The following is a 72,089-nucleotide window of genomic DNA, read 5'->3' as shown; positions in this document are numbered from 1 at the left end:
GAGCATTAACCATTGCCTATCACAACCAATCAGCAGTTAGCTAAAGTTGTTACTTTTAGAAAAGCAAAAGTCCCATTTTATCTGCTTTTGGTAATTCAAAATCAACTGTTAAGAACACATGAGTAAGTACAGTTATTTTCCATTTCTACAAGCAATGGTTTGCCAATTGGTATAAATGGCACAGGTTTTTTAAATGTCCTAACTTTTCAGCATACCAGAGTAGATTTGCAGAAAGCAAAAGGGTCAGCTAGAACGCTTACACTTATAAAGATACTTGCTTTACTTTGTATTGAAAGGTTTTGTGGAGTCCTCTTCAATATGATAAAGCTTGAAAAATGAAAGCCAACTCATGTCATGAGACTTTATGTTGAAAGGTATGGTCAGGAACATGTCTACTGTTTTGAGGCTAGAGTCAATAGCACCAAAAGCATAACAGTAAACCACTAGAAAAATGGTTGCATAAATATATAGATATATTATTTATATTCAAAGCATATGTAATGCAGAATTAAAAATTGCCTATGATTCATTTTTTTCTATATGAATCATGAAATGTAATTTATGAAAGTGTCAACAGTTGCACGTACATATTCTTTATCTCCAGATACAACTTGTTAGCTCTGAGGAATAATCAGATTTCCCCCCCCCCTCCCCTTCATTTGGCTAAAGTAAAGTCACTATTTGAGCAGGTGGCAAATAAAGAGAATAGATTCCAGGCGTACACCGTCATCTGATAATAAAACTAATAACCCTGCTGAAATACTTAAGTTCCAAAGGGAATCCATACACAAATAAACCCTATCTCATGAGTAAGTCAAGAGAAAGTCAGATAACAGAAGCTATGGTTTTTAAGCAGAATCAGCTGATTATTGTTACATAGAGAACACGGCAATACTTAAATGAAAATATAAGACTGAAGCAGATGTTACTGTGCACCAATTTGGAGCTTTTTAAGTGCAACATTTTTCCAGATTTAGAAGTAGAATGTGTCACTCAAAAATAATGTCTTTCTTGTAAACTTCTGTTGTACAATTATACCATTCTGATTCGATTAGTTGTTAAAATTAGTTATTATAATCTGCATTATAATGGTATAGTATTAATAGGGATTAATACTATACCATTATAATGCAGATTATAACTATCCTAGGCTAGTGAATGTGCAAATATATTATATATATATATATATATATATATATATATATATATATATATATATATATAAATATATCACAATTTAATGCTTTCTGTCGTAAGATAACATGCAGCCAAGAAGAGCATTTATTAACATTCATTTATATAGCGCCAGTATATTTCGCAGCGCTGATGAGAAACCATCATGTGAAATACTTAACCACAATGGCACAGAGAAAGTTTGAACTCTGGGCTTGGTCACCATTGTTTCTCACACAGCTAGCACTAAGGGATTAAATCCCTTTTGATTGAACACCATGTCTGGAAAAGATCAACCCCTGGCAATTGAAACATTCCTATTCACTTACTAAACTATAAGAAAAATACATAAATATATCTTGAACAATCTAAATCAAATCCAGAAACGAGTGTCCTCTATAACTTACACTTTTAGCGACATTTTTTTAAAAACCATAAAGATGGTTTTTTTGCTGCACAATTTGATCTTAAGCTGGTGCTGTTATCATTTTGGAAACCCTGCGATCTCTCTAACAGATAAGTCAAAAGTCATTACTCTCACCCCAGCAGAAATGCAGTTGCCAAATTATCCACGAGAGATCTAAAAATAAGATATTTTAAGTAGGAAGGAGTCAATTCGGTAATGGTAAATAACGTTCTTTTTCTAGAGATAAATTAATCAGGAAGCTGGGCCATCCAAAATCCCTCTACTGAGTCTTTGCCAGAATGACAAATTACATTTGAAAATAGGAAATTAGGTGCAAACTATATGAGCTCCTTTTGCCACCATGTGCTTATCAAATCTAAATTAAATATTTTAAAAAAGTAACTGGAATACAAATAGTGACAAGCAACTCGACACTTGGGGGAAGATGTATCAAGAGTCGAATTTCGAAGTCATGGGAGTTTTTTTAACTCCAATAACTTCGATATTCGAATGATCACATCAAATGGAAATTTATCAAAAAATCAAAGTGTTTTTTTTTTTTTTGGCTGAATAAGTCAATTTTGATTGAATAGGTCTTCCATCTAATTAGAATCATATGAATTGAAGTACATTCGATCTAATTCGATTATTCGATACCACTAATTGACTCCAAATAGGTTCTAGGAGGTCCCCCATAGGCTAAAACAGCAATTTGCAGGTTTTAGTTGGTGAATAGCCGAAGTTGAATTTTTAAAGAGACATGATAAACTTTAATATCAAATTCGAATTGAATTTGGACTACTCCCTAGTCGAAGTACACAAAAATTAGCTCATAATTCGAATTTCCACTTCAACCTTTGATAAATCTGCCCCTTGACTGGCTGATGACCTCTTATAAATTTAAGGAGTTAATTGGTGAATTTTCACTCCTAATCACTATAGCACTGGACATGCCCCTACCGACAATGCAATTGATTCAGTCACATATTGACTGTACAAAGCAATAGAATGAAGGTTCTATGGCAGGAATTTTGGTTAACTGGAGAAACATTTGTTGACAGGTCTAAAGGTTCCAATAAGAAGACAAAACATCTGCTTGTTAGATATATTTAAAAGAAAAAGAGGTATATAAGAAAACCCAGTGCATTTATTTGAAATAAAACAGGCCAACTCCAAAACTAGGTATGGTTATCCCATAATGATAAAGGAAAAGCTTGTTTACATAGGTAGCACTAGACACATACATCACTCATGACAAATAGAAACAAGCACTCAATATGAAATTCTCAATCACTGCCAATCATGCACAGAGGGATCTACATGAACCAAACTAAGGAGTGTGAAGTGTGCAGCCTTAAGCTAAACAATAAATTACCAGGAAAATAAATATCTAAACAAGCAATCATATGCGACTATCAGATCCATATTTCAAGTCTGAGAAGGCAGCACCCAGCAATGGGCAGAGAAGGAAGCTGAGTACTGCTGGTGAATAATTCAGTGTATTTTACAAGGGAAATAGGACTTTAAAACAATCAGTGTCTTGCTATGCTGGTTTAAGGTAAATTATCAAAGGGAACTACAAGGCCTCCATATAATAGCAGTATACTACATTTACTTTGTAATTTAGTTAAGATTAAATAAAAAAAACCCTCTTGGGGATTTCCTATATTTGGGTTATTTCGGCTGAGCCGTTTTTGGCTCATATTATACTTACTGGAAAGAAAAGTATCACAATTCCTTGCTTTACTAATATAAGGTGTCCCTACTGGTCAATATATTTCTTAAAAAATATATTTTTTTAATGTACTGTGGCAGAAAAAAAATAGTCTATATAGTAATAGTCTATTTGTTAGTTAAGTGCACACATTTCTGTGTAGATCAGATCATCAGAGGGTGGTTGGTCTGGTCTATTAAAAAAGGGTCTCTCTCATATGAAGCCAATGAGGTGTCCATTTGTTCACGAATCCAACATTTTAGATGTTTCCATCAAAAAAAGATTTGAATATATTTGAATAATAGCAGAGGATAACAATGAGTTTCTTAGGATTGCAATATATGACAATAAAACCATAGATATATTTTTATTACTTTACGTCTGAGATTTGGGGTCCTATAAAGCAGCACCTCTTTTTTCACCACCCTTTTTTTATAACACAAAAATTAACAAGAGAATTGTGTGGCATACAAAATAACCAAATTGACAGGTTGCAAGGTGCTAGAGAAATAGAATTCTGGGACACGATCGGGAATCCCTGAAAGTCAAATAAATAATTTCTTCCACTAAATGGGCCCTCAATATCTGTGGAAAACTGACCAAGACTGGCTGGGTCCCCCACCCACCCTTGGAACCAGAGAAGGAAGTTGCACCTCCTTTTCGAACATGACTGGTTGGCAATGACCCCCCCCCCCTAATTTCTTCTTGTTGGTGTGCCTAAAAAATATCTTTTGTAAACACTTAAAATGGTAAGCAAATCATTTCTTCTTTGCTGAGAGGTGGAGTCCTAACTTATGTGTTTTCAATCAAAATACTTTGTGCATGTCCTGCACTGCCCTCAAAATGTGTGTGTTGCATGTATATGTGCAGTGGCATAACTAGATATTACTGGGCCCACAGCAAATTATTTTTCAGACCCCAAAATTGTCTAGAGGTTGACCTGTTTTAACAATTACTATTGAAATTGTATATGAATAGGGCCTCATGGGGCCCATATACCTACTTGGGGCCCATATACCTACTTGGCCCCCCTGCTGCCACAGGGTCTGCTTCCTCTGTAATTAGGTCCCTGTATATGTGCACAGTGTAGAGGGGTTATTGGATTAGAAAAGTCATAGATAAGTTACTTGATATTGGGATGTTTTTAAGACCTGGTCCATAAATAGCAAGACTCTCCATATTTTAAATGTCTACCACTCAATACATTGATTCTCTTGGTCATGATGAGGAACAAACAATCTGGTTCCCCCAAAAATGTGCTGTCTGAGATTCGGAACACAAGAAAAGTAGCCTTGTGATATTTGGCATAGGATCCCAGGGCCAGAACTAGGGGTAGGCAGAAGTGGCACTTGCCTAGGGTGCAATGCTTGGGGGCACCAGGCAGGTACCTCACAAGCAGCCTACACCTAGTCCTCCCCTGAAAAACGAGATGCACGCGCATTCTCCTTTGTGCATGGATGCGCCCGCGCAAGGGGGGAGCAGGACGTGACTGGCTGGGTTGCCTGGGGCGCCCAGCTGGCATTGCCCGGTACTGTAGGATCCTATTTTCATTAAAGTAAAACTGTACTCCCCAAACAATGAAGGTCTCTATTAAAAACATATTGCATAAAACAGCTCATGCATAAAACCCTGTTTCATGTAAATAAACCATTTTCATAATAATATAATTTTTTTAGTAGTATGTGCCATTGGTTATCCTATATAGAAAATTGCCATTTTAAATAAAAATTGCTGCCCCCTGCGATCATAGGATTCATGTTGCACACAAACCAAACAAACCATACACGTTAGGTCACATGAGCCAATTAACAGACAGAATTATGTCTTTTGCTTCCACACTTCTTCCTGTTACAGTTGCAGTATTTCTGGTCAGGTGATCTCTGAGGCAGCACACAGACCATCATGAATTGTTGGTTCAAGGCAAGAGATATAAAAGGGCAACATCTACTTAAATATATAACAGTTTGGTAAGATTTTGTAATATGCCACTTAATTAGATAAAACAACTCTGTTGCTTATGTGTTCATTTGGGGGTATTGTTTTCCTTTAACTGTTGTGTACAAATTACAACTGTTAGGGGGTAATTTATCAGGTTCAATTTAGAATTTTTGTCACAATTCAAATTTTTATTTTCACAAAAACTCTCAAATTCGAATTACATTTGAAAAAAAACTCAAAAATCTGGTATTTATTAAGCGAAAAAAATTGATTGGAAAAAAATCAGCATCTAAAAGCTGTCAAGTTCATGTAGTTCAACATTCAAAGTCCTAGGCAAAATTCAAGCCATTTTTTTAATTTGAGTTTTAATTTGCATTTTCCAAGTTGTAAACTCACAAATTAAAGTTTTTTAAGCCTATAAACATGAAAAATTAGAGGTATTCAAGTTTTTTTTCACAATTGTATTCAATTGAGTTTTTTACATTCGGATATTTCCATAAATAAGCCAACATTCAAGTTTTTTTTTTAAATTGTGCATTTATTCGAAGTAGAAAAAAAAACTCTAAACCTCACAAATTCGAATTTTGATAAATAGACCCCTTAACACATTAAAATACATAACATGCATTTAAACCAATATTCTATTATTTATCAGGAGAATAAAACTAAAGTATTACATATAAAATGTATTTCTTTTAACTTTTAAAAATTGCCTGGGACGAAACGCCAATTATTACATTGCACATTTACAGGGAAGGCACAGGCAAGAACGAATAATAGAACAAATTCAAGAGGTGTATATTTATTTTCTTAAAGCTGGAATTAAGAATCACTGTAACTCCTTATTAACTTGTAAGCAGTAAATTACTTTGGGAAAAAAAAAACTTATGCTTAATAAACAGGAGGTTGAAAATTCTTATTCCATGTCATTGCCTTGCTGTTCATTAGTGTCTGTTTCACAAACACTATGCTCAAATTTATAATTCTTACTACTTGACAATTACATTAGCATAGACTAATAAATTATCCTATGATTAACGCTGATGTCCTCTACTTTACCTTATAATCTGAAAGAGTAAAACACAGCTTTGTAGTTCACTGATTCCTCTGCTTACAATACAACAAACTGTGTGTTTCATTATGTAAATTAGCAATGAATTTGACATGATTAAAATGGGTCAAAAGTACTTTCCTATTAATCATTTTCAAAGCATAAGCAGGGGAAAAAACAAAACAGACAAAAAACTAAACAAATAAAGGAGTGAGGAATTTTTAAACAACTATTTTAAAGAAAGAAATCTAATTTACTTTTTATAGGAATTTACAAAAAATTTAATATTTTGTAAAATTATATATATATATATACAGTTATATGAAAAAGTTTGAGAACCCCTCTCAGCCTGCATAATAATTTACTCCACTTTCAACAAAAAGATAACAGTGGTATGTCTTTCATTTCCCAGGAAGCACTGGGGTGTTTTCTGAACAAAGATTTTTAGTGAAGCAGTATTCAGTTGTATGAAATTAAATCAAATGTGAAAAACTGGCTGTTCAAAAATGTTGGTACCCTTGTAATTTTGCTAATTTGAATGCATATAACTGCTCAATACTGATTACTGGCAACACCATCAAATTTAATTGAACTGGAGAGATTTTGTATGGAAGAATGGTCAAAAATACCGCCATCCAGAATCCAGTCAAAGGCTATAGGAGGCGTCTAGAGCAAAAGGAGGCTCAACTAAGTGTAATATCTTGGTTGGGGTGCACCTGCCTAATTAAGTTATGATGCATATTGCATATTGGTTAATCCAATAAACTTCATGTCACTGCTGAAATAATACTGTTTCCATAAAGCATGTTATATATTAAAAGGAAGTTGCTATGTTGAAAGCTCAGCCAGTGATAAACAAAACTAACTCCAAAGAATTAAAAGAGGTTCCTACACTTTTTCATATAACTGTGTATATATATATATATATATATATATATATATATATATATATATATATATATATATATATATATATATATATATATATATATATATATATATATATATATATATATATATATATATATAACAAACAAGGGAAAGTTGTGCTCACCACTATTTTTTAAAAAAAAAAAATTTGTGGTCACACCCTCATTGCACCCTCGCCGAATGGTTTTAAAAATAGTGGTGAGCACAACTTTCCCTTATTTGTTATAGTTATACAGGAGCAGTGACCAGCTCCATGTTGTAGCTCCCACCCTTCCCAGCTATAGTCAGGTGATCCCACTGGTGTCTAATAAAAGGGCAACCAAGTTTGGGAGTTTTACTTTGAAAGCAGCAAGTAAGTTGCAGGTAAAACTTTGTCCCTTTGTAAAATGTATAATTAAGCAATTGAATTCTTAATGAATCAGATGAAAATTAAGCGTAGGACTGACCAGATATGGGATGACTTTGACGTAGTTGGCCAGCTTAAATATATTGCAATATATGGACAAACAATCCCTGTTTTGTTTAAAGCGTAAGGCATTTTTTTTTTTTTAGTAGCAGTATGCACAAAATGTCTCTGTCTTAAATATATTGATAATGGGTTGAGTGCAGAGGACCTCTTGTAGTTGACTATATATATATATATATATATATATATATATATATATATATATATATATATATATATATATATATATATGTGTGTATATATATATATATATATATATATATATATATATATATATATATGTGTATATATATATATATATATATAGAAAGACCAGCAACACCAGGGTTTTGCAAACAGTTGAAAAAAGAGAAAGGTTCCAATAGGGATCAAAACGTCACGCCGGATTGAATTGACTGACGTTGGAAATAAACTATAAATATATACAGAGGTGCACACATGCAATCCTGCAGGTCTAGCAACACATTTTTCTTTAAACACCACACCTAGGTGTAACTTCATAAAAAGGATGTTGCCTTTCATTATTGCATACACACTAGTATACTGTACATTAAGAAACCAAAATGAAGTGGAGAGATTAGTGATTCAGAAGACTTAACAATTAACTTGCAATATCTTTGAACAATCTTGTAGTGTACCCACTAGACAGACTAGATAAGGCACTTGGGTCTGTCACAGGGAGCAATAGGGACAATAGATGTTAAATGGCCATAGATGACTGATTCCTTTTCACCTGCCTCCTGCAACATTACAGCCCTGGGCTAATCACTAGGTCTGCTTCTGCACACAAGCAATTTTTGAGTCAGGATAACAGAATCCCTTTAATTGAATACATTCCTTTTAAAAAAAAACAGCTTGTTGGCAAATCATGTGGATCAAATCTAGGCACAGGTTAAATGTGGGACTACAGCCCATACTCTATTTACAGTTTTGGATCACAATCCCTTGGGAGTATTTTTGTTTCTTTTCAAGATATTTGCTGATATTTCAATGCAATTTTCAACAAAATTCAGGTTAATACAAACCTCAGAGTTTAAAACAAAAAAAATGTTAAAAATAAAACTCCAATTCTGTTCTCTTTTCTCTAATAGGAAGCATCTTGTTCTTAAAATCTATGGTAAATTAAACTAGCCTAAACTAGGTAAATGTCATGATCGGCTCCCTAAATCCAGAACAGGTGCTAAGCTCCCTGGTCACGGCTCTGCTTCCGCCTGTAGCAGCTGCCTTTGGCCTCGGGAGGAGCTCTCAGCTTCTCAGATGCCGAAAGGTCTTAACAAGAGAGGAGCTAAGCAAGAGTTCTGGACAGGCAAAGGGGCACAATCATTACTAGGGTTGCCACCTTTTCTCGAAAAAAATACAGGCCTTCCTATATATTTATCTTTTTTTCCTATCAATAACATTGGGACTGACAATCTTTTTTACCAGTCAGGTCACTAAAATACCAGCCAGGTGGCAACCCTAGTCGTTACCAAGGTTTTGGACGGAAGGCAACAGTTCAGGGAGTAGACGAATAGTGTTGTCAGGCAGGCCGGGGTCGGTTCAGGCGGAGTTCAAGCAAGGTCAATCAGGCCGGGGTCGGTACAAGCAGCGTTCAAGAATAGTCAGGCAGGCAAGGGTCAATACCTGTAGAATCAGAATAGTCAGGCAGGCAAGGGTCAGAATTTGCAGAGTTCAGAATAGTAAGGCAGGCAAGAGTCAAAACAGGAATCGAACCGGACAAGAATCACACCCAGGATACTAAAAATATAGACCTAACAACGGGCAATGAGTTTGGCCCCAAAGCCCCTTTAAATAGTCAAATTTCACGCCAAAATAGCGTGATGACATCATGCTCACGGTGCGTAAAACCCGGATGTGTGCACTGCGTGTCTTAGAAACTGCCAGTTACAGCACAGAGGAACAACGCAGCAGCCGGAGGCGCAGAGGGTGTACCCGCCGACCCACTAGACCACCAGGGTGAGTTGTTACAGTAAACTAGGCAAGACTTCACAAACTATTTAGCCTGCCAAACTCTATTCGTGATTGATTAAACCCTCCATCCTCAGTCAGAAGTTTCCATCTTGTGACCTAAGCATACATCTAAATGCATGGTTATCTACTACTATCTAATTCCTAAAATCCACATAATCTCAAAGCATCTAATCCAGTTAAACCTTACAATTATGAGCCTAGAAGTATAATCTGACACTTTGGTACTCACATAATACTGATGGTTAAAATACCTCATCCAAATATCCCTCTGTTACTAGACAGACAACTAGATAACATCCAGTGATCGGAAGCAATTTAGTTCTAGCAATTTCCAAAATTGGTAACACAAGGAAGCACAAAGCAATTAAAAAATGCTATCACATCTCCAAATAAAAAAATTGTAAGAAAATATGAGATACTACGGTACTGGCACACAACCAAAGGGCAAGACTGTGCCCATTTTGTTAAACAATGCATAAGAGCTCACAGATCTGATTATTTTCTGTAAGACAGTACAAGACGATGGCACCAGTACCTTCTCTTCAGAACAGTATGGGGCTCTGTGATATTCAAGTATGTTCTTTCTCCTGCAAATTGAGACTGGAATATACACTGCATGAGGCACCTTGGCTTCACACAACATAATTCTAATAGTCTGTTATTGATGGTTATCTTTCTGTGGCTCAGCACAGCACATTCATTGTAAAGCAAAATGGCATTTACTTCCTAAACACACAACAAAAATATATAAGCAAATGCTCCTTTCCAGGACAGCAATGAACATAAATGTTACCTCTGGCATCTACCGATATCTCAGAAGTAATCAGTTTCCAACTGGCACTGTTATGAAAATAATGCTCATCTACCAATAAATTTATTTTTATGTTACAAAGTAGAAACACTCCGACAGGATATCTGGAAATGAAAACACATTCGCAATATGAGATCATGAATATAACTAAATTACAAAATCATCTTCTAACACTTATTAACCACTATGTGATAGCCCTATATCGCCCACATATATTGCTTAAAAAAGGCAAAATTGAATAAAATAGTACCTTTAAGAAAAATCAGCTATATTTTACTGCCCTCAAGGGTTTAAATGCCAGGGAATTTCCTAAAACTTCAGTTGAACTAAAAAAGCAGTCAGATGAGTGGTGAAAAGTTTTCAAGAAAAACTCGGGTAACTGTCCAGTTGCTAATGAATTAATTATACTAGATAAAAATAATCAAATTTGATCATGTATTTATTGAAAAATAATCCAATAACATGTGCATGGCAAAAGTAAGTGAATCTCTAAGATTGTCATATAATTTGAAGGTAAAATCTTCTTCATGTGCTTTTAGGACTTGTTTGAAAAGCAGATGATGCTTTAGCTCACATTCATATAAACATATAGAAAATGTTAAAGGGTTCACACTTTCAAGCAGCACTGTATATATTTTCCTACACTGTTCATCCAGAAGCTCTAATCCTTGTTTCTTGGTAACATGTCCTATTTTATATGATAGGTTTCCACTGTTTGGTTTGGTAGAATGATCAGTTGATCAATTTTCTTGGCATTGTATTCTACCAAGCTTATCTGTTGTCATTTATGCAAATGTGTGCCTTACCAGCCAATTCAGTTTGGATAGATGCCTCCATGACTACACAGCAGCTCATTTAGGATAGGGCCAGACATGGCTGAAATCAGTCGCAAGCAGATTTCAGCCCCCGAATCCCAGCCGAATCCTCTTCAAATCCTTCTCTGTTCTTGTTTCGGCTCCAGGGCAAACACACTCAGTGGATTGCATCAAGTGCAACCCATCATGGATTTTGTTAGGAGTGTCTGCGACATACACATGTTCAGTGTGCTTTGAGCAGGATGGCCATTTTTTAAGCAAAAAATGAGGTTTGCCTGTGAGATAAGCTGATTCTACAGGACTGATTATTACATTCTGATGCTAAGGGGCAGATTTACTAAGGGTCGAATATCGAGGGTTAATTAACCCCCGATATTCGACCAGGAACTAAAATCGTTCGACTTCGAATATCGAAGTCAAACGATTTAGCGCAAATTCTGCGATCGAACGATCGAAGGATTATTCGTTCGATCGAACGATTAAATCCTTCGAATCGAACGATTCGAAGGATTTTAATCCAACGATCGAAGGAATATCCTTCGATCAAAAAACCGCAGGCAAGCCTATGGGGACCTTCCCCATAGGCTAACATTGAGTTCGGTAGCTTTTAGCTGCCGAACTAGGGGGTCGAAGTTTTTCTTAAAGAGACAGTACTTCGATTATCGAATGGTCGAATAGTCGAACGATTTTTAGTTTGAATCGTTCGATTCGAAGTCGAAGTAGTAGTCGAAGGTCGAAGTAGCCCATTGGATGGTCGAAGTAGCCAAAAAAACACTTTGAAATTCGAAGTTTTTTTAATTCGAATCCTTCACTCGAGCTTTGTAAATGTGCCCCTTAGTGTGCTGGTTTCTGAGCTACCAATTATACAGGTATGGGATCTGTTATCCAGAAATCAATCATCCAGAAAGCTCTGAATTACAGGAAGGCAATCTACCATAGACTCCATTTTAATCAAATGTTTAAAATTGATCGCGTGTGTGTGTGTGTGTGTAAACAACATATTCTTCCAGCTATGTTCGAAGTAACATTTCAAAAACAGTTCAACTGCTTCTTTTTCTTGGTTACTGTATAAAAAGTTAAATTCTCATAATACTCTTCATGAAGATTTGCTTAAAAGTAGATATATTTAGTAGCATAAATATCCACAGTTTTTACAAATGCCTAAACAAATGAATATTTCACGAGAGTTATGAACCAAAGCTAAATTAAACTGCGTATAGGTCTCTTTAGTTCTTTAAAACTCGATTCAAGATTTAGTAAATGTAAAAATCATCAATATAGGAGCAGTCAAGGTCCTATAGAAGTCAATGGGAACCGCGCTGGTCCTATTGGACTTTTTAGCCATTAGGACTTTTTTTTTCCCGCAAGTAATTGTCTCAAAAACGTTTTATATACTTTTTATATTCAGACCTTTTAATAAAATACTAAGCATTCATGATTTTATAGGAATTGAGTTTAAAAAAACTCTGCTAAAATTCAAATGTTGATAAATGGGACTCTCTGGCTGAAAATGATAAATAATGTCCATTAGGTATGTATTTTTCAAATACAAAAATCCTTAAAATCACTGTTAAAAATCTGACTATTATTTTGAAAACAATTTCCTCGCTTTTTACTATGAGCTACAGTTGAGTTTTAGTAGTAATTAGGTATTTAGAGAAGCTGCTTTTACATTATATTTCTCTTTAAATTTCACTAGAAATGCATGGAATATATGGTAGAGAATGGGTTAATGCTTATCCTGTGGACAAGTGAACAGCTCTAAGGCTAAAATTCCATTGGTGCAACTAGTAAAGTCATAATGGCACTGGTAGCAACAGTTTCTTTGTGCTTCACTGAGCAGTTGCAGTTAGTCTTTTGTCATCTGCAACAATCAAAACCTGACAACGCAAGTCTTTGACGGCATTCCCCGTTACCTATTCTTTTGGTGATGCTATCTTAAAAAGAATATTTGACCTTAATTACCAATAAAGCAAAGAGGTCTAGGTAGTGTTTTAACCCATGGGGTATAAGGTGATACTTTACAACAGCAGCAAGACTGTCAAGAAGCAACATTCTGTACCTGAACACAGCTTTCTTTGAAATGCCTTGGGAATTCTGCTACCAAAGGTCTAAAATTCCTTAACAGGGGAGATCATGTTTATCAGCTTCAACAGTTCAGCTGGGCCACGATCCAGGTAGTCTGCTTGTCTAAGCTTGATGAAACCTAGGCGCCATCGAGTAACAGTAGTGGCCCGAGAGGCTGCCAGTAAGGTGTAATTCAAAACGAAAAAAAAAATGAAATTAAAACACTACAATAGCCAGGCAGTTTCTTTCTGCAGATTGTAATAACTGTAAAATAGATGATGTCTATGTAAAGCTCGCTTCGTGTATACTTATAATATCTTCTCACACATATCATTTCAGACATTGAAAAGCTTATAATATAGACCAAAGGTTTATATGGTCTTCCCATCATCGTCGTACAGTATATGGTTCCTGTGTTGCACTCTGATGGCTGATTAATATTTTTGGACAGAGGTGAATGTTTGCCCCCCCCCTCCCCATGGGTATCGATTCAATACAGTGACTGCTGTCTACTAATTTAATTTAGTTGAGTAACAAATGCATTGACAGATTATTTGCAGTACAGGATCTATTATCTTGAATCACAGTCTAGGGAAAGCTCCAAAATCTAGTACGACTATTCCATAAAGGGACCTTTTTAAATTTAAAAAAAAAATGCATTTATCCATTTTAATGGCAAAACTATCCAACTTGTGTTTTAAAATGTTTTAGTGGCCTTTACTAGTAAGCAGAATAGTAAGCAAAGTATAGTATCCTGAGCATTTGGGATTACAGATAGTGTTCAACTAGCATGATTTATTCCTTGCTGGGTTAGGGTTTCTTTCTCAACAGTGAGCAGCAAAGAGTGTAACTGCCTGTGAATACATAAAAATAGTCTTAAAGGTCAATTTCTGTTTTCCATTCCAGATATAAAATATAAACAAAAGATGGGTGTGTCTATGTTAACATTTTGACATTAGAATTTTAATCTTCCACAATAAAGTAAATGATACGAGTAGAGAAACCGGTGGCTCACCTAATTCTAGAAAACCAAGGTTAATTATATACAAACTACAGCTAACAGGACCCTCGTGTCTCATAGCTCAAGCCATGACCTAGGACGTGGGAACTTGAAACCAATGCACAACATAAAGGCCCACAGATTTATTGCAGTGCAGTTCTAACAACATGAGAATAGGCATGTAACAAGGATTGGGCCGCTGATTGAAATGCAATAATCAGTCTCCTTAGGAAGTATATCAATAGCAAGACTAGACTCGTGCTGACAGATAAATGTTCTATTGAAACCAATCCAGTGTGAGAGGAATCAAATGCAAAATATGGATCATACTGTTGACATATAGAACAATTTTATGGTTTTCTTTCATTTGTCATGCGGGTTTTGTGCTGCTGTCGAAATGTGAGTGATTTATTTCAGATGAAAGCAAAAGAATAAAAATAACAAAAACATACGCTAATCTAATTGTTTTCCAGTCAATTATTACCAGTATAAAATTAAAAAATTTACCTTAATTAAAAAAAATATATATTTACTGACCTTTGTTTTCTGCAAGGCAATACAAAAACATTGCAGTGTACAGTTGTCAGTTAACCATGTTAGATGTACGGCTGTGTACAGAATAATAGCAGTTTTAAAAAGTGAATAAAGTTCAAAATCCTTATTATAGCTTTTGTTTCCCTACATGCAAATACATTGGGAACACTGCACATTCTATTCTAATTCAAAACATGAAGAAAAATGTATGAAGTTTGTGTTATTTGCAGAAAGTGAAGCTAGGTAATATTAGGCTGTTCTAAAATATAGTAGTGTCTGAATTCTTCTTTACAAACAGATTCATTGTATAAACTGAAAAATGTTTCAAGATTTTGCTTTCCTTTGAATCACTGAACTAATATTTAGTTGTATAAGCAGTGTTTCTGAGAACTGCTGCACATCTTTGTTGCATGGAGTCGACCAACTTCTCGCACCTGTTACATTCCACAATTCTTCTGCATTTCTTGGTTTTGCCCCAGAAACAGCATTTTTGATGTCACCCCACAAGTTCTCTATTGGATCAAAGGAGAACTAAACCGTCCCAATTATAAAATTCCCTTACCTACTACCCTAGGAAGTCCCTCCCCTCTGCCACCCCCACATTGTTATTTACTGCTGAAATTGCCACTAAGAGTTTGCTCACATATCTATGCAGAGTAAGCACAGCTGAGCTCATGGGCGACATCTTCCTGGATCTCTGGTCTTCTACTGTAAGTGAGCTCCGTATTGGCACGTGCACAGTTGGAGCAGACTTCTGGCTTGTAGCAACTGCGCATGCGCCAAAAGTGCCAGAAATTGCCAAAAGGAATATAGAGGACCTTCTTGACTATTCTTGTATCAATTCAAATGGAAGTTTTCTGTTTTCTTCCACATCTTTCAAGTTTTGGTTGCCATTTTAAAGCATTGGAGATCATTTTAGCTGAGCAGCTTACCATTTTCGTTATTTTTTCCCCTCTCCAATCAACCTTTTAATCAGTAAAAGTACGAGGTTCTTCTGAACAATGTCTGGAAGGACCCATTTTACCCCTACTTAGTATAGTTTATCACATTCAAAGAATGTTCTGTGTATAGTTGTATAAATGCTTATGAATGGGTGTAAACACATTGTTTGCCTTGACTTAAAGGCGAAGGAAAGGTTAAAACTAAGTAAGCCTTATCAGAGAGGTCCATCTAAATATACCAGTAAACCCCCAAAGTAATGTTGCTCTGAGTTCCCTGTCAAAAGAAATACTGCATTTCTTTCCTTCTATTGTGTACACATGGGCTTCTGTATCAGACTTCCTGCCTTCAGCTTAAACCTCATTGCCCTGGGCAAGAGCATGCTCAGTTTGCTCCTCTCCCCCCACCCTTCTCAACTGTAATCTGAGCCCAGAGCAGGGAGAGACTCAGGCAGGAAGTGATGTCACACCATGTTAATACTGCAGCTCCTATTCTAAACAAACAGAGAGTTTCTAGAGCTTTTTACTCAGGTATGGTAAAACATTCTACAGAATAAATATAGCATTCTCGGTTGCACTATTGCAGCTAATCTATTGGCAATAAAATGCCTCCGTAGCTTTCCTTCTCCTTTAAGGATTTTCCACAGTTATCCCATTAAAAGGGTCTTTCATATTCAAGCAAATTAAAGGGGACCTGTCACTCTAAGATAGCATTCCTAAATCTTTTCTATAATGTTAGTTAAGCAAAATGAACTTTTCTTACACTATATTTGTTATTTAAAATTTGTTTCCTTCAGTCTTGGAATTACAAAGTCACAGCAAGCAGGCAGGGGCCATTTTGTGCCATGACATGTACACAAATGTCATGGCAAATAAACAATAAAGCTATGCAGATATACAGGAAAAGTTATGTGCAGTCAACAAGCAGTGCATAATATATTGCAGTGGTTTCCACACTGTGGGGCTGGTTGAAGCAGTAGGCGAGGACCAATGCTGAAGGCTAGTCAGTGTGAGATTTGGGAATAATGCCAATTTGCACACCTAGAGAGTGCACTCCCAGCGTGAACAGATTTGGGGTTTACACTCATGTATTATAGTATTTATTCTTGAAACAAAAGGCTGCATGGTTGATACAACAATACTTGTATTTCTACTACGGATGCACTGAATCCACTATTTTGGATTTGGCCGAACCCCCGAATCCTTTGCAAAAGATTCAGCCGAATACCGAACCGAATCCTAATAAGCATATGCAAGTTAGGAGTGGGAAGGGGAAAACATTTTCTAAGTCCTTGCTTTGTGGCAAAAAGTCACTCAATTTCCCTCCCTGCCACTAATTTGCATATGAATCCACTTGAAAAAGGCCAAATGCTTGGCGAATCCCGAACCGAATCCTGGATTCGGCGCATCCCTAATTTCTACACAAATATCTGTAAACTTGTAATGAGAGTGAAGATTAAAGGAATTGTTCAGTGTAAAAATAAAAACTGGGTAAATAGATAGGCTGTGCAAAATAAAAAATGTTTCTAATATAGTTAGTTAGCCAAAAATGTAATGTATAAAGGCTGGAGTGATTTGATATATAACAAGTCAGTCAGAACCAACTTCCTGTTTTTCAGCTCTCTTTGTTTACACTGACTGGTTACCCTGGCTACCAGGCAGTAACCAATCAGAGACTTGAAGGGGGGCCACATGGGTCATATCTGTTGCTTTTGAATCTGAGCTGAATGCTGAGGATCAATTGCAAACTCACTGAACAGAAATGTACCATGTGGCCCCCCTTCAAGTCGCTGACTAAAGGTGGCCATACATGGATAGATCCGCTCGTTTGGCGATGTCGCCAAACGAGCGGATCTCCCTCCGATATGCCCACCTTGAGGTAGGCAATATCGGGCAGATCCGATCGTGGGCCCTAGGGCCCAACGATCGGATCCTAGCATTCGGTAAACGGGCGGTCGGATCGCGGGACCGCATCAACGAACAGATGCGGCCGCGATCCGACGGGATTTTCTGTCCCATCCGATCGAGATCTGGCCGACTTTCGGCCAGATCTCGATCGGGGAAGCCCGTCGGGGGCCACCATATACGGGCCAATAAGCTGCCGACACAGTCTGTCGGCAGCTTTTATCGGCCCGTGTATGGCCACCTTAACTCAGAGTTATAGAGCTGAAAAGCAGGAAGTTGGATTCTGGCTGTTTTATTAGACATCTGTTCACTCCAGCCTTTATACATTACATTTCTGGCTAACTAACTATATTAGAAACATTTTTTATTTTGCACAGCCTATCTATTTACCCAGTTTTTATTTTCACACTGAACTATTCCTTTAAACAAGGGATGCACTGAAAACAACTGCATCCTAAATTATGGAGATCCAAATTATGGAAAGACCCATTATCTAAGCACTGCGTATCTTGACAGCGCTATATAAATAAATGATGATGATTATCACACAAGTTTAAAGCACTGAAAAAACGAATCAAATTTGGTTCAAGAAAATACTTGGCTCTCAGATTCGGGAAAATCCAAATCCTGCAAAAAGTCCCGGGATTAGACTTAAACACAGATCAGACATTTGATTCAGGGGCGTAACTATAGAGGAAGCAGACCCTGCGTCCGCAGGGGGGCCCAGGAGTTATAGGGGCCCCATGAGACCAAATTCATATACAATTTCAATACATATTGGCATAACAAGTCAACTTCTAGACATTTTGGGGGCCCAGTAACATCTAGTTACGCCACTGATTTGATTTGTAGCAACCCGAGTTTATATCTTTGAAGCTGTAACATAAAATGCTGCCCCAACTATTTGTGTGTTCATATCACTAATTGTATGTGTGTTCAGAACTATGAGGAAGCTGTTTAATGCCTCTCGCACCACACAAATTAAAAAAGGTAGCTAATTAAACAGAGCTGGCTTCATTCTCATGGGAATGGCACCAGTAAGCAGATCACTGACTACAAATCAACAACAGCAAAGACACTAAAAATCAACAAATAAATTGCAAGGTTTTCAAACAAGAGCACTTAATAAAATACAAGATATCAGCATTTTAGTAAGGTAGCACCTATTAGCACAAAAGCAGCAATATTGTACTTTATTCTATATTCTAACAGGGGATCTTCTGGGTCTAAGGCCCCTCTGCCTTTCCCTAAGACAATAATATAACAAAAAGACCTGAGATTTTTTTTTATTAACTACACATGATTCCTAGATACAGTACACTATCCATTGAGAAACCCCCACACAATGGACAATGCAGTCTGCTGAGGCTGCAACATGAAGACAAATAAATATTTCTCAGACTTCCCCAGCTATTTATATAAAGTTGGTTCCATAATAAAAAAGAATTGTACATGCAGATAGTTCAAATGGTTTTATTTTATGTCCTCTGCCAGCAATTTAGTCTTTCATGAGACACTGCTAATTGCTATGGAAAAAGTGGGTTGGACTAAAGAGAATAATGGAGCTTTTGTATGTTTTGCAAGGGCAGCCAATGGTGCAAAAAAGCAGATCACTTTTATGTGAGACTACAATGAACTGTGATTGGCTATTAGCATAGTAGAATATATAGTAGCAACTCTAGCAACATCTGAACAATTTCATGATGGGGCTGCTGGATATTGTAAATCAGCTACAGACTCCAGCTTCTGATAAGAACAATGACAAGAAAGCTGAAAGTCCAATAAAAACCCCATGTGGTAGCCTAGCAAAAGCAAAATGTCACCCACTCTGGACCCTAGTACCAATGCTGCAGGAAAGCACAGTCTAGAACACGTCTGACTTTAACTGGGTCAGCCAAAGCTTTACATTTCTGATCCATAAAAGCAGAACTGAATGATGGACAGGACAATTGTTACTACACGCATAGGATCCCTTATCTGGAAAACCTTTACCCAGAAAGCTTAGAATTAAGGGGAGGCCTTAATTCAGGGGAGGTAATAACAAAACAGTACCTTGCACTTCATGTAAACTAGGCTGCATGAACACATATTCGTGGAAAAACAATTCTGTTGGGTTTATTTAATGGTTAAAGGCTTTTTACTAGACTTGAGGTATGGAGATTAAGCCCCGTAATTAAAGGTATGAACTAGAAGATGAATAGAAAAAGACTGACTAGCAAGCTAAGTAATAAAAAGTAACAATAACAATACAATTGTAGACTCGCTGAGCAATAATGTTTTAGCTGGTGGGGTCAGTGACCCCCATTTGAAAGCTGAAAAAATATAGAAGATAATTAATTAATAAAAAAAATGAAGACTAATGGAAAAGGTACTAAGAATTGGCCATGTATTAATATTGAAGTAAAAGTGAACAACCCCTTTAAGACACATTGACCAGGCAAGACCAAAGCTATCATTTTCCTGGTGCACAGTGCCATTTCAGTTACCAGGACATTTAAAAGATTCATGTACATCTATGATCTTATGCTATTCACCCTCAGCCCCCTTTAGATAATTATTTACCTGTGCCAAGCATGATTTATCTGGATAGGTATTTACAAGTATCCCAACCAGACCTTAATTATGCAGTATAAACATACCTTGCGCACACATTACAACCAATGTTCTAGACATGAGTCATAAAGCTTTTTTTCCCCAGTAAACTCTTTCCACTTAACAAGGTGCTCACTTTATCACAATCACAGGGATGGCATTTTTAGTGAAGGCAACTTTCTAGGTTACAAATGAAACATCTCGGGGTATTTAGGAAATAGTAAATAAAACAACAATATAAAAAATGGGTGAGCTAAAATGTGATGCAGCTGTTCTAAAAAATAATCCCCAGTGAAGTCAATAACATGGATCTTTGTAACTGAAGTGGGGAGATACAGTTGTGTTCAGAATAATAGCAGACCAACATCACTAACCTGATCAATCTGTTTTTGGTAGAAATTCTATTTCTACATGGCAAATAATTTACAAGTAGGTGCAGTAGAGAAATAGAAAAGCAACAGACTCAACAGTCATGACATGCATGCTGCTGATTCTGTGTAATTAATCATTATATGAGGCCTGCTTAAAATAATAATAGCTTGTTCCAAATAATAGCAGTGTGGAGTTCAATTAGTGAGGTCATTCATTCTGTGAAAAAACAGGTGTCAATTACGGCCCTTGTTAAATGAAGGAAGGCAGCAAATGTTGTGCAAGCTGGTTATAGTGCATTTCTCTCTGAAGATCTGAGTAAAAAGGGTTGTTCCAGACATTGTTCAGAAGAACATAGTACTTTGATTAATAGGTTTATTGGTGAGGGGAAAACATATAAAGAAGTGCAGAAAATGATAGGCTGCTCAGCCCCTGCATATCCCATTGTTGAAAAAAAGACTTGCTGAAGAGCTTACCATTTGCCAAAGAACACACTGACTGACCTTAAGCTGGCCATTGACGCAAAGATCCGATCGTACAAATCATCGTACGACTGGACTTCCCCATCTCCCGACCTGCCACCAACCATTCCGATCAAATAAAGTACAAAAGAACAGATCAGCCGGTGGTCTGCCCGACAGCAATCATACGAAAGGTATGTCCGACAAAAGCTAGGGACAGTCTCCCTCTGAAAATCGTACGATCGGCAATACATGCAGAGATATTACCCGCAGCCGACAGAAATCTTTTAACCTGTCCGATCAACCAAACAACCGATCTCCGACAGACGAAAAATGTCGGGACTCTCCACACACGGCCTCGATTTGTACGATCAGATCTTTGCGAGAAATGGCGCAACATTTTGTGGACAAGCAAGATTGTTCTAGTCTAGGGGCCAAGTTTGTCAGATGACTCCCAAACACTAAATTAAAGCCACAGTACAATGTGAAGACAGTGAAGCATGGTGGCACAAGCATCATGATATGGGGATGTTTCTCATACTATGGTGTTAGGCCTATTTATCACACACCAGGGATCATAGATCAGTTTCACTACATCAAAATACTTGGAGTCAAAAAAGGAAATGCCCTTGAAATGGGTGATTCAATAAGACAACGACCCCAAACACACCAGTAAACGTGCAACATTTTGGTTCCAGACCAACAAGATTGATGTTATGGAGTGGCCAGCCCAATCCCCAGACCTAAATCCAATAGAAAGCTTGTTGTGACATCAAAAATGCTGTTTCTGAGGCAAAACCAAGAAATGCAGAATAATTGTGGAATGTAACAGGTGCCAGAAGTTGGTGGACTCCATGCAACAAAGATGTGCAGCAGTTCTCAGAAACACTGATTATACAACTAAATATTACTTCAGTGATCCATAGGAAAGAGCAATCTTGAAATATTTTTCAGTTTATACAGTGAATGTTTGAGTTTGTAAAGAAGAATGCAGACACTGCTATATTTTGGAACAACCTAATATTCCATTTTCTTCACTTTCTGTAAAGGAATAACACAAATAAGATACATTTTTCTACAGGTTTTGATTTGGAATAGAATGTGCAGTGTTCCCAATGCAATCGCATGTATGGAAATAAACACTATTAAGAATTATAAGACTGAAAAATTAAGAAGAAGGAAAAGAACTCTTGAATCCCAACAAAAAACAAGATCTTAACAGTTACACTCGAGGGCTGACAACCGTCAGAAGGTCAGTGCTCAAAATTTATAAGAAAATATAGAAAAGTACCTCGACTGTAACGTCTTAATTAATATCCAGCGATTAATCGAATCCCTAAATTAAATAATAAAATTGAATAAAGTGCAAAGTGTGCCTGATCAATTAATTAATCAATCAACAAAGTAATTTCTACCCAATTCATACATATAAATATGAAGTGCCAATTAGTGCATCGTGTACCATCGGTGTTCAACCAATTATAGCTAATCAATTCATTAATGATTCATGATTAGGCCCAAAAAAAAAAAAAAAGGTAAAAAGTTTTTTTTTTTATATAAAAGGACCAAAATTCATCTAAAAAGTGCAATTGATTAGTAAGGTGCTCAAAGTTGATTAAATAAAGAATTTATAGCAGGACCATAAATTAAATTACAAAAGTGTTATGATTTCAAAAATTGCCAGATATTTAAATTAATTAAAAAGATCCGGATAGATTAAAAAAATGACCAAAATTGAATGAGGGCTAAACAAATGCTACAGTCTTGCAGAATAGAGAGAGTATATAAGGAAACAAAAGAAGGTGGAGCTGTCCCAAGGCTAGCTGCCTATTTGTTTCTAAGACTGGGACACCACAAAGGAGGAGGCAGGACAGGGTAACCTAGACTATGGCCTTGGTATATTAACTTGCCCTGATCTTGGAGAGACTCAGCTAACCCTAATAAGCCACAAATCACCGTCCCCTTGGAATTGAAAGAAGATTGTTGGAGATTGAAAGAGACTGTAGCGATATTGAATAGATCCAAATCAATTAAAAAATAACCAAAGAGAAGTGTTAAAAGAACCAAAATAATCAGCGACTCGCCAACACGCGTTTCGCTTAATAGCTTTCTCAAGGCGCCTTGAGAAAGCTATTAAGCGAAACGCGCGTTGGCGAGTAGGCGCCTTGAGAAAGCTATTATGTGAAACGCGCGTTGGCGAGTCGCTGAATATTTTGGTTCTTTTAACACTTCTCTTTGGTTATTTTTTAATTGATTTGGATCTATTCAATATCGCTACAGTCTATTAATTAAGACGTTACAGTCGAGGTACTTTTCTATATTTTCTTATAAATTATAAGACTTTATTCACTTTTTTTAAACACACTGCTATTATTCTGAACACAACTGTAGTTGGTTATTTAAAAGTATTGCGCCGTTTAAATCGTTTTTACATCTTGGCAAGTGCATGAAGCTCATTTTAAGCCACATGTTAACCTGTGTTAGATATTGATGCATCTTTATTTAGAGTCTGATCCAGGAATCTTGATTTATTCTGCATTACGTTTATCACATTTCTGCTGGTGGCTGTGTACTAAAAACATTGCAATGCCTCTCCTCTCTGATCTCCTCTGATCCATTTATATGGGCCAATGACTTCAATCAAACATCTTCATCTGCCAGTCTCCCATGCTGGTGCCAAGAAGAGGGCATCAAATGATGAAATGTTCAGTTATGGACCAATATGACTGCTAAATTGCCAGATTAAATATGGCCATTTATGTTTAACTGAACAATACAGCAATAAGCCTTTCTTATTAAAAAAAAAAGGAAAAGACTATAGCTTGCAATGGAAAAGGTAACGGTTCCAAACAGCATCAAATAGCCTAATTCTTTCAAGATTAAGGAACTCATATAAATATACACTTTGGTTCTAATATGCATTCATGTATTTTACATTTTGAGGCCGTCTAAAAACGCATCCCTATGTATGTAATATAATCCTTTTGGCTACAGCTCCATAAAGCTCCACACATTTAGTCTTCTGATGCATTCCCAACAGCTGAATCTACAGTTTTCATAAAAAGACAGATAATTATCACACTGAAACTGGTACAGCCAACAATTCTGAGCAGGCTATTGTTAAAACAGACTGGAAAATATGCTTTTTTTTAGGCAGAATTGAGAAAAAACTTTGAATTCTCATGATAGCAGTTATTGACTTCCCTGGCATGCAAACACGTTCATGTTTTTTGTGTTTTATATCATATGCTTGTAACACACATCAGCTGTTATAAAGGATCTAAACCCAAAAAAGGAAATGATGTAAACTTGCTTGCTCTGAGCACTGTTGCAACTGCCATTCATTTTCTATTTTTTAGAGGTTTCCGAGATGTTTTATACTACATGGCAAGCTTCTTAACATATTTTTAAAGGCACAGAGTGTCAGCAACCCTGGCTGTGCCCTTCCTGCATTCATGAGACTACAACTCCCAACCAACCCATAATTCTGTGAAATCTTTGGGCTCAATGGTTGTGAGGTACCTTTAATGCTAGGTATAGTTTCATACCTGTAATTTCAATGTTTCTCATATATTTGTATGCATGGGGTAGACATTAACTGGTTATGGGACCCCTGCTATAGTTATATATAATCTTGGAGCACAATGGCTAGTGGTCAGGCTTAAAGCGAACCGGTCACCTATACATAAAAAAACTGTACAACATGGAACACAAATTCTTCTTTTCGTTACAACATACAAACCTGTTAAAAAGGTGTTTAAATATCTGAGCTGTCAATAAAATATTTGCCCGCCTCTATGCCTGAGGCATTACTTTCCATTTAGCAAATCCTACATGTTACTGCCCTCCTCACATTCCCCCTTCCCTCCTCAGGCTCTATGATTGTGTAGGGCACAGCACATGGGCACTTTACACTGGCTATATATATATATATATATATATATATATATAGATAGATATAGATATTTCTTTTCTTTTTTTTTTACTGTTGTGCCTTGTTTATGATTATTCTGCTCCCTAAACAGACTAACCATCAGCAAGGTTGGATTATTACAATGGGGTGTCTATAGAAATAATGGCACTAAATATTATTTAAAACACTGGCACTGGCCTACCATACCTACAGTATATGTACAACTGATGTGACAGTCCATGTAAAGTGTTGTAGAATATATCAGCACCCTATAAATAAAGGATAACAACAGCTGGGGTGTGGATAATTGCCTTTCTCTGTTGTCATCCTTTGCACACAAAGATCTTCCTTTAGATATTTTAATGCTCTACCAGTAGAGACTACAATGTATTCACAATGGTTTAAGACCTCCTGGTGGGAAAACTGGTTCATATTCCATTTCTGGTTAATGAACCAGAATGATTTTTTACATTAACCATTTATACATCAATACAAGGGAATAAAAACAAATACCCACAACAACCATTCCATTTTGCTGTATTTTTATTTCAAACTGTAAGGGGCAGATTCACTAAGGGTCGAATTTCGAAGTAAAAAATACTTCGAAATTCGACCCTCGAATTGAAATCCTTCGACTTCGAATATCGAAGTCGAAGGATTTAGTGCTAATCCTTCGATCGATCGAAGGATTTTTGTTCGATCGAACGATTAAATCCTTCGGATCGAACGATTCGAACGATTTTAATCCAACGATCGAAGGAAAATCCTTCGATCAAAAAAAGGTTAGCAAGCCTATGGGGACCTTCCCCATAGGCTAACATTGACTTCGGTAGGTTTTACCTGCCGAAGTAGGGGGTCGAAGTTTTTTTTAAAGGGCAAGTACTTCGACTATCGAATGGTCGAATAGTCGAACGATTTTTCGTTCGATTCGTTCGATTTCGTTCGAATTCGAACGAATTTAACCAATTCGATGGTCGAAGTACCAAAAAAATACTTCGAAATTCGAAGTATTTTTCATTCGAATCCTTCACTCGAGCTTAGTGAATCTGCCCCCAAGTGTCACTATGAAAACCCCACAGTTTTAAACCAGTATGATCACAAAAACCCCAGAAAAATAATGAAACCTACTCAACACAATAAACCGTCAAAGGAGGAAATATATATGCATTAAGAATCAGGGCCATTTCAAGGGCAGTAAATGACTTTAATACTCTACAGCCATGATGAAACCAAAGAAAATTGCCAGGGTAATTATCACTGAGTGTGCAAATCCCTTTCCTTCTAGAAACATACAATGAACAGTGTCTAAATGAGGCAACCTCTGATTCATCCTAGAAATTATGTTCAACAATAAGAAAAGCTTTTTCCCTCCCGATGAACAAAGAATTCTCTAAGATTATCTACTGAAATAATGTTATCTTCCTTTGAAACAAGCAGTAACATTTCAGTTATTGCATATAAACATATTAAAGGACCAGTAACACAAATTTTTTTAAGTTAAAAATCCACTCTACCGTTTTCCACCTGCAGATCCATCTCTCAGAAATGGTACTATGATTAATGCTTAATAAAAAAAATACCATTATAAAACACGGTTTCCGGATGTACTCTGTCTTTCCCAAAAGGTGACTGCAAGATTCGATGTGCGTTTCTCAACATCTCCTCTTTGCCAGCCTTCTAAACCTGAGGCGGTGGGCAGTGTAACTTTTTTGCCATAATTTATTTCTGTAAAAAAAATAAATGTGTTGCTGGTCCTTTAAGGTATCCATAACTGGTACTGACATTTAGACATATGCTGGCTTGGTGGCCTGTTAATATGGGGCTGTTCTTGGTTCTCAGTACAGGGAGGGGGGGGGGGTGTGTAAGTCTAAATGAAAGACTAAGTACCAACCCATGTATTTAAGCAGGGACAGAGAGGTATCTTTCCTTTGCAGCTTTGTCTTAAAGGGGTATAAGCTTCAGCATACTGAAATAAGAGGTTTTCTAAATATAATCAATTACGGTAAACATTCTGTACCGTTTCTGAAATAATCAAGTTTACCTTCACTATTCCTCTCAGCATCGGATTCTCTCCATGCTGTCTTCATGCAGGAGTTGGGTGTCAGATATTCATTGACAGTTAGATCCAATATATCTTATAAGGGGGCTCCTTTTGCCTAGAATTAGAGCTCACTATTAAAAGCATCAGACATTGTGTCTCTCTACGTTCAGGATTTGTGCAAAGGGCAGTTATTTTGTTAGATTTTGTTTGAACTGGGATCAGTTATTTGAGTGAGCTCTAATACATCTGCTAGGAAAGGAAGCCCCTACAAGATATATTGGATCTGTCAATGAATATCTGACACCCAACTGTTGCAAGAAGACATAAAAAGAGAAATAGATGCTGAAAGAGGAATAGTGAAGATAAACTTGATTATATCCGAAATGATGTAGAAAATGAATTGATTGTATTTAGAAAGTTTCTTATTTCAGTATGATGAAGCTTGTATTACATTTTAATTTTTGCAAGAATTCCCCTTTAAGCACAGGTAAAAGCAATTCCAAGACAAGACAAGATATGATAAATTGCTTAGTAAGGTTGATTAAGGTTCATGCCACTGCTTAATTTAATGGAAAGATCAGAATATTGTAAAAAAGCAGATGCCCAAAAGCTTTAACACATGGTATAGGATATATAATATGTAGAGTCTACATAGACAGATACCAGAAGTAGTGATCTATCCAGGCTCTCCGGGTGTATATATGAAAAATATTACATTTCCAATTCACAGTATTTCTAAATGCCTGATAGCGACAACAGAAAATGAGGGAATATGAAACATTCAACCTGTAAATTTTACAGGTATTCTAATCTGTACCATAACCCCACAGTGCTTTAGTTCTTAGTAAGTCACTTGCATGTGGTATCTTCTTATTAATGACTTGCCAATGGATAAATTAGTGATTGTCTCCTATATCCTGACCCCTTCCCCCCAAAATCAATCCCAAAGAATCCCCTATGTTTTGCAAAGATGGAGTATGCCACTGAAGTCACATGACATTGGGCAGGTATTTGGCTCAGGAAAATGCCAATAAAGCCAGCCTATTAGTTACATGACAACTGGAAAGGAATTGGTATAAGAGTGACTTTGTGGCCAGGCGGCTGTAATTAAGTGAAAAGTAGGATTAAGCAGCACTGGTAAATGAAGATCTGTGCCAAAAAATTAAGACAATTCTTAAACCTAAACAGATAAAAACCTACAGCATAGCTCTGTAAAAGAATAAAGGCTGCAGAACGCCAAATGGTATTTGCATTGAAAACATTATTTAATGTGATGTAATATTTTGGTATTGTGAATATTTGCACATATTATGTCAAATACAACCTACGTGGATTTTAGCAACTGATTTCCCTGCAAAACATAATATTTTCATCTTATGCTGTAAATGACAAATTCTTAACCAGTGCTAGAAATTCTGGGAGCTTAAGTTTAAATATGACGATTGACCTTAATGATTCATATCCCTGATTCCCAAGCACTGGATATTTAAATGTTTTGCCCATAATAACTTTGCATGGAACGTTAACTAAGTGCTGAGAAAGACGGGCTATTACAATATTTACTGTCTGTCAGCTCTGAATGCAAACAGATCTAACATTAACAAAAAGCAGCTGAAGATTCCAGCCCAGTGGTAGTCCAAAAAGTCCAAGAGAACATTAACTGTAACAGTACATTAAGAACTGTACTAAGATCACAGTCTGTTGGCAATATCAGAGAAAAAGCTGAAGGCTATACTGTGAAAGATCTGTGACCATGCTTGAGAGCTCTAGGCCTGAGCCAGTCGTTCAACTATCCGCCTGTATTCCTCGACAAGCTGCTGATAGCTCTCCTCTAACTGCTCGTGCTGTGTGTTTAAATCGATTTGGTTCATCTGGTTGGTCAACTCTTCTGGCCGAAGGCACTGCTGCATCTTAGTCATCTCTCTCTGATTTTTCTGTGTAAACAAAGTTAAAAAGTACAAATAATTAACTCCAAAACCAATAGTTAAAAAATTGTAGGCCAATAAAGGACCAGATCAAGTGGGCATGCAAAAAAAGTCCCTTTGCCAATAATAACATGCACCAACCTGATTATTAGCCTACAGAGAAGCTTGAATCTTGGCCCTGACCTATTCCAACACAGCCCTGCTCCTTACTGTGCTCGCATTTCTGCTGCTTCAGATGGATATCCGAGGAGGGAAGGTTAGGTTTTGAGGGCAAATTACTGACAGTGGGCATTGGACCTACTACTCTACAGGTAATCAGATGAAGGGGACTTAAATTAGGGTGACTCCAAAAAATACACTGAGTTTAGATGTCTGAGCCAAACTGGCTTACTCATACCTCCAAAAGAAATCTACTGGAGACTGGGAGAATCAGCTTGGAAAGTAGTTGCTTAACCATGGTCAGACATTTGCCAATTGTCCTTGTGATTAACAAGCTTAAATCTACCCCGGCAGAATTGGGTTTTCTAAGAATGAATTGCTATATTTCCCTTTAATTGCTACACACTTATTATGCTTAATACTGTATGTTTAATATTATACATTTCTGTTCTACTCTGACCATTTCCTAAAGGTGGATTATATCAGCAAAAAAATGGCCCATTATTCCCCCAGATACTCTGCTAATATTCATTAGTAGGTAGACACAGGCTTATGCTGAGTGAAATATAAGCATGCCAAGAACACATTCCCTAAATACATATACTCAATACAGATGTGACAGGAAATGGGACTGTTTCCTTTAAAAATTGCATCACTTAATCACTTGTCCAACTGCACTATGGCAGAATAGGACTGTTTTTGTGTTCCTGGTTGTGCAGGCAGGCGAAATGTCTCTGGAAACGATTTATTTGTGGGACTGATAAAACAATAGTTTTCTTAATAGTTTTGCATAGAAGTAAAAGAAAAAAAAATAATGTTAACAATTTTGATCTGTACAAGGCAACTTTGCCAAAACAAGCAAATGATCTGCCGTTTTTCAGCTAGGTATAGGAAGGTGCTTACGAGGATTAATTATATCTTAGTTTGGATCAAGTACAAGGTACTGTATTATTTCAGAGAAAGAGGAAATGATTTTTAAAAATTTGGATTATTTGGATAAAATGGGAGTCTAAGGGAGATGGCCTTTTTTGTAATTTGGAGCTTTCTGGATAACGTGTTTCCAGGCCATACCTGTACCACCATGTATGTAGAATATGATTTACATAGCACTACTTTTATTGTCTGTATGATGTTCTTACTATAAGTCTGCACCTGCTTTATGCCAGACATAATGGGATATGCCCAAAGAATGCCACTTTTGACTTGTGTGTCCACAGGCAATCCAGTGTCTTTCATATTAGGGAGGCATGACCAACTGTACAAAAAGCAAATCTAGCAACATATGACAAACATTCTCCCAAATTACAGCAAGCCAAGCGGAATATATGCCTTATCAGGCTTGAGAAAGGGCAAGACCAGGCCTGAAACGTTGCCTGTTGGTTACTGACCAATAAACACAAACTTTCACATTTTGCAACTAAGAGGTGCTTGAAGCACACACAACTGTATACTTATATGCCTTAGCAAGACTGCATAATCTGAACAGTACCAAATGCAGTTAAACTACCCATAAAGTATTTGCAATTCATGTAAAAGAATGACAAGAGAAACTGAGGGCTACTTGCACCTGGGCACACTTCAGTGGTACAGCACATTGTTTTCAATACAAATCAGGTGAAATCAAATTGAGTTTACACTGAATTACTCTATTAAAGTCTATAACAAATTATGTTCAGTTGTCTGTTATGATCAGCAACGGAACTATCACTGCTGGGGTCCAAGTGCTGGCAGAGCATTTGTGTGATCGTCCAGAGTGCCCCAAGTAAACTCAGTAGTAACCCTTGGTTATGATGTAGGTCACCTTTACAAGTTGATTTTAATCTAGTGATGCACCGAATCCAGGATTCGATCTTTTTCAGCAGGATTCGGCCGAAGCGAATCCGAATTTGCATGTGCAAATTAGGGACGGGGAGGGAAATCACATGACTTTTTGTCACAAAACAAGGAAGTAAAAAATGTTTTCCCCTTCCCACCCCTAATTTGCATATGCTAATTAGGATTTGGATCGGCATTTGGCCGAATCTGTTGCAAAGGATTCAGGATTCCAATCCAAGACAGTGGATTCGGTGTAGGGATGCACCAAATCCACTATTTTGGATTCGGCCGAACCCCCGAATCCTTAAAAAAGATTCGGCCGAATACCGAACCAAATTGATTTCCTTGTTTTGAGACAAAAAGTCCCGCGATTTCCCAACCCTTAATTTGCATATGCAAATGAGGACTTGGTTCGGCCGGACAGAAGGATTCGGCCGAACCCGAATCCTGCTTAAAAAGGACGAATCCTGGATTCGGTGCATCCCTATTTTAATCACATGTACCTATTGTGCTATAAAAGAAAATGTACTATGTATGATCTTACCTCTACCTTATACTGTAAAAGAACTACTTTTTATACTGTACCAAAAAATCCCCTTATCCAATTACAACATATCAGCATTATTATCAACTGGCAACAGAACTATTTGTTTGATGGTAAGACAAATCAAGCTTGCAATGCAGGGCTCACAAAGAAGTCACTACACCAATCAAAAAGAACAAAATAGTCCAGGCATAAAAGATCTTTCTTTTTTCAGAAAATGAATGTTAGGCACTAGGCATTGCCTTTAGGGCTTTGTTCGCAAGATCGTTGGCCCTTAACAAACACTGATGCTTTTATTTGGTTTTGTACTATGATCTCGGGAGTGAACTTTGAAGCTAAGAAAGATGTTTACTCAACAGTCTATTCTAATAAAAGTGATCACTCTGCTTTGTATAACGTACAAAGCTTCTTCCTGCATACAAGAAATGCAGCACTGCAGTTATCCAAGAACATGGATAACTGCAACGCTAAAATAATAAACAGATTTAAGGGATCTCACACAATTCTCACAGGATTCAATGCTTGTTCCTAAAATGAAAAGCTTCTAAATAATTTGCTTAAAGGATTATCTTACATATAGCATTTTAATATTTTAAATAATTTATGTCCATTTTTAAATAGATGTATGAGTAACCCTACTTGTTTGGTTGATTAATGAGCTTTTTCAACATCTGTACTGCATAGTCTTAGTAAGCAAATTAATCACACGCACAAGTAAGGAAAAAGCACATTCATCTGCTAGACACATAAGGTTGACAATTTTATCCTCAAGTGCTCATACAGATGTGTATGGCAGACCTACATGGGACTGTACAAGAGAGGTCACGTTCACACTCAGGCCCTTCAGTACTGTTTCCGCTTGGTGGTAAAAGGCCTTAGGGAGACGGCACCCCCAAAATATCGAGTAATCAAAGTAAAACAGGCTAGCACACACAGCGTGTTAAACCGGGGTCATACCCCTGGTGCGTTTATAGCGTCACAACGTTTCGGGGGCGTTCCCTGACGAAGGGGGAACGCCCCCGAAAAGTTGTGATGCTATAAACGCACCAGGGGTATGACCCCGGTTTAACTCGCTGTGTGTGCTAGCCTGTTTTACTTTGAGAACTACATGGGATCCATTGCAGTCCACTGTTTATACTGTGCATAAAAAACAGGCATGGGGGCCAATTGCGGCCCGTTTTCAAATTTACACCGGCCCTCTGTCATGAAATTAATAATAATGAGCCCCCCCCCCCCCAGCAGAGTGTGATCAGGAATCGCGTATCCGTAGTAGTGATATTAGTGAAATGATCTGCCACTTGGTCTATACTGCTGCCTTTGTGCTGAAGGTGTTAGCAATAGACACGTACTGGCACATACTGCTGTTTTTGCATATTTCTTTAGGGCTAAAGGTGTCAATAGATGTACTAACGTGCCAGTACTGTAAACTAAAGAAGTATGGTGTCACTACGTTAAAGTACGTGTCTATTGCGAACACCTTCAGCACACAGGCAGCAGTATAGACCAAGTGGCAGATCATTTCACTAATGTGCCCAAATATTACTGCTACGGTTACTCGATTCCTGTAATTTAATGTTAATGGTTCAAAGAATGTCGGGCTGAATGGTCGGCCCCCACACATTTTCACCTCACCTCGTTGCAAAAGGTTTGGGCACCCCTGATATAAACTTCTATAAGCTTATAACAGTTTGTGATGTTATTTTATAAATGTATGTTGCAGATATGTTGCACTGATGACTAAAATAAATCTAGGAAGCTCCCTTTTATAGTCATATTGGGTGATACTTGGGATGTTGCTTACATGTATTGGTGCAGCTTTTATTTTTTCCTTTATTGGTTCACCAGAGTATCCCAGTCAATGGGCTATGTATTTAGTGGACAATCTAATGTACCCAGTCTGTGGAGCTAAATTAGGGGATCTCCTCCCTTATCCAAGAATGATTTGACCTTGATATGAGCACCTAAAAAGCCTTGCTCCTGTGCAAGCTGTGTTGTCATAGGATGCAAAATAAACAGTAATCATGCAAACAGAGAACCAATAAATAATTATAATACCTTGTATGGTCCCACAAGTCTTTTTTTTACATCGAGTCTGTATGCTTTGGATTTTTCCAGATCACTCATGTCTGTTGCTCGTAACCGAAGAATTTCATAAACTCGCCTTGCATGTTTCTGAAAATAAAGCAGAATTATCTTTGTATCTAATTTTTTAAGGTATCCATTAGACTCCTTTGGAACAATACATTACATGTTTCCAAGCGGTCACTGCTTGTAAGGGTTGGGACCATCAAATAGAGGGGTTGTGGGAGCACTCCAAGGGGTATATTTATCAAAGAGTGAAGTCTGAGATTGCCATAGTCCACTGACATAAAATGTTGCCACTCTTCATTATTTCTATGGGATTTTTAAGAGTATTTATCAATGGGTGCAAGTTCACCCTTTGATAAATATGCTTTTAAAAATGCCACAGAAATGAATGGAGAGAGGGGGAATTTCACTCTAGCGGACTGTGGTGATCTTGACCAATATACTCTCAAGGCTAAAATATATATATATGAGTAGCATGGAAGTGCAACTGATCATACCTTGTTAATTTTAAGTTTTTCTTGAGCCTCTGTCACCATCTCTTGGCTGAATCCACACACCAGTTTTTCAGGAGAAAAACATGCAAGGTTTTGACAAAGCTTCACAAGGACAAAGTCTCTGAGACGTACAAAGTTTTCTGATGGATCTTCAGCTGATGAAAGGAAAGAGTGGGTTTACAATTTTTTCCATGAAGGACCCAGATCAACAAAGAAACAGATGCCGTGGCCAACCAGTTGTTCAAATGATAACGACATGTATATAGAAGTGCCAGGGGTGCTTGAGCTGATAATGATTTGCAGAAAAATTAATAACATTATTTTACCAAGCTAAAATTGTGTGTATGTGAATACAGTGTAATTCATAACCCAAATATTACAAAAAAGAAAAGAATGGGAAATAGTTCTTCAGCTGCGCTGATCTGTGAAAGGTTCCATAACCTCTGAAGTTCAGTGTTATTCTTCTATAATGAAAGTACTTTGAATGAATTACATTGCAGACTTTATTCAATTTTACAAAGTTGTTTTAAAATAGGTAAATATGGGTTTTAGGATTATATCTGTCACCCCTGTAACACAGTGGAAAATCAAATAATAGCCTGTCCATATAGGCATTAAACACCATCAGGCACTGTAAGGTATGGCCTATTTTCTGCTAAACATGTTTGGATTAGCATTTCACATAGGAAGATTGTACTGGCAGAATCAAGCAGTTAACATTTTACCATTTTTGAAAAACAGCATTAGGCCAGGACCCACTTACACTTCCAGCTCATTTAAGGAGTCATTTATACCTGATTGAAACTACTGATATTAGTGAACTAGCTATCATTTAAAGGAACAGTAACACCAAAAAATGAAAGTGTCCTAAAGTAAAGGAAATATAATGTAATGCTGAGCTGCACTGGTAAAACTGGTGTGTTTGCTCCAGAAAAACAACTATAGTTAATATAAACAAGCTGCTGTGTAGCCATGGGGGCAGCCATTTAGAGCTGAAAAAAGGAGAAAAGGTACAGGTTACACAGTAGATAACAGATGAACTCTGTAGTATTCAATGGGATCCTTCAGAACTTGTCTGTTATCTACTGTGTGTCATGTGCTTAACTGGCTGCCCCCATTGCTACATAGCAGCTTGCTTATATAAACTATAGTTTTTTTCTGAAGTAAACATACCAGTTTAGCCAGTGCAGAGCACTAGTACATTATATCGTCTTTCCTTTACAACACTTTAATTTTTTGGTGTTACCGCCCCTTTAAGAACTATTTCACATATGTAAATACAACCAGCATTAGAAGCAAATATTCTGTGCCCAGACTCCAAAATAAATAAGTTAGGAACAGGTTCTGTTTGTTAAAACAAAACTATTTCTATTTTGCAACCTAGGCAAATAACTTCAGAAGTATTAATAAATATACTGAAAATTGTGCTACTAGAAGAGGACTTGTATACACAGGGCTGCCACCAGATATCCACTTATTCAGCTGGGGTCCTGAATAATTCTAACATCTGGAAGCCTCCACAATAGGGACAACAAGTTTTTGCATAGCCTTTATAAAGACACTATACTACCTTTATTCCCCTTGCATTAATCAGAATCACTTATATAGCAGGCCAATAACATCAGAAGCAAGAAATGTAAATATAAAAGCTGTTCCTTTGGTGGATGTTTACTGGGTCTGTCTACAAGACAGTAGTAGCGATGCCAGGAAAAACCTCAACCGACACTCAACCCAGACCTGTAAAATAACGCCATTGTAGGACCTGCACCCAACCCATACCTGCGTCTTCCCTCTATGTATGCTGCTTCTCCGTGTAACCCTTGGTTACAAAAATCTTTGGGAGCAGTGGAGGAATGTATTTCACCAGTCTGACCTACACCCAACTGAAACCCATCATGGTCTCCCAAATTTCAATCCAAGCCAGCCTAACCCGCAGGTAAACCTGCAGATTTTGTGCGTTTCGGGTCAACCCACACATCACTAATATGCAGAATAGATTTGAAGCAGAATACAGAATTTCCTCTTAAAGCTGCTAAAAGCACAGTATAGAGTTGAAGACCTATGGTCAGTTGAGGGAAGGTATTGGACCTCCAGAGAAGAACAAAAGAGAAACCCGTAGCTTTTCCAACAGGAACTTGTCTGTCATTAAAGGAGGAAGATCCATTCATGGCAGACACCATGATGCACCAAAACATGCATATATTTTTAAAGTATCCCATGTGGAAAATGAAACAGTGTTGGGTGTTATGGGCTTACAAGGGAACTATCAAATTCCCGAACACAAAGGCACATGGGAAAACATGTTCTTTTCAAAATGCATCAGTTCAAAATGATGTCCCAGCAGAAATCCGCACTGAAATCCATTTTTCAAAAGAGTAAACTGATTTTTTTAAATTTAATTTTTAAACAACAGCCTTTCAGAAAGCAGTTCCATAGTGCAGCACTGGCTCTTTCTGAAAGCACATGACCAGGCAAAATGACCTGGGATAGCTGCCTTACACACCAATATTACAACTAGAAAAATACACTTGTTGGGGATAGGAATGAAATTTGACATGGTAGAGTGAATTGTTTGCAGTGTAAACAGTGTAATTTAGAAATAAAAATGACACCATAAAAATCATGATAGAATCCTTTTAAACATAGGTGATTTTCCCCATAACAAGTTTAACATGGATGTCAGCTGCTTAGGTGCAAAGCATCTCCAAAGTATTATTGGTGGTTTGTTTACAAAACATGCTGTCTTAAGATACAGGGCTTATTTGTTAAATCAATCAGAGGTATTTTTTTTTATTTTAGTAATTCACATATTTGAGTGCTTTTTCTCCTTTTGACAAACCTTTTACAAAATGAAGTTCAATTTTAAATGTTGAATGACTGTTTTATGAATATTCATACAAAGATAAGACTAGATATTTTAATCAATGCATAGATTTTGCTTATTGCAACCAACTCGTTAATGCAGCGTACAGCACTAACATCTCCCTTAGAAAGCCAGTGTGCATTATTCCCAGTCATTAGCAACTCCATTGTACTGGAAGCACATAAATGCCCATCAATTCAAAGGAAAGTGCAAGAAGGTTTAATTGTTCAGAAAAAGAGTGTACCATTTCACTGCCAAGTCTCTGCAGATCTGGCTAGCTTTTAAATAATAAAGGTTTTAGAAACATTATAATGTGACTGGGTTATTCTTTATCAGCAAATTTTACAAAAGAGATATGTGAAACTATAATACTAATAGCTCAAAACCAACATATAGCTAATGCACAGTTGGATTTCCCCAAGCTTTCTTCAGTCACGTCACTGGGACAAACAGCAAATTTTTTTTTTTTTTTTTAAATTTACATTTTTTTTGTTAAAGGGATACTGTCATAGGAAAAACATTTTTTTTTCAAAATGAATCAGTTAATAGTGCTGCTCCAGCAGAATTCTGCACTGAAACCCATTTCTCAAAAGAGCAACCAGATTTTTTTTATATTCAATTTTGAAATCTGAGCACAAGTCACATGACCAGGGGCAGCTGGGAAATTGACAAAATGTCTAGCCCCATGTCAGATTTCAAAATTGAATATAAAAAAATCTGTTTGCTCTTTTGAGAAATGGATTTCAGTGCAGAATTCTGCTGGAGTAGCACTATTAACTGATTAATTTTGAAAAAATGTTTTTTCCCATGACAGTATGCCTTTAAGCAGCTCTCTGGTTTGGAATGTACATTTTTATTTGGTTGTTATGGTCTAGCAAACAGCGAGTGGCTTTGGTATTAAAATTGAAGATATATATTAGAAGGCTTGAAAAGAAAAACATTAAAGCCTCAATGTCAATCTGTTGTAGGGTTGCATGGGTCAGTGTGACCTTGGTAAAATTTTCAGCTACAGAGTAGTAAGAGCCACAAGTATAATTTTAAAAAATCATAAAAAATTAATGAAGACATGTCCCAACTCAAAGTCATTATCTATGCCTCACTGATGCAGTCTTCAAAGTATATTTTAATGGTTTTTAGGCTTCTTGATCCTTGAGATACTCAAACCATGAAAATGTTGATTATGACATTTCAAGGCATTCCATGCTTTCTGGCCTGATATATTTGGTCTAAAAACCAAAAATCTATAGGGTCACCTGGAAACTATTAAAGTCACTTCTGATTCCTTACCCTTGACTTTCAAAAGAATCTCCTGGATCAAAGTAAATATGTTCCAAAGATCAAATACCAGCTCACGGGTACGGCAGCCAATTGGCAGTCATATTATGGTAAACTGGCTGCAGTGCCATAATCACTAAATCTGTGACTGGCAAAATACTGGTTACACCAATACACATAAAAAAGTGTGGTGATGAGAGTGAAGAGAAAACAAAGGAGCCAACTTATCAAAGATTAAAACAAAAAGTATAGTTTAGTATAAAAAAAGCAGGTCTCCCACAGATCAAGATTTTTATACATTTTTCTTGAATTTTCTTTTCTGCCTTTTTCAACAAAAACATTAAAAAGTATAAGATGCAGAACTATATTTAAATCTTTCTCGAGTTGTAGAAAATTCTCAAGATTGTTTTTCTATTAAAGTCTATGGGATCATTTGTCAATGTGAAAAAAATGTTTTCTGGTTTTCTACATTCAAGAAAATGTACTGTTTTTATTATTACAGGGAACAAAATAATTTTCAAAAAGTAGAATTATTTGCTAAAAAAAAATCTATGGGAGATGGCTGTAACGTAGTTCAGTGCTTTCTGGATAATGGGTTTCCAGATAAGGGACTGCATACAGTATATTTTTAATACTGTACATATTACATTTTTTGGGCCTCTTGGATAAGACTGTTAACTTTCTTCATCCATTTTATGTGTCTATAATATGCTCATAAATATGGCACCTTTGTAACAAAATTAATACATTCCATGTAGACATAAGCCATTAGTAACAAAATAAATACATGTATGGGGTCCGTTATCCGGAAACTCATTATCCAGAAATTTCCAAATTATGGAATGGATGTCTCCCATACACTCCATTATAATCAAATTATGTAAATTTTTCAAAATGATTTCCTTTTTCTCTGTAATAATAAAACACTACCTCATACAAGATTTCAGTTGAACAGCCCATTTTGGATTTGCATACTGAATCAAATGTAAGTAGCACTTTAAATGCGCATAACAGCAGCTACTGCATGTTTACCATTCCAAAAGTTGCTAACTTCACAAATGTGCCAACTTGTGACGTTATCTTGTATTTTTTAGTTTAAGGGGCAAAAGATGTTAACATTGTGGACATTGCTGAGTTTGAAAGCATAGAGGGCAGGCTGCCATATTGACATATTCAAATTAATCAGTGGGCAAAGACAATTAGTTAAGCTTTAAAGAGCCTGTTCTCTGTGCAAGAGAAAAAAAAATATGTGGAGGAGGGAATGGGGGGGGGGAATTCAAGCAGGTGCAGAAAACCTTCCTGTGCATAATTTGCCTTCCCTAGACATAAATACACAGCAGTTTATTTATTTACCTTCTGTCTGTGGAATTGTATTGATATGACCACTACAGTGCAACCTACACACATACAGGCAGTGCAAATATATACTGAACATGTTTTGTTTTAAACATCATATGCTACGAACAGTTATTACTTATGAGCAGTAATAAAAGTAAGACGTTGCTGCAGACTGACATACATTTTTAGGGATGATTCCAAGATTTAGAATGGAATGTGGCTGCAACACAGCACATTTTGCAGGGTTTGGATTTAGTTTGGAGGAAGCGGTATCAAGCAATTTTTAGAAAAGAAATATGTGGATTTATGGTTGCATTTGGTTAAGTAATTAGCCATTTAATTACTTTGGTTAAGTAATTAGCCAAATCTTTTGTGGAGTATTAGTATTTGGTCAAACCCATAAACTATAGTTTTGGTGAATATAACAATAGGTGTTTGGTTAATACACCGATAGGTGTATACTCCCCTTGTTCACTTGAGTTCAACAGCGACTGTGCGAAATACGTTTTGACTACTGTTTTAATCACAAAAAAATATGGTTTGTGTTATTTTCTGAGCTAAACATTTAAAAATGTTTGGTTCTTGTAAGATAACTTATTAGATTACTAGTATACAACCCCCATTTTCCCAATTTTTGTGGCTGTTTTGTTAACAGGAGTCCATTATGCATGGGGATCAACTGTATACTGTTAACCTAATTATCTCCCTCGCAATGGGCAAACATGGAGTATCTTCAATTTACCTGCTTCTCAAAAAATAAAAAATAGATTTTCTGTGATTCCTTAAACTCATGTAAAACAAAGATTATTTTGCCCCTTTAATTATGAACTTATATTGATTCAGAATTCCAGCATTTTAGGGTTATGGCACATGTGGAGATTAGTCGCCCGTGATTAATCTGCTTTACCGTGGGCAACTAATCTTCTGAAAAATTTCTTCCCACTAGCAATAATGTAAATCACTTCACTTGGGTTTTGCTTATTGGCTTGTAGCATTTTAAAGAAATCAGTCACCAGCAGTAGACCACATTTATCACAGGTAACTAATGTCCATCCATGTGTGCCAGAGTTTGTAGTGTACATGATTTTTCTTGAAGCAGCTTTATATACTGATAAAAGTTAATGCAGAGACTCGAGTTTTTTTCTGAATTATGCAGTCACACCTTCACTGACTGATGATTCCAGGATATATACTCCCAAGTCATTCCTGTGCATGCTTTCAGGATGAAAGCACATGGGGCATTTAAAGGGAATTTAAGTCACCAACGTGATTTCCATCACTCGCTTCTGATATTAGAGGGGAAATTCCAATTGTTTCATTGCTCACACAGTTGAAAATTAATTCTGCAACAAAGCTATCAAATTCACTCCATTTGTTTGAGTCATTATGGGCTTGATCAAGGACATGTTCCAAAGTGTTACCAAATTTTGAATGTATTTACTTGCTATGTTTGAATACAATGCTCAGCACTGAGGTTCGTAGAATACTATTTCTTTGCAATGTGGATGTTTATGGAGGGATGAGTCTATGCAACGTTTGAGTAGAGCTCTGCAATAAATGTACACCAATACATAGACATTGATTTATGACCCAAATAATTGGGCTAAGCAATCTATCCAGTGATAAGCTTACACAAGGGAGCCCATATACTTTTTTTGTTGCAAACTGTGTGCCCAGTTGAGGTGGGAGGTGACATTTTTATGTGTTTTTATGCATTTCACTAAAATAACATTTGGTTCTAGGGTTGCTCTGGAACTACAACTGCCCAGTCTCTCTTACCTGTGTCAGTTACCAAATCAGGCATGAGAATTGATATAAATAAAAACCTTGCTTCTGTCCTCAGTTTGTACCAGATTCAAAAACCACATATACACTGTTGCTATATACAGTACCTTGCAAAAGTATTCACCCCCTTGGCATTTTTCATGTTTTCTTGCCTCACAAACTGGAATTAAAATGTATTGTTTGAGAGTTTGCACCATTTAATTTACATAACATGCCTACAACTTTGAAGATGTTTTTTTTTATTATGAAGCAAACAACAAATAGGACAAAATAACAGAAATCTTCAGCGTGCATAACTGGTCACCCCCTCCCCAAAGTCAGTACTTTGTAGAGCCACCTTTTACAGCAATTACAGCTGCAAGTCTCTAGGAGCTTGCCACTGGGATTTTTGCCCATTCCTCAAGGCAAAACTGCTCTAGCTCCTTCCTATTGGATGGTTTTCGCTTGTGAACAGCAATCTTAAAGTCTGACCACAGATTCTCAATTGGATTGAGGTTTGGACTTTGACTAGGCCATTCCAACACATTTAAATGTTTCCCCTTAAACCACTCAAGTGTTCTTTTAGCAGTATGCTTTGGGTCATTTTCCTGCTGGAAGGAGAACCTCTGTCCCAGTCTCAAATCACAGGCAGACTGACAAAGGTCTTGCTCAAGTATTTAGAACCATCCATCTTTCCCTCGATTCGGACCAGTTTCCCAGTCCCTGCTGCTAAAAAACATCCCCACAGCATGATGCTGCCACCACCATGTTACACTGTGGCGATGATGTTCTTGGGGTGATAGGATGTGTTGTATTTCACTTCACCAACTTAGACTAGTTTGTGCAAATCCATCACATCAAATAAGATTAAGAAACATTTAAATTACCGGTTGGAATGTAACAAAATAGATAAAAATCCAAAGGGGTGAATACTTTTGCAAGGCATTGTATTTTATACATAATCTAGATATTCTCACAAGCCAAAAATGCATACTGTTTTTTGATTTGAGGGAGGTTTTTTTTTTTGCAATTAAAAACAACTGTACTTGCAGTATTTTCACCCTGAAACTAGCAAGATTCAAGTCAACCTTTTTATTCATCTAAAATAAAAGTTCAGTTTGGTCTACAATAACTCATATGATAAATCAGCATCTCTGCAAACATTTGGCTCAGAGAGAGAGCGAGAGATGAGACCACCCAAGTTTAGGAAAACATCTCCTTTTTACACTTTTCTCAATCCTAACCAGGATATAGTCTCTTCAAATTTGTAATTCAGTAAATTGTACGAGTCAACCTGTTGATAAATGCCTACGGTGATATATGTCAAGCTTTGCCTTTATTACTTATAAGGCTTGAACCCTACATGCACATTCTTGCAGTATTTACTATAAACACTGTACATTTAAAAGGCTGAATTGCAATCAAAATGAGAAAAAGTATACCCAGCTAAACTACACCAAACTAGGGAAATAGGCACCCACCCCTTAAACCACTGATAGAAGATTCAAAGGAATTTAAAATCATTATGTGTTTTCTGTTTAAAAATGTTTACGAGGAGTAGATGTTGATCTTATCTCTTTATTTCATAAGCAAATGTAACTTTGTTAAGATATAAGGAAAGCCAGAGAGCATCAGAAATTTAAGAGATTACAAGACTTCAAAGCCCCAGTCTCTGTATTATATACTTAAACATAATCTGGAAAACATTTATTTTTTTGCTAAAGCAAGCATACTTTACTGATTAACACTACTGATACATTTCAGACACTAAGGCGAAGAATCTTGGCTGACTGTCTTCAGCCATGATTCTTTGTCTAGGCAGATTCCAGAAGTTACTATACAGATATAACGGGCAATAATGGATGATCTGTGAAGTGACAGTCATTGTCTTGTATGGAGGCACCCGATGGTAAGATTCAAGTGAGGTTTTCCTTTTACTCACAAAAGCCAGATCACATCCCCAACCCCACCCCTTTCTAGGAGGTCGGATCTTTATTTCTATAACATGATTACCTATGCAGCTCATTAAGCAACTAGTATAGACTGCAATATATTACTGTATACAGTGTTGTTCTTAGAACAGAGAGAGGGAAACATGAGTCTGGCACGGTCAGAAATGGATGTAGATTAATTGGGGTAATTGCACATTTAGTCAGGTGGGTGTATAGTTAATAGGGTTTCTTACTAATAATGCAAGAATCCTCTAAATCACACAGAGGAGTGTTATGTTAAATACTGGTGTATATTTTCTTTTTCACAGCAGTTAAGTGGCGCTGAAACACTAGTACAATAGCAACAATCAAGATTAGAATTGCTCCAAGGGAAACCCAAACAATTGTTCACAAAAGTTTAGCCGCAATGTTCTCAATAACAGAACTAAAGAAACTTCCTTTGCTTTTTGCAAGCCTTTATGGGCCAATTAATCACTTCAGCCTATTCTATGACCAACAGTACTTGCATATAATAGAGTGCTTTCCTTCACTTCCAAGTGGTTACAAAGCAATTCTTTAAAAAATAATCCAGATAGACAAGTACAACTGAAAACACTGGCCACCTTGAAACTAATTATGAAAAGTTCTGCAGGATTAACAGTACATTTAGTCTTTCACTGTAACGCATAAAACACTTTTTTTTAGGTGGGCAGAGACATTTTTTTCCTGAGGGAGATTTATGGACTCATTAAAAAACTCCACAGAGACACAAAAGAAATGTGTGCAAAAACTTGATGCATTAATACAATAAAACTAAACTATATTTAATGCTGTACCTTCCATTTTAATCTTATTTTCCACTTCTGGCAGATAGACAATTGTGTAACTACATCTTACTATTAGTAAGTGCAAAGATCGATACAAGCATTTATCGCATATTGCTGTAACCTGCGACAAATAAACACTTTGGGTGACCAAAAACAAGCTTTGTACAAACAATTACAGCTTGAAGTCAAATAGAATACATCTATATTAGACAGTAGTGTAACCAGTACCTGTTATGTCAAAAATATTGGGAGCAGATACATAATATCTGTGAACTGTTTCCATAAGCTGGGCACCATGACCTTCCCCTTGAAATGGTGGCAAAACCAACATCTGGCTGTAAAGAAAGTAAAAGCAGGAATCTTCATAAAGTACTATTTCTGAGAGGTATGTCCAAATGTTATATTGTGATCTACCAGTAGATATTTAGCTAGTGATCAACAGATCAGAGCTGCTGATGGATGTCTACAAACAGCTCCATTAGAAACCCAACTAGGTACCGTAAATGCCTTTATTTAGATTTTAAAGCAATGCTTTCCAAACCATGTGTGGCACAATGTTTTAGTTTAATGCATATTTATTCTTCATGGCAGAGTAAAACCTTAGGTGGGAGAATCTGACACAGTAACTTAACTCTAAATAGACTCACATCCACCCCTGGATGGATGTCATATCTATAAGCCCAGTGACACAACAGCAACTTTCCCCACACACTTTCACAAGCACCAAAATATTACTAATAGCATTTTAAGACCAGGCAGCTGGAACTCATTTATGTGCTACTGCATTGGAAGTAAATTTGTTGCATTCTGCATTGCCGACCTCAATTAGACTCTTCGGTTATGTTCCACAGATGCAGAAATGTCATTATAGTCATACTGTAGACCCTATATGTATGTGTAAATTACTGTGTCTTGTGACCTGTGCAACCACAATAGAAAAGGCTGTTCTTCCTGGAAGGCTATGTATCCTCTTTCTCTCATGAGTATATGAGGTACATCTGTCCCTGGTGTGTTCAAGGAGCCAAATTAGAAGGGAAGATTTGCAAACCTAGACTACAATGTTGTGATGTGCTGTTCAGGAAAGGACTTTCTGGACCTGTACAAATGGAGCTTCCACAAGGCGCATGGAAGTATATATGAATTGTTCTCTGCTTTAGATTAATCAGTTAATAGTGCTGCTCCAGCAGAATTCTGCACTGAAATCCATTTCTCAAAAGAGCAAACAGATTTTTTTATATTCAGTTTTGAAATCTGACATGGGGCTAGACATATTGTCAATTTCCCAGCTGCCCCCAGTCATGTTTTATAGATATTTTATGCCTTGATTTTATCATGTTCTTATTATATTTGAAGACTGTTGTGTGATTTTGCTGTGCTGCTGCAATGCATCTCATGGACACAATTCCATAAACTGAACCATTTGAGTGAGAACTCAATGTAGAAATATGTTCCTAAAGCCAAATGTATAATTATAAAACATAATATAAGAATCATTTTCTCATATTGCACAAAAAAACATTATTTTATAGTTATAAGGGAACTATCGTGAAAATTAGAATTTAATATTAGCTTCAGCATACTGAAAAATAAGAAACTTTCTAAATACAATCAATTAAAAACTCTGCACTGAGTTGGGTGTCAGAGGAATGATCCAATATATCTTATAGGGGGGCTCCTTTTGCCTAGAAGATGAATTAGAGCTCACTCTATTAAAACCACCAGAAATCCTGTCTCTACATGCAAAATTTGTGCAAAAGGCAGTTAGATTTTGTTTGTACTGGAATCAGTTATTTGAGTGAGCTCTAATACATCTGCTAGGAAAGGAAACCCTCCCATAAGATATATTGGATCATTGATCTGACATCCAATTGCTGAATGAATAAAGGATGAAGAGAAATAGATGCTGAGAGAGGAATAGTGAATATAAACTTGATTATTTCAGAAAAAAATGCAGAATTTTTAATTAATTGTATTTAGAAAGTTCTTACTTCAATATGAGGAAGCTTATATTACATTTTCATGTCGAGATAGTTCCCCTTTAAATCTGTTTATATGCCTAAGTCCAACAGAGAGTTGAGACAAAGTTTAATACTGGTAAGTTACGTGGCTATGAAATATATATTTCTGTCACCAATAAGAATCATCCATGCATGTCAAAATATAAAATCCTTCAATTGCTGTTTTTTATGAAAAAAAATGGTTGTACTGGCCCTAATTAACTAGACTTTTTTCTTGCCTTTGTTCCCTGCAAACTGCATACAATTAAATCCAGTACAAGGATCTTCAGAAAGTTTCACCTCTGAAATAAAAGAAGGGAGGAAAAAAGGGCACGTGTTACACTGATAATTACCTTACACGTGGCCGGGTTTTGTCTGGGTACACGTAGTAATTATAGACTGTCATGTAGCCTACGGTTGCAAAGAGTGTAGCTCCATCCTTATTATACTTCTCAAATCTGCAGATAAAACAGAAAGCCAAGCGGGTCAATTACAGGCGTGCTCCCACGCGGGATCCATTTTCCTTTCCCATTCTGAGAGTGAATTTCCAGTGTCAGCAAGCTACTCTGTGAGGGTTCTGTGGGTACACCTGCTATATTCTGAATGCACAATTCACTTAATTGGTGAGCTGCAACTTGGATAAATCAGACCTCTTTGCATCACTTCAGTGCACTCGCCTATTGTGCAGATGAATGGGTGGCAAGTAAAAGGAGACACAGGCAAAGCTCATTTTACTGTTTAAGCCTACATTGAGAGCTACAGTGGACAACAGCGTTTAATTCAGCACTATTCTGAAGGTCTCCAAAACATAATGAAAGAAAGCAACGAGTCTTGTAAACAATGGTTTGTCTTGTCTGGGGGAAAAAAATCATTATACTTTTACTGCATAATTGGTGACCACAAATTAAATAAGGCTTTGAAAAAGGAAGGAAGGACTTATGTTGCTTTAGAATAGTACTTACACTAGAAAGTAGTCCCATTTCTCATCATCTACATCTATATAGCTAGCTGTTTCAATAAACCACATCAAGAAGGTTTGGAGTCGTTCATGGTACTCTCGAAAGCCTGGACAGGTCATGTCAGCCTAGGGAAAATGTCACAAAAAGTCAGATGGAACTGTAAGTATTAGAAACCACTGACAGCAATTCAGGCTGGGAAGAAGGCCATCAGGGCTAACATATTCACAAAACAAAGATTACTGAAACCCAAACTATTTAAGTGTCACATTTTTAGCTTTCCAGCATGCAATCAGCCTAAAATATATAAAAGTTTAGTATAAACACAATGCACTTAACAGTGCAGTTAGGAAATTAGCACTTATTATTCCATTAAGGTTAATTCTGCATGGGAAAAATGATATACCTTGTATATCTGATATGTGATGTCTTCACCAGCCTCTTCATTGTGAACAGTGTATGTGTGAACAATGGACCCAAAGGGTTTAAAATTCACCTCCTTTTCCAACAAAGATATAAAATCATCTGTACCACAGCAGAAACCTGCCGGAATTAGTTCATGGATTTTATTTTCAACGTCATCTGGCTTAAACAGTGAAAAAAAAAAAGAAATAAGAAATGTTTACTTACAAGCACAAGGTTAAATACACTATGCATGAAGATATTTCAAGTGATATGGATATTATATATATATATATGTAAAAAAAAAAAGTGTTGATGGTCATCACCAGGTTTTAAATATATAAAACTTATATATTTTAAATATATAATTTGGGATCATTACACTGGAGAGTTCATTGGGCCATGTTGGGAAATAAATCATGTCCAATGGATCTACACAAGCCTAATTTGGCAATCCCACTGATGGTCTAAATCAGCCTTATCCCACCGTTTAGCTGCCTTCATGGTTAAAACTACATTAGGGGCTGTGTAATAACTAAACAAAATAGATCTGCCCGTTAATGACCAGCTTTCCCAGGCCCCATGACATATAACACTTTTTATTTATTTTTTAAATATCAGCTTAGATCTTAGAACATGGTGTCGCCAGTGAAATTTATGGCAGTGGACCCCCAGCATCAGTCGGAGATAGACTGCAATTCTAATACCTTCTCGCCCCCACTAGGGCTGCAGGTAAGTGATGTAGGGGGATCAGAAAAAACAACCTGCACAGGGCCCAAACCCGCAAAACCTTAAACCACACCCAACCCTAACCTGCAAAATGTTGCCAACATAGGATTCACTCCCAACCAGTACCTGAATCTCCCTGCTCCATACACTACTTCTGTGCATGACACGGTTTCCAGCCCATTAAGCTACCCTGCTTTGCATTTACACTTGGTTTAAAGGAGAACTAAACCACCCTTTAGGAAAAAGTCCCCACTTGCCCTGCTTTGCTGGCGCCCCCCTGTACAATGCTACAGCAGATTATGTGTGCCATTTAGGAATACTGACCCGCACCTGCGCAGCAGAAGAAAAGCGCAGCAGAGCTCACAGGCGCTATCTTCCGACGCTTCAGTAATCTTCAGGTTTTCTTTCTTTCCATTGTCAATTTCAGTCTCTTACGGCGCATGCGCAGTTGTAACTAACCGGAAGATTGCTCCAACTGCGCATGCGCCGCTAACTGCATGAAGAATACGGAAGTGATGAAGATTGCGCCCGTGAGTTCAGGTTCGGGTCAGTATTCGTAGAGGGGACACATCTGATGTAGCACTGTGCAGGGAGGGAGGCAAGAAGGGAGTCCAGTGGGGACTTTTGCCCAAAGGGAGGTTTAGTTCTCCTTTAAAGTTTCAATAGCTATCAGGCATATGCTGCTAGTCAAGGCAAGATAAGTACTACATTGTATTGTGTTGTATAAGGCTCCGAGTGCACTTCCCTAGTACTACCCACGGACGGGCCAACCCACATATCACTACTGCAGGTAGGGACCTGCACAGATCTTAAGTAAAGTAACCACAAACTAACATGCGGCCTCATAATCTGCATTTTTACCCACTCAGACTCGCTACTCAATCCAACCCATAACGGATTTATCCTCAACATAACTTGGTGACAGGATTTCATTGCAGGATATAAAACTGCAACAGCGCTGTGATCTGAATTGTTAAAGAAACCATGAATTTAGGAGATACACAGGGTACTTTTCTATGAACGTGGCACACACATTTATATATAAAGGAGAACCACCCCCCAATAAAAAAACACCCTACCTACTACCCTAGGTAGTCCCTCCACCCTGCTTCCCTCCACCTACTTAGTAACCCTTGAAATTTCCCCTGATAGTTTACTCACGTATCTGTGAAGAGTAAGCGCAGAGCTCATGGGCGCCATCTTCCGGGCGCCATCAACTGCACATGCACCAAAAGTGCCGGAAATTGCAGAAGGGAAGAAGACCCGATGAAGACCAGAGATGAGGAAGATGGCGCCCATGACACAAATATCCAACTACTGTAGTAAGGGCTTTCTTTATTCTACATGTTATTATTTCCACTATATTACTATGAAGATTTTCATTCATCCAGGTCATGGTATATCTCGTATAGGTAAATCTAAAAACAACTGGACTTGCTATCAGTCAGTTGGACTTGCAGTCAGTTGAAATAATGAAACTGCTCGGATGAGTAGTGAAACGTCTTCATTGATTACTCAGCAATTCCAGGTGTTTTTAGATTTACCAATACTAGATATACCATTATATTACATGAAAGTGCCAGAGCAAAATATGGCACAGTTGGTGTACATAACATATGGATAGGATAAACTGCAATAAGTTTACCATAGCAAGACGTTTCTTTCCGTCAGAAAAAGCATAACCTATTACGTTTACTTTTTCATGCTTGCTCCTCATCTGAGCAAACTATATCATATAGGGCTACCAAAATCAATACTAAGGAAGGCATAAAAGTTTGCTCATAAAAACAAGTGATGGCAAGACAAAAATCAAGACACTACAAGTTTGTGAAATTGAGCAAGGTGAAATTAAATACTGTCTTGTACCCAAAAGCTCTGGTATCACTGCCTATAGTAATACACAGTTATGTATTATATAGTTAATACTTTATCACACAAATGTGTGCTATAAAAAAATCTAAATAAGGAGCACTTACTTGGGGAAAGACAAAGGGCAAGTCAAGATCATCAATTTAGGATTACAAGCATTTGCAACTTTTGTGAAAGGTTTTATGCAGATCCCTAACAATAAAAGAGGAAATCCTGTCAGACAAATTGTAATCAGAGATTAGACGTAAGCTTGTTAAACAAGCGTTGTCTCCCTGCAGACTGTCAGCTGAGCAGACTCCATATTCTTTTTCAAATCCCCTAAGGCCACTTCACTGAATACATTCACTACTTATCTTTAACCATGAATATTTGATGAACTATACACAATAACATATTACTGCTTCTCACCAGGCAATAAAATGTAATGAATTGGTCTCAACTTAACAAAATCGTGCCCCTTTTCTAAAAGTCTACCACTGCATTCAACAAAATGAGCTTGCATTCTATTCAGTTGGCTTCTTTCTCTCTGCGTAGGGGAGGGCAATTAAACAATAAAGCCAGGTTTTAACTCAATGGAGTCTGCCGAGTTCAGCTGGAATGTTTGTATTGTATCTATATCCACAAGGGCTGACACAAGAACACTTTGTGTTAACTTACTAAGCAGCCCTTTCACACCGTTTACATGCATAAAAAGTATTAGTTCAAAACCAAGATTCTTGCTACTTGCCATTCAAAACAGGGAAATTAAGATGCTTAGAACAAAATACACTACAAAAGGCTAATGCAACATGCTAATAATTCCTGTCTTTTCAGCCTTTATCCCCTGGTTGATGCAATGCACCTGCAGATGAATAGCACTTTATTGTGTTTTACATCTGTAGGTTAGAGATACAATAATGAAAGGGGGCACCAAATTCTGCTTTGGGTCCTCTAGAATTCACATTCAAGTCTCTCTTGTTCTCTTTCAGAACAAAAACCAACACAACGCTCATCAATGACCCTTGCACTTTTTTTGCCGGTTACATTAATCTTCTTCCATTTTTAGCACCATTTCTGGTCATATTATAATATAATAATATATTATATGAGCACTAAGAGCACTAAGAGCACTAGCAGAACATCCCCTAATAGATGTTCATTTATAAATGTCAAAAATGTCAGATAATCTTATAGTTTTTGGCGAAAGTCTTTGCTATGGAAGTTGTCAGTCCTATAAAATCTATAAAAAATGTGAAAAAACAACTTTTTTTTGGTACCAATGTCTACTTCACTTTTTTCCAACCCTGTGACTTTTTTTCTTACTATATATTAGTCTATGGGAGTATTTCCACAGCAAAATAGTTTACTTATTCCTAATGAGGACATTTTATTTCAACATCATCAAACCACAAAAATCTCAACACTGATGATAACTATACATAGAATCTTACATTTGGGCACATCTTTTGGAAATGTATGTATATTTTATATAAGCAGTGCCAAACAATGCTACACTATGGAACTTTCATCAGAATTATTCAAAATATAATGAAAATAACATGTTATCAAGAAATCAATCTTTTTTTATTTTATTAATTGCCGACAAATGAAACTGGCCATAAAGTTAAAGATCCACTAGATTGTCAATCCCCATTCAAAAAGGTTGTCTGTGTCTCCTGGAACAGCTCCTAATGACCATTGAAAAGTCAAAGGATCAAATTGGCTGCCCAATGGAAATGCCATCCTTTCTCTTCTCTGAGTATGGAAAGTGACTGGATGGAGGGCTGCAGAGGGGCAGACACCAGAGGGCAGGATAATGACATTTACGGGACGGGGGAGATGACATTGGTGGGTGGGGTATTTACATAATTAACAGGATTAGCCTGATTCCTATATCACATTCATTGTTCTACCCAGGTTTCAGAACTCTCAAACCAGAACAGGCAGTTTTGCACCGGACAAAGAGAAACCCTAGTACACAAGCAGATTCAATGTACAAGGAGTATTTAAAGGATACAGTCATGGAAAAACATGTTTTTTTTCAAAACGCATCAGTTAATAATGCTGCTCCAGCAGAATTCTGCACTGAAATCCATTTTTCAAAAGAGCTAACAGATTCTGTTATATTCAATTTTGAAATCTGACATGATGCTAGACATTTTGTAAATTTCCCAGCTGCCCCCAGTCATGTGACTTGTGCTCTGATAAACTTCAGTCACGCTTTACTGCTGTACTGCAAGTTGGAGTGAGATCACTCCTCCCTTCCCCCCAGCAGCCTAACAACAGAACAATGGGAAGGTAATGAGATAGCAGCTCCCTAACCCTGGAAGATCTAAGAACGGCACTCAATAGTAAAACCCAAGTCCCACTGAGACTGATTCAGTTACATTAAGTAGGAGAAATAACAGCCTGCCAGAAAGTAGTTCCATCCTAAAGTGGAGGCACAAGTCACATGACTGGGGCAGCTGGGAAACTGACCAGATGTCTAGCCCCATGTCAGATTCTTAAACTGAATTTGCTCTTTTGAGAAATGGATTTCAGTGCAAAATTCTGCTGGAGCAGCACAATTAATTGATGCGTTTTGGGAAAAAACATGTTTTCCTATGACTGTACCCTTTAAGTCAACTACTTGCCCAATTTTCTAAGGGGTCTATTTACTAACATATGAATTTCTCTCTTTTTTTGTCTAATAAAATATCTCCATAAATTTGTGAGTTTTCTGTATTTCGTAAAAACTCTAAAAATTTAAGCTGTATTCAGTGTAAAAACCACAAAAAACTCAAATATAAAACAGTTCATCTTTTTTTTTGCTATGAATTGTTTGAAAGACTTACATTTTTATAGGTTTTCAATGTATATGTATTTGTTAGTGAATTGTTAAGAATTTGTTTTCGTTTAGATCTTTTAATAAATTTCAGCAAAACAGGTGTGGTAACAAACTGGTTAAACGCAGACCTTAGCTGCAAAAGATCAGGTGCTTTATTTACATAACATTTAGAGCGAATGGCTTTTTTAACACTTGAAAAAGATCTCTTTGTTTGAAACATGTTGTGTAAAAAGAGCATCTGTTATTTTGCAGCTAAGCTTTGCATTTGACCAGTTTGTTACCGCATCTTTTGCCGATTACAAGGCTTCATTGGACTTAATTGGTATATCTGTTGAATCGTCTTCCTTTTGGCTTATAATACATTTTATGACATTTGTGGTTTTAGAAACATTTTTTTATTCATTTCAAAAACCTCTAAAATTCAACCTTCAATAAATAGGCCTTGAAGTCTCAATCAGAAAGTAGATAGGAGGCCACGTTTCTGGGCCCATCAATAGTTCAATTGGCCAAGAGGCGTTGAGGCATGCACTAATGGCTTCCGTTCTATGAAAAACTTTATACAAATCACAAATTTGCAAAAAAAAATTAAAAATCCAAACTCCTATGCATGACAGCTTAGGTTCTAACAAAGAACTAAGCATATGTTATATTTTTAAAAAAAAATAATGAGAATGCCTTACCAAGCAAGTTTTCTTTTGGTTTGTATGGATTTTTTATACCATGAAAAATTATGTTAATTCCCCATTTACAACGTAATCCTTGGTTATGGCTCATGTTACTGCGGCAGATCTATTCACATTTAGGAATGTGTGTGATAGAGTTATGCTAAATGTTTAGTTGATAGACAAAGAAAACAAGTGCAGGACAGTCATTGCATGGGAAAGAGAAAAAAAAACTGTACAGCTGAGGTAATGCTTTATGTGCTGATTTAAAAATGTTATAAAGCAAGGGCACAAGTCCCTGATGTCATATCTGATGCCCCAAATGTTTATGTGTCAATCAAAATGTTCCTGTCCTCTGTCTCTAATTAATATGTCTAATAATATGTCTTACAGTACAAAGGGATTTTTTAATGATTCTTCCTATTGGTATTCAGCCCAACAAAGATCTAGCAAACTTCTTGCTCATTGGTCAGATGACAATATCTCCTTAAAGGTAAATCCACTGCCATCACATGATTACCTTTTAATTTTAACACAATTACGTTTTTTAAACAAAGTTAAAAGCATCCATATTTTCTGTCTTGGTTCAGATTTCATATTATCTATATAGTACTGTACATAAGAACAATGCATTTGATATTCTGCTACAAATTTTACGTGAAAACATTTATTAAAATCATGTCATACCCAGCCATGATTTTGCCACAGTTTAAAAAAAGTTACATTAGATCTATATTGGTTTTAGTCTTAAATAATTTGCCTGCCAGTTCCAAAGAAACAGAAATTGCTCTACACTGTATTATAGATTTTCGCACAAGAATCAGAACTCACTAAAAAACAAAATCCCAAGAAGTGGTATAACATATAATTACAGGAGCAGCAAACATTTACAGCATTATGTAAGCAGCTACAGTATCTACTACAGCATCTTACAGTGGATTTTTAAGAGAGCACTATGTACTCTGTGGTAAATCCTTGAAATTGTTTTCAATTTCATTTTGAAATGGTAGAAATTTCTAAACACAGAGGGCATGTACACTACAGCCACAGCTGCATCATTTATGCCCCCTTTGCCATTTACATACAAAAGTATGCTTATAGGAAATAATCAAAATAAAAGACAAATATGAATGTAATTATGTAATTTTACTATAAAACATTTAAGCTGTACAGAAAAATTAGTTTTTACCTGAACCAAATCAAACTTATCGCTGACTTTAGAGCTGTACTGCACCCGAAACATGGTAGATAAGTTCCCAGCACTGCAGTACAACAGGATCTTCAAGCCTTTGTATCCAAAGGCTACCTCCCTGAAAAAAAATAAGAAAAAAATATATATATTATTTGTTATATATATTTATTTATAAATATAATGATTAAACATATATATTTACTTGGTGTAGCAAGTCTACACAAATTCACTTGATGTGGCAGCATAGAAACCAGTACTCTTTGTATCTAAATTAATAATCATCCATGTAATACTGGCTATAGTTACAGATGTAATCTCATGGTCAAATAGATTGATAAATTCCAACAACCTGTGAGCTTAGATTCTCACAGCAGCTCAGAGCAACTGAACATGAAAGTACCACTGGCATGGCAAAATACAGCCAAAAAACAAAAACCAAGACCCAACATGGGGAGCTCCCATGGGAATCCAAAGTTCAAAGTTCAGTATCCAAAATTTAGCATTTCTAGACATATTACTTTTTTGGGATTTAGCTCTCCTTAAAAACAATAATTGTACGTCTAAAGATTGGTAGAATAAATTAAACAGGATCATTCGTTTCTTATAAAGTTGGATAACAACAATGACAAAGACAGAAAAGTTGTGGAACAGTACACATTTAAAAGAACTGTTCAGTCTAAAAATAATAAATGCATAAATAGATAGGCTGTGCAAAATAAAAAATGTTTCTAATATAGTTAGTTAGGCATAAATGTAAGCTATAAAGGCTGGAGTGACTGGATGTCTAACATAACAGAACACTACTTTGTGCTTTGCAGCTCTCTTGGTTTCCACTGATTGGTTACCAGGCAGTAACCAATCAGTGACTTGAGGGGGGGGACATATGGGTTATAACTGTTTGCTTTTGAATCTGAGCTGAATACTAAGGATCAATTGCAAACTCAATGAACAGTTATGTCCCATGTGCCGCCGCGCCCCCCCCTTTAAAGTAACTCAAGAGTTAGAGAGCTGAAAAGCAGGAAGTAGTGTTTTGGCCGTTATTTCAAGACGTACATTCACTCCAGCCTTTATAGATTACATTTTTGGTCAACTAATCATATTAGAAACATTTTTTTATTTTGCACAGCCTATTTACCCAGTTATTATTTCTACACTGAATTGTTCCTTTAAAAGGAAGTAAGCTTACTGTAGCAAGCCAAAAGAATTGTAAAAATACAAGAAAGGAAATAAAGATGCAAAGCTTCATGGAATATATGATGTAATGGTATTTCTAATGGTAAACTGATGCAGAAAAATGTACTTACTCATCACCAAAAATCTGGTGGCTGTACTCTGGGTTAAACATTATGCTCTCATCTTCAATGTCTTCTGGAAAGCGTACTGAACAGGAAACAAAATAGCACATATAATCAGGACATGAAGCACCACCTGTACATCTGGGAACAATAACACACTGATTAAGGTTCTAAGGATCAAAACAAAAGAATCATCTAGGAAATAACCGAATTTGAGTTTTGCTTTTCTTGCAAGGTTGCACATCAAAGTTTATTAGAGCTCAATAGTTTACAGAAAGACAAAATGTCAGAGCTGTTTTAGAGAATCAAGGTTGCACTAGATTGTGAAGCTTAAGTGTACCATCACAGATACAGGACATAAAAGTATCAGCAAATTTCTCCAATTTTTGCAGGGCACTACCATGGACAGGGATGCTTCAATGGAACTTAGTGGACTATAGCACAATGATAAATTGTTAGGCTTTATAATGTGGCAAAATGGTTGACAGTTGAAGAGTCACAATTCTTTCATAAATTCAGATTTAAGAGATTAAGCTGAACTCTTTCAATGCACTTCAAGCTGTTTTGCTGGAATATTGTACATACATTTTTGGAATTTTCCAATTTACCATCAAAGTAATAACTGCTCACACGCCATACTTTTCATCTTTTGTTTTCCAAAACATTTAGCATGATACATGCATTAATATTCTGAGACAACTTGGACATAGGTCAGTATTTCTTGGTTCCCCATCAAAGACAGGTCTGTTAAAGGAGAAGGAAACCCCCTGGGCGCAAAACCCCTCCCCCTCCTTCTTTGACCGGCATCTTCTGGCGCATGCGCAGTAGGAACATTTACCGGTACGGCTCTACTGCGCACGCGCCGAATGTCACAAAGTTTTCCGATTTCACTCCGTGACAGGAAGACGGGCGTGGGAGAAGATGGCGACTGTGAACTCCGTGGACAGGACCTGCACAGAGGGGTGAGTAACAAGTTAGGGGCATTTGCCCAGGAGGACAGGTAGGCCAGGGGGGAGGAGGGAGGGGGGGCAACACAGGGGAGGGGGGAGGGATTTTGCGCCCAGGGGGTTTCCTTCTCCCTTAATCAGCTGCCCTGTCTTACATTGTATCAACAGTCTGAGCCATCAGGGCATAGACTAGAAAGGCACAGGCAAACACTGCTATTAATAGTAATGTACAAATGCAAATAACTTAAAAACTAGGACCATTTGTTTTGCATATATACTGCAAAGTTGCTTATAATTAGACAAAAAAAAAAATTTGGGGTTGACTTTCCTTTTAATTTTAGTATTTTCTCTTTCTAAAATGGCATCCACCTCTCTCTTTCTCCCTTGAATCTATATAATGTACTGGCAGGACAATTGCTGTGATGAAGCCAGTTCACCTTAATAGGTTTTAGTTTCAGCTATCTTAACGTTACACTATTTAAATTCTTTTTCAGGAGACTTGATGCCCACAGTAGGGCAGATTTAAAAGTGGGTGACAAATATTTCTGTGTGCCATCACCCTTAAGATGGCCATAGACTGAGAGATCCGCTTGTTTGGCGATGCCGCCAAATGAGCAGATCTCTCCCCGATAAGCCCACCTTGAGGTGGGCTATATCGGGCTGATCCATTCATGGGCCCTAGGGTGGTCGGATCACGGGACCACACCAACAAACAGATGCAGCCGCGATCCAACGGGATTTTTAGTCGGGGAAGCTCGTCGGAGGGCCCCATATAGGGGCCAATAAGCTGCCGACTTTGTCTGTCGGCAGCTTTTATGGACCCCTGTATGGCCACCTTTACTCTGTAAAGCAATGCAAGGAATGATGGTGAATAATTATTTTCCTAGTCTGAAGAATTCACTTACATATTACAAATCCCAAATACATAACCTTACATTTATCAACACAATCTAATCTGTCACTTAGTCTCCCAGATTGCCAGTTTGTCAAGATACCCCTGCAAGGATAAAACATATGGATCTAATTGTCCTGCATAGTATTGTGGCATCTGCAAATATAGATACATTGTTTACAATTTCAAAAAAAAAGAAACTTGGAGATGTAAATTGCATAACATTTTAAATGACAATATATTTTCCCCTTTCCATACCTGTTTATACATTTAAAAAAAGAAAATATTTCTTTCACCAGAACGCCCAATTTAAAAGGGTAAAAAAATTCTAAATAAAATTCACAATCCAAAATGTAAATACAATTTCAATCAATAAAAAACTTAGCAATATCATACCTAATTTCAGTTGTATTGCTTCATTAGTGCTACATTTGTACTCGGCCAATTTCTTTTCCATAGCAGAGAGACCTAAAGAACAAGCAAACAAAAAAATATGATAACCAGTTTATTATAATATCATATACACATGTCTATGAAGATTCTCGTTTATCCAGGCCATGATATACAGTATCTATTAGAAATAAAGTCAAAGGCAACTGGACATTTACAGATTGTGTTGAAAGCTTTTTGCCACTCATCCAAGTGGTTTCTTCAGTTTAACTGAATTGGTAGCGCATTCCCCAGCATCTAAACCCTTGAGGGTAGTGAAGAACAAAATTCTGTTTGCTTTTTTAGCATCTCTCACAGAACTACCACACTAAATAACACATTTTAGAAAGAAAAAAGTATCCAGGTAAACAGTATTTGGCCAAATCCTGAATTCTTCAGATAAGATTCAGGAGAATATCAAATGGAATCCGAATTTACATGTAGATATGCAAATAAGGGCAATGAAAGGTGAAAAAGAAGCGCGCATCTTAATTTTTTCTTCTTCCTTGTTTGTGTGAAGAAAAGTCACATGATTTTTAGAAATCGGTTCTGCCAGGCACTTGGATGTGGCCGAATTTGAATCCTTGATTAAGTGGATCCCTAATACGGAGTCATCATGTTCAGGTTCTAGCCTACTAAAACAATGCCCTACCTGAACTAGGTTGCTTAGGAACCAATTTGATCTAATGATCTCAGTTTCCTAATAGTCATGTGGGGGTCAAGAAAAACTCGACCTGCACCTGACAATAACCCGATGCACTTCCTCCCGCACCTAATCCGGCAAGCCTCCCACTTTACAGACCTGTGCCTGCCTCGACAATGGTGTGCGGAAGTGAGCCCAAACCTGCACATCACTAGTTGTTTCCAACTACAACAAGGGATCACACAGGTCTTAAATTATAATGGAAGGCATGATAATGCCCCATCTGAATAAACAATATTAGCTTACCTTGAGAGCATTATGTTTATACAGTTTATATAATCATATATTGTTTACATTTAAAGGGGTGGTTCACCTTTAAATTAACTTCTAGTAAATTATAGAATAGCTAATTCTAAGCAACTTTTCAATTGGCCAATCAATTTTTTTTTTAAATAGAATTTGAATTATTTGCATTACTCTTCTGACTCTTTCCAGCTTTCAAATGGGGATTCTGTGGTTTTAACATTTTAATAATAGATAGATTAGTTTATCTTAGCTGTGACTTTATTATTTCCTATTTAAAGGAACAGTAACACCAAAAATTAAAGTGTAAAAGTAATGAAAATATAATGTAATGCCGCTCTGCACTGGTTGAACGGGTGTGTTTGCTTCAGAAACACTACTATAGTTCATACAAAAAAATCTTCTGTGTAGCAATGGCAAAAATTGAAAGAGCTAAATGACAGATTAAATAGTGAATAACAGATAACAGCATTACATTCTACAGAGCTTATCTGCTATGGAAACCTGAGCCTTTTCTCCTTTGAATGTTTGTCCCCATTGCTTCACAGCAGCTCATTTATATAAACAATAGTTGTATTTCTGAAGGAAACACAGCAGTTATACCAGTATGGGACAACATTGCATTATATTTTTATTACTTTAAAACACTTTAATTTTATGATATTACTGTTCCTTTAAAAAAAACAAAAAAACACCACATATCGTCTAGTTGAAGCCAGGAAAACTGTGGGTAGCTGCCTGCTTGGCCCTGCAAACAATTCACTGTGAACTATGAAAATCTTCTAACCTGACCAACTGATTTTCTGACCAATGTCAGACAAAAAAACGTTAAATGCACGATCGTTCATGATAATTTGACAGATTTGTCGGATCGCACTAAAATCAGCCGTTAAGGAGAGAGAAATCTTAACATCTATGGTGAGCTTTATGAAATAAATTGAGATTTTGAACAACTTTCCCAAATACAAGTTTTCAATGGTTTTAAAGTTGCTCATACATGTTGTACATGTCTTTGCTAATCTCTGTCCTGGTAGTTCCAACTTATTTAATGATGTAGCAGAATGCAACCGATTGACAGTCCTTCGAAGAATCAGGCAAAGTGGACTTCTGCTCGTTGTTTTAAGATATAAAAAGCAGAGCAGGAAAGAACAGAAAATAGAGTACAGAGCATTAATGATCATTTTGGATGGGACATTTGCTTTCTTGAAACAAGCAAATACATGACATTTCCTGAATGGTTACTATACGTGTGCACTTTTTCACCCATGACCCTTAAACAAGCTTGTAATGCAAATTACACCAGTAATATGGGCTCCATAGCTTTTGCTTCATTTAAATTTAGGCTTAGAGGCAGTAATGAATTCCCTACGAGTTTCTGTACACGGCACAGTAATTGTGGCACAAATGCCTACCACTTTTCTATAGTAGAGTAGTATCATCAAAAATTTTGATTAAATGGCTATTTAATGGTGCCCTGGGATGTGGGCAAGTCCCTGGTACTCTACTGCCCAATAAGAACTGGAAGCATAGACCCCCCCCCCCAAACATTTTTTCTATAAGCAAACTTGCCAATAGTGTTAAAAGTTTAACAAGTTACAGATGGACTTGTTATAAGTAACTTATCAACTGGTCTTCATTTTTTAAATTAAGTCTTTCTACCCTGACTTTTTTTTTAGCTTGTAACTAAAAATGCTATGTACTATTCGTCATCTGGCTGTTAGGCCATACAAGCACTAGCAACTTGGCAGCATAAGTTGAAATGTTAAGCCTGGCATTCAGAACAAAAAAATGTAAATAATTCAAAAACCACAAAAAAAATAAAAAAAGAACAAAAATTGCAAACGATTAAAGATGAATAGGAATTAAGACATATACAAAGTAGTTTCAATGTCTTTATTGTGCATGTGAGGAAAAAGCAGGACATTGGGTCTCTCTCTCACCAGTATCATTAGTGTTACAAGAACTACTCCCTTTCAGCTGATGAGATAAAATGATTAGAATTCTACAAACTATTCAGTAAAACAAAAATAAGAAAAAGATCATATAATGCATTGCTGTGTCTGCAGTGTTAATACGTGAGCAATGAATTTGATTCCCATGAATCCCTTTCCAGCATTTGGCAACTACTCCTGAAGTACGCAGCTTAAACTGTAAACTTTCACTTGAACAATTTTGCACAAATGTATTGGAATGGTTACACCGCACACCTGGAACTTTACTCACTTTTTCTGCTTTAGTGGTGCTGGTTATCCTCCGGCCTGACGAGGCCCTCCAATAGTAGCAATTTCAATTATGGATCCGCACACACCAATTTTCTGCAGTTTTCTTTAATTTTTATTCACCACCAATATCAACGTTTCGGGGGGTACAACCTCCCTTCGTCAGGATATGACGAAGGGAGGTTGTACCCCCCGAAACGTTGATATTGGTGGTGAATAAAAATTAAAGAAAACTGCAGAAAATTGGTGTGTGCGGATCCAATTTTGCACAAAGCCAACCATGTAACTAAGTCCTTTATATAAAAATAAAAAACAGAAATGGGGGGGGGGAACCCAAATCTTTAATGTGAAGCCCGGATTTACCAATACAGAAAACTTCAAAGCAAGTAACTACATGTGAAGAATTTCAGGCATAGATTAATAAGAAAGATTATTCTTTATGCAGGTGCCTAGGGTGCAATGGTGTGTGGGTGCTAGGCATATACCTCTGCATCTAACGGACCCTATGTGGAGGTTGGGTAGGGCTGCCATCGAAGTACCGCTGTCCCGGGCCCAGAGCACTTTTCAGTGAAGGGGGACAGTTCAGTATGAAATTATGTATGCACTTCAAATGAATTGACTGACTTATTAGAATAGAACACTGGGTCCCTAAAATTACACAATTTATGTAACTTATGCAAAAACTTGCGTATAAAGCAATGACAGCAGAAAGCATGAGCAGGCCAAAGTGTAGGGATTAAACTAAGGGCCAATTTCACTGACCCCCAGTGAACTGACAGACATATTAACGTAACAGTTTACATGAGCTACTTCAGCTGTTTTGATTTGGATCTGTTTACGGAATTATTTGATTATCTTCTACATTAGCGGTGGGAACGGTTGGTTATTGGGCTCAACAGAAACATCATTGAGCCCCTACCATTTGGGAAGAAGATTTTTCATGAACATACATTGCTGCTCATCAGTCTCACAAGGCCCCTTATAGTTCCTGGACCTGTTCCCTCTATAGTTGCATTCCTGCTTTTCAGTAAAATTATTGTTGAGTTTGTATCATAGTAGCAGCATCAAAAAACAGACAACAAGTTCAAGCTTTTGACCCACCAAAAGAGTGCTAGTTGGTCAATTGTGTAGCACACACAAAGGGCAATGGCAAACAATGATCCTGCACACTTGTGTTAAAGGAATTGTTCATTGTAAAAATAAAAACTGGGTAAATAGATAGGCTGTACAAAATATAAAATGTTTCTAATATAGTTAGTTAGGCAAAAATGTAATGTATAAAGACTGGAGTGATTTTATGTATAACAAGTCAGTCAGGACACTACTTCCTGCTTTTCAGCTCTCTTGGTTTACACTGACTGGTTACCCCGGCTACCAGGCAGTAACCAATCAGAGACTTGAGGGGGGCCACATGGATCATATCGGTTGCTTTTGAATCTGAGCTGAATGCTGAGGGTCAATTACAAACTCACTGAACAAAAATGTACCATGTGGCCCGCCTTCAAGTCGCTGACTAACTCAGAGTTATAGAGCTGAAAAGCAGGAAGTTGGATTCTGGCTGTTTTATTAGACATCTGTTCACTCCAGCCTTTATATATTACATTTTTGCCTAACTTACTATATTAGAAACATTTTTTATTTTGCACAGCCTATCTATTTACCCAGTTTTTATTTTCACACTGAACTATTCCTTTAATGGGGGGTCCATATAAATAACCTGTACAGGGCCTTAAGATTTCTGATGGTGGCCCTGATGTTGGGCATTCCACTTGTTATTGTCTTCCAGCAGAAGGTAGTGGCAGACAATATGTCAGTCCATCTTTCCTCATTGTATTTTCATAGGAAGTGCACTGGCTGAAGAAAGTCAAATAGGAGCCGCACACAGGACATTGTTATGCAGGTCTTTATCCACAGTGCAAAACAGATGTTTGGGGCAGTCAAGGGAACCTTCATCAGAACAGGCGGTGCCCAGGCTGACACACGTTACTTCGACAAAACAAAACATTTGGAGAGTTTTTACACTGTAACAGGCACACGGATATTGTGACAGCAGCAGTCCAACCCCCAAATGTAATAAAGGGCACTCAGTTTGCCTAGGAGCAGTAACCCATAGCAACCAATAAGATGCATGCTTTAAAACAGGTGACCAGTAAATGCTACCTGCTGATTGGTTGCTATGGGTGAATGCTCCTGGGCATTTTATTACATAACCCCACAAGTGTCATAAGCCTTAGGGGGGGGTTGGTTGGATAATCCTGGTGTGTATGTTTTATATATATATATATATATATATATATATATATATATATATATATATATATATATATATATATATATATATATATATATATATATATATATATATAAAACATGAATTTTATGTAACCATTATTTTCTACTAATATCTATTTCCGCTGCAAAGGGAGCCTGGAAAAAAATTTGAAACGCATTCTCTGCCCTCTCCTCCATCACAACTGGCCCTAAAATGAGACAGGTTGCTTCAAACTACTGGACACAAACATTTAGCCACATTTACTATGCCACATGCTCCATTCTGCACAACAGTCCCAATATTCTTAACACAGCCCGAAGTCCCGGAACGCTACTTACACGTCCCACAACGCTGTTTAATAACAAGCTTCTTGGCGCCAGTCTTACAGGAAATCCCGATACCATACGTCTCATCACGCGAGAGTGTGTCGTCACGCCTGTACGTAATTGTCGTAGCTGCTGTGTGGGAAGTGACGAGGTGGGACGGCGTGGTTTAGTGTTACGCAACCAGGAGCTGCTAGTAAGTGGCTATTGGTTAGCCTGAATTCTCTTTCGCGTCTCGAAGTTTTGTAAGGGATGCAAACAAAACAGAATCCAACAATCGTTGTTGCTACTAGAGTGCCTTCTCAAATCTGACCAAAAAGGAAAGAGTTTTTGAGTAAACAGGGGCTAGCTTTTGCACACAATGGCTAATTTAGGCATACTTCCCAACATTTTGGAAATAAAAAGAGGGACAAGAAAGTTGACCCACGTAGCGCGGTGAAATTTTTTGAACACGCCTTTTTTGTGGCCACACCCCCTAATTACCATGTTAATTTTATAAAATGTGGCAGGTTATGAAAGTTTGAACATATTTCTGTGTGTTTTTCAGCTATTACAGTTTTGCTATTGAATGTGATATGCCCTTTAAATGAGAAGGAAACCGTTTTGGCGCAAAACCCCTCCCCCCGTAGGCCCTCCTCCTGCCCACCCCCTGGGCAAATGCCCCTAACTTGTTAGTCACCCCTCCGTGCAGGTCCTCTTCGTCCGAACACTCTTTTTCCTGTACTGATTGGCGTTTGGCGGCGCATGCGCAGTAGGAGGCATTTGCCGGTTAGGTCTACTGCGAATGTGCCTGAATTTCACGACGCTTCCAATTTCTTTTTTCTGAAACGTGACTTTCGACGCATGCGCAGTAGATCCAACCGGCAAATGCCTCCTACTGCGCATGTACCGCCAAATACAGGAAGAAGAGCGATCGGACAAAGATGGCACCCGTGGACTCAGCAAGAGAGGACATACATGGAGGGTGACGTTAGGGGCATTTGCCCACGTTGGGAGGGGTTTTGCGCCAAAAGGGTTTCCTTCTCCTTTAAGCTGTGAGTCAAACTTCTCCCAAGGGACCTGTTATCTTATATTGTTACAATTACTTATTTGCTTATCTCAAAATTGTTACAAAAGTATCTTATCTGCTGCTGTGGCTGTGCTGAGCTCTCTGCCAAAAGCCAATTAAGTCAGAAACTTTGTTTTTTTCTGGCTGTTCAGTGCAGAGAAAATCGGGACTTTCCAGTACAAACGAGGGACTGCGGATTGAGCTGTCAAAAGAGGGATTGTCCCTCTGAAAATGTGACAGTTGGGAGGTAAGATTTAGAAGAAAGCAGTGGTGAAATTCACCAACAGTGATAGACTTTTACATTTTAACATTTTTTGCCTTAGAGGGTCCAACTTTTGCCACCTTTGCTGGTGGCTAAACATGAACACGGGGATGGGACAGATAGCATTGCGGGTGGGGCAGTGATGTAATAACAGGCATGATGACATCAGAGGTGGGCACAATGATGTTGGTGGAGTTATGACACAAGGGCAAGGCTATTGCATTACTTAGATGCAACTGGTTGGATTTTTTGCAGTTGTTGATGCCCAGTTCAAAACCACATAGGTGGCATCTATAGCTACAGTGGTGTGAAAAACTATTTGCCCCCTTCCTGATTTCTTATTCTTTTGCATGTTTGTCACACAAAATGTTTCTGATCATCAAACACATTTAACTATTAGTCAAAGATAACACAAGTAAACACAAAATGCAGTTTTTAAATGAGGGTTTTTATTATTTAGGGAGAAAAGAAATCCAAACCTGTGTGAAAAAGTAATTGCCTGTGTGAAAAAGTAATTGCCCCCTGAACCTAATAACTGGTTGGGCCACCCTTAGCAGCAATAACTACAATCAAGCGTTTGCGATAACTTGCAACGAGTCTTTTACAGCGCTGTGGAGGAATTTTGGCCCACTCATCTTTGCAGAATTGTTTTAATTTAGCTTTATTTGAGGGTTTTCTAGCATGAACCGCCTTTTTAAGGTCATGCCACAACATCTCAATAGGATTCAGGTCAGGACTTTGACTAGGCCACTCCAAAGTCTTCATTTTGTTTTTCTTCAGCCATTCAGAGGTGGATTTGCTGGTGTGTTTTGGGTCATTGTCCTGCTGCAGCACCCAAGATCGCTTCAGCTTGAGTTGACGAACAGATGGCCGGACATTCTCCTTCAGGATTTTTTGGTAGACAGTAGAATTCATGGTTCCATCTATCACAGCAAGTCTTCCAGGTCCTGAAGCAGCAAAACAACCCCAGACCATCACACTACCACCACCATATTTTACTGTTGGTATGATGTTCTTTTTCTGAAATGCTGTGTTACTTTTACGCCAGATGTAACGGGACGCGCACCTTCCAAAAAGTTCAACTTTTGTCTCGTCGGTCCACAAGGTATTTTCCCAAAAGTCTTGGCAATCATTGAGATGTTTTTTAGCAAAATTGAGACGAGCCTTAATGTTCTTTTTGCTTGAAAGTGGTTTGCGCCTTGGAAATCTGCCATGCAGGCCGTTTTTGCCTAGTCTCTTTCTTATGGTGGAGTCTTGAACACTGACCTTAATTGAGGCAAGTGAGGCCTGCAGTTCTTTAGATGTTGTCCTGGGGTCTTTTGTGGCCTCTCGGATGAGTTGTCTCTGCGCTCTTGGGGTAATTTTGGTCGGCTGGCCACTCCTGGGATGGTTCACCACTGTTCCATGTTTTTGCCATTTGTGGATAATGGCTCTCACTGTGGTTCGCTGGAGTCCCAAAGCTTTAGAAATGGCTTTATAACCTTTGAAATTGAACTCAGGTGTGATAAACCACAGTTGTTATTTTTTAACAAGGGGGGCAATCACTTTTTCACACAGGCCCATGTAGATTTGGAGTTTTTTTTCTCCCTTAATAACGTAAACCTTCATTTAAAAACTGCATTTTGTGTTCAATTATGTTATCTTTGACTAATAGTTAACGGTTTTTGATGAGCAGAAACATTTAAGTGTGACAAACATGCAAAAGAATAAGAAATCAGGAAGGGGGCAAATAGTTTTTCACACCACTGTATATTCTGCTTGATGAGTAAGCCCAAACCTTTAATTACAGGTATGAGTTATATTATAAAGAAATCAGTTATGCAGGAAGCTCTGAAATACAGAAATGCAAATTTAGAAAGAAAAAAATCTTACTTTTGATTGATTTGCTTTTTTTTGTATCTGGCATAATAAGAAATGAACTGTATAGTAACTAAGCCATGTTGAGGTGAGTATCTCCTGTATTGGCGAGATTATTGTTCGGGTTTCATAAGGCTGAGAACGAACAGAAAGTTGAGCCCGAACAGGCCTTACAAAAACCAAACTGTTCGGGTGAAAACTGAACAGGTGGCAACCCTAGTCCCAGTAGTTTTGTACAAACAAGGAGCGGAATATTTCGCCATTCAGGGACAGAACAAGAGCAAATTTATGTAAACATAATTGATGAATTTTACCAAAAGTAATAATTTACTCTTTTGTTTCATCTTTTCCTTAACAACAAAGTGTACAGGTTATCTGGGACATGTGGACTGATTTAGTAATCTTTTGTTTTAAAGGACATGTAAAGCCTACATTTTCCTACCATGTATATAAATTGGGCATATCTTCCCCAACCAAGCCACATAATTTTTACTTAGGGTTGCCACCTTTTCTTGGAAAAAAATACCTGCCTTTCTATATTTTTTATGCCTTTCCCCTATTAATAACATTGGGATCAATTACCTGCCAGGCGGCAACCCTATTTGTACTTCATATGCCCCCTGTATTTGTCAGCGCCATCACATTTTCCTAAAATAAATAGCAGCTTTCAACTGGCAGCCGTGTTCCCTATTCATCAGTAACTGACATCTGCAAACAGGACATGTATGCTGTAAAGTTCGTGCAATGCAGAATGCAGGTTTACACAGCACGACATACTGTGATAAAAAGTTCTGCTGGGGTTAAGCAGTGTAATGATTAAGTTGAGCTCAGGAGAGGTGGTTAGGAGAAAAAATAGGATCAGATGGCAAGAGCAGAATTTCTATGGGAACCAGTAATGCTATCTTTTCATTGGCTGTTAGATTAGAGGGTGTGTTTAGTAATCTGAGCTGACAAGAACTGAGCATGCGCATGAGCCAACAGCCAAAGTAAATTCCTGAGGGAGGTGGCAGAGTGGGTTAGAGGAGGAGAATGATTTCTAATTGAATAAGGAGAGTTCAACTTTAAAGTAAAAAACCCTACCCTACATAGACCCCCCAGCCTAGCTGCTACCCCGGGCAAATGCGCCTAAGTCTTTACTTACCTCTCGGTGCAGATTCTGTCCAGCAGAGTTCACGGGCGCCATCTTCTTCTCTTCGGGAAGTAAGTGCCGTATTAGTGCATGCGCAGTTGGAGCAATATATTTGTTTCTCAACAACTGAGCATGCGCCAAAACCCACGGAAATTGCAGAAGTGCCGGGAGATTACTGAAGCGGCTGAAGATTGTGCCTGTGAACTCCGCTGGACAGAATCTGCACTGAGGGGTAAGTAAAGACTTAGGGCCATTTGCCCAGGGTAGCAACTAGGCTTAGGAGGGAGGGGGTCTATGTAGGGTAGGGATTTTTTAACTTTAGGGTTTGCTTCTTCTTTAACACAAGGAAAGTCATCCTGTACAAGAAGCCCCCAATGTTCATATTGGTAGTTTTCATTGTAAAATCTCTTGTATTGCATTTGATATTCTCAGTATAGGGTGGGGGGCTGTTTCTATCGTACCGTATCGCCATCTAATATCCAATATATGGCTCTAATAACTGTATTTATGATTCAGTGCTGGCATTTTCTAAAGGAAGAATATTCCATATTTTTACGTATGGTTTACTTTCACCATACTATAGATCAGGGGGGGCCAAAAGGTAGACAAATACAAGAGGTCCTCTGCACTCAACCCATTATCAATATATTTAAGACAGAGACATTTTGTGCATACTGCTACTGAAAAATGCCTTACCCTTTAAACAAAAACATATTGCAATATATTTAAGCTGCCCAACTACGTCAAAGTCATCCCATATCTGGCCAGTCCTATGCTCAATTTTCATCAGCTTCATTAAGAATTCTATTGCTTCATTTTACAAAGGGGCTAAGTTTTACCTGCAACTTACTAGCTGCTTTCAAAGTAAAACTCCCAAACTTGGTTGCCTTTTTATTAGACACCAGTGGGATCACCTGACTATAGCTGAGAAGGGTGGGGGCTACAACATGGAGCTGGTCAATGCTCCTGTTTGTTATAGTGTCCAAAAGGTAGATCAGGATATACACAGCAGACCTTTAGCTGATGATCTAGATCTCAACAGCAGACTAAATGACCCTCCTGTCTCATGCTTTTCAGTGAGATATTAAGTAAGAAAATATATTTTCCATGTAACAGAATGGGAACAATGCTTTTATGGATGTAGATCATGGTGGGACATCACTCGCATTGATAAAGTATGGGCACTCCTGCTATAGATGGTAGTCATGGTGCATTACAAAAGGGGATATTAAAGCTGAAACTCCAGCAGTTCTTCGGGCCTTAGAGAAAATGGTGTAGACTCGGTACATAAATTGCATCAGACAGAAACTGAACAAAGCAGCTGTTTAATGGTAGTCATGGTGCATGCCAAAAGGGGACAGTAAAGCTGCAAATTCAGCAGTTCTTGGGGCCTAAGGATAGTGGCACACAGGAAGAATTGTTACCTGTGCGGGCGGCAAATCTCCTGAAAATGCCTCTCCATTGCCATTTGCCAGTAATTGAAATCACTGGCAGTATATCCAACTTATCGCTAAATTGCCTGAAGTTGCCTCCGGAGGCACCCACAGCCGGATCAAAAAAATCAAGGGAGACCAATCTTTCTGTGTGCCACTACTCTAAGAGAAAACGGTGTAGACTCGAGACTTTTTAGACTTAAATTGGTTGCTTCTGCAACAGACAAAAACTGATCATAGCAGCTGTGTGATTGTAGTTTTAAAAATAAATAATGCAGACTTACTTTAGGCTTATGGTGCATGTACATATTTTCTGTTATTGGACATGGGTTAACAAGGGGACATATGGTGGACCTGCCCCCAGGATGTTCATTTTTGGACTAAGATATAACTTGATTTTTTTTGTTTGTGTATGCTTCATGTTAAAGGAACAGAAACATCAACAAATTAAATTGTTTTAAAATAATAAAACAAGCGTGTTTGCTTCAGAAACTCTACTATTGTTTATATAAATAAGCTGCTGTTTAGCATTAGGGACAGCCATTTAAAGGAGAAAAGGCCCAGGTTACACACCAGATGGCAAATAAGCTCTGTAGAACATAATGGTGTTATCTGTTATCCACTATTTATTGTGTGCCATATAGCCTTTTTTCAATTTCCGCCATTGCTACACAGCAACTTGTTTATATGAACTATAGTAGTGTTTCTGAAGCAAACAGACCCGTTTAACCAGTGCAGGGCAACAGTACATGATCTTTTCATTACTTTAAAACACTTAAATTTTTTGGTGTAACTGTTCCTTTAACACAAGTCAAAAACCTCTGCTGTGTTATGTCTCAGAAGTTTTCACAAAAGCCCAACTACAGTTACTCAGTTGTATACTGGCAGCACAACCGTCCGTAGCCAAATCTTGGAAACAAAGGTCAATCAATTTCCCAAGCTTTAAAGCAAAAATAGGTTGGATATTTGTTAATAAAAAAATAACCAGTATTATATTAGATAACTGCACTCAGTTTTAAAAAAACTTGACAACCCTGTACAGATATGGATGGACACTTTCCCACAGCCTTCTGTCACTTTAAGGCTATTTAGCAGAGAGACACCTTTTCTTTTCCCGTTTATATTTTATACTTTTGGAAAAAAACAATCCATGCAATGTTTTGTATTTCTAAATCACATGCCGTACAACTACTGTGCAATGTATTTAATATATTTTATTTTCTATACGATTTCCTTGGAAAAACTACTGGAATCAACTTATTGAAACAAGACAAGCTCCTCGGTTGTAAATTTAGCACTTTTCTGCCTGCTAAAAATCCTAAAAGAGTATATGTACCATGGTTCATGAGCCGTAAGGTAATATCATGTCTGATGCAAGGAACTAGTATCATGAGACAGGGTATGAGAAGATAAAAAAAATGGATATTTAGTTTATTCACAGCAATTGACATTCAGGTTGGGCTTCTAAGTGTATGAACAATTGCATTGAGTCATATTTGCTTGAATCCCATCCAACTATTGCTCTGAATCCCCCTGGGGAACAAGTTCATCAGCTTTGTAACCAAAGCTTTAGTGTTTTAGTTACAGTGGTCATAGAGAGAAAAAAACAGATACAGTATTACACTGTTAGATTAGGGTGGGAGTCAGTGATCCCCAACCTGTGGCTAGTGAGCGGCATGTTGCTCTCCAAACCCTGGGATGTTGCTCCCAGTGACCTCAAAACAGGTGCTTCTTTTTGAACTCCTGGTTTGAAGGCAAGTTTTGGTTGCATAAAAATTAGGTGTACTGCCAAACACATAGGGGCCACCCAATGGCCAATCACAGCACTTATTTTGTACCACCCAGGAACATTGTTATGCTTGTGTTTCTCCCCAATTCTTTTCACATAACAATGTTGCTCATGTGGAAAAAAGGTTGGGGACCCCTTCATTAGCCTGGGCTGTGAAGCACCGGAAGTGTAATCAAAAAGTTACATTTCCATCCTTTCTCTCTCAAAACAGTTGTCATATCATGCTTTTGTTATGGAGCCTTCAGATTCTTTCTGGAACCTCAATCCTGATTCTGACTTGTGAGACAATGTCGGAAAAGTCAATTCTCCAGGACTGTTAGTTAGCTGGCTTGTGCTACATTAATTCCAGCCTCAGAACCAACAGAGCAAAGAATAAACAAATGTCAGAAAGCTAGTGGGTAGACATCCCCTGTAAAAGCAAGCTTTTAATAAGGGAACTGTGGAATTATAGTAATATTTAATGGCTATTTATTTCTTTATTTAATTTTTTTACTAGTTGACAATGTAATTTTAATTA

General features: G+C 37.4%; 1 protein-coding gene across 2 annotated transcripts; it reads right to left on the bottom strand.

The window, feature by feature from the left end:
- Positions 1 to 28,339: 28,339 nt before the first annotated feature.
- hat1.S (histone acetyltransferase 1 S homeolog) lies at positions 28,340 to 64,199 on the bottom strand. Of its 2 annotated transcripts, none has more exons than XM_018238856.2 (11): positions 64,070 to 64,199; positions 58,262 to 58,333; positions 56,036 to 56,111; positions 54,729 to 54,849; positions 47,478 to 47,657; positions 47,078 to 47,199; positions 46,469 to 46,573; positions 44,347 to 44,453; positions 34,124 to 34,275; positions 33,594 to 33,710; positions 28,340 to 29,029 (listed from the first exon to the last, which is right to left on the bottom strand). In XM_018238856.2, the coding sequence occupies exons 2-11, from the start codon at positions 58,320 to 58,322 to the stop codon at positions 28,862 to 28,864; spliced, it is 1,209 nt and encodes a 402-aa protein (XP_018094345.1). In that variant the 5' UTR covers positions 58,323 to 58,333; positions 64,070 to 64,199; the 3' UTR covers positions 28,340 to 28,861. The 2 variants fall into 2 exon arrangements, with proteins under 2 accessions (XP_018094345.1, XP_041435208.1); XM_041579274.1 differs by lacking the exon at positions 64,070 to 64,199 and adding an exon at positions 60,238 to 60,436.
- Positions 64,200 to 72,089: the final 7,890 nt, after the last annotated feature.

The sequence above is a fragment of the Xenopus laevis genome, chromosome 9_10S (genome assembly GCF_017654675.1).
Source record: "Xenopus laevis strain J_2021 chromosome 9_10S, Xenopus_laevis_v10.1, whole genome shotgun sequence".
Lineage (NCBI taxonomy): Eukaryota > Metazoa > Chordata > Amphibia > Anura > Pipidae > Xenopus > Xenopus laevis.
The sequence above is the reverse complement of the archived record's forward strand: the minus strand, read 5'-3'. Positions and strand labels throughout refer to the sequence as shown.

Excerpts from the sequence above, each read along its gene's own strand:
- hat1.S (XM_041579274.1), bottom strand. The coding sequence starts at position 60,421 with ATGATCATTAATGCTCTGTACTCTATTTTCTGTTCTTTCCTGCTCTGC. Across the intron at positions 47,658-54,728 it reads ATAAGTTTGATTTGGTTCAG|CCAGATGACGTTGAAAATAA; the intron begins GTAAAAACTAAT and ends TCACTGTTTAAG. Across the intron at positions 29,030-33,593 it reads GACTTGTGGGACCATACAAG|AAAAATCAGAGAGAGATGAC; the intron begins GTATTATAATTA and ends TTGTTTACACAG.